This window comes from Phacochoerus africanus, chromosome 9 (assembly GCF_016906955.1).
Source record: "Phacochoerus africanus isolate WHEZ1 chromosome 9, ROS_Pafr_v1, whole genome shotgun sequence".
Lineage (NCBI taxonomy): Eukaryota > Metazoa > Chordata > Mammalia > Artiodactyla > Suidae > Phacochoerus > Phacochoerus africanus.
In genome coordinates this window covers 64,872,336-64,944,424 of record NC_062552.1, presented here as the reverse complement: position 1 = coordinate 64,944,424, position 72,089 = coordinate 64,872,336, and the positions used below count along the sequence as shown (strand labels likewise).

Genomic DNA, 72,089 nt, shown 5'->3' with positions numbered 1-72,089 from the left:
TCCACAAATAGCTTTATGTTGTATTAACTTGCTAAGTCACTAACTTCCAAGGGTCTCTAATGCTAGATTATGACATGATTTTGAACATAACATGGTGTGTTGTGTCATTTTTTTTCATATCCCTTTTCTTTTGGAAAGGTGTGAGTATTCCACTGAGTGGCGTTTATGTCAGTTATACAGAGCTTTAGGAAGCTAAACTTAGGAGAGAGCAACTAAAATTTTCAATTGCCATATTGTTTCAATATCTTGAGTTCTTCTAGACACATACATGTTATGACATTCAGGTGCATTCATTTTTTTTACCATGAAAATCCCAAATTTATGAATGTGAGTTACCTCATTTACAGTATCTTCCCTATTGATGAATATTTACTTTTTGCTGTATTCTTCCTCATGTTTATATTTTGATGTTATGTTCCTCTATCTAATGCTCTGAAACATAGGGGAAAAAGGTTTTTGAAAAACAGGGATTCTGCTTGCTTGTGAAAACGGAAAATAGAAGCTTTCCTTTAAATAACATAAAGTAAGAGAAGATATAAAATCCAAATGTGCATATTTATCAGGCAAAAGTCTTCCATTAAATCTACTCAGGGATTTTTTTTTCTTTTCTTTTTTCCTTTTTTTTTTTTTTTTTTTTTTTTACTTTTTAGGGCTACACCCATGGCATGTGGAAGTTCCCAGGCTAGGGGTCGAATCAGAGCTACAGCTGCCAGCCTACGCCACAGCCACAGCAATGCGAGATCCAAGCCATGTCTGCTGCCTACACCACAGGTCACAGCAATGCTGGATCCTTAACCCACTGTGTGAGGCCAGGGATTGAACTCGCAACCTTGTGGTTCCTAGTGGGATTCGTTTCCACTGCACCACGACAGGAACTCCCTACTCAGGGATTTTTTTAAACTCACACTTTGACTATATATTCTGAGTTTATACCACACAAGAGTCTCTGTAAGTCAAGGAACTTACTGGAAAATCAATAAATGTGACAATATTTTTTGCCTAAATTAATGAAAATTTTTAAATCAACTTGGAAATTTCTTTGTGGTCTTTGCTACTTTGCAAATGAGGCTTAAGGAAAGCACTTTTATTTTTCTCCATTTGACGGAAAAGTTCTTTTTTAATGCAACAGAGAAATAAATCTTTATCCTTTATAAAATATTTCTAGAAGTAAAACCTTTAGTGAATGGAAACTTGGAAAAACTTAAAAGACTTTTTGGCTGTACCTCAGTGGCAAAGGAGTGTTATTTTTGTGACAATGCATTCATGGATTCCATCCAGCCTACTTCAGGTCATTAGGTAGAGCAAATTTAAAATAAAAGAAATAAATCATCTTGAGGAAAATTTAATCCGAATTAAACTGAAATGTGAAATATTTAGGAAATCTTGGAAACCTTTAAAGTAATTCTTGAGAAAATTTTTGTAAATGTCTGTTTTCCAAATTCAGAAAATGCACTAACACTACCGGTTTATGTACCATTAAAATTTATGCAATACAGAACTGATCTTCACCATGCTATCCTAAAGTAGCCACAAAACGGAAAACAGTATCATGTACCCAAAATACTCTTGCAACACCGAGGATTTCCTGATATAAGTAGTCATAGTTAAAGGTCGATATGCATATTTCAAAAAACTCATTAGATTTACGGCGAGAAGTTTTTCTGTCTTAGGAGCACGTTCTCCTCCTCTCTTCTCTTAGTTGTCTTTGGATTATAAACTTTGATTTTGCATCAGTTGGACTTAATATTTTTATTTCCACTGTGTTCTAGGAGGAATTTTTGATAAAAATGAATTGCAAAGCCTGTGAATTTGGGGCATGACTTTTCTTTTATTCATGAATTTGGTGGTATTGTTCCAGTAAAATATGCTTTCAGGATTGCTGAGGATATCATATTCTTTTAATAGGCAACCATAATTTTCTCCAACTACATTATGCCTCTGTGCCAGTCTAATAATTATATGCTATCAGTTTTTGTCATTTCCTCGGGGATTCCCTGTCTGCTCTGTACCACTTTTGACTGTTTCACTTCATTCAACATACTCTCTAATTGCCATATCAAAGGTTTACTTAAACTCATTTTTAAGTAAAATGCATTTGACCGTAAAATAAAGCATTTGCAGTTGAGTACGCATTTACATCAAACTTATAGCTTTAAATTTCATTTAGGATAAAAGCCTCATATTTTGAGGCAGGCTTGAATGCAGATTTACTATCAAATAAGTGAATAATAATGCCAGGTTATTTTGGAAAGTGTTCTTTTATGCAATCACTGCATTTAATACAGTCCCAAAATGGCTGCCCAACAGGTGGTCTTTTCAGCGTGTTAAGCCACAACAATCAGAACAAAAAGGACACCAGAATCTAATGTTCTTCAGAATTTAAAAAGCTGTTCACTTTCTTTTGTGAATTTTCAGATTTAGCCCATGTTCATTATAGTTGAGTCCCAAATGCAGGACATTCTTTTTTGACATTTTGCCCTAAATAGACACTGACCGAGGCTGACTCTCCAACTAGCTGTTTTGTCATACACAAGCGGAAACTAGTCATGAACAATGAGTAGGCATTCTTGGTCCTTAAATGGCTAAGGAAAAGACCAGTTGTGACACGCTGCAAATCTGGCAAAGTCTGGGTTAACAAAAGTGTGTTTGACAAAAGATGAAGTTTCTTTTCCTATATTTCCCCGAAAAGTAAGTATTTAATTATGTCCTAACATTTTCTTCTGTGCCTGGAGGATTATATGCCCTAGTGACAGGCTTATTCATTCTCTGAGGTTATCATGTGGAATTATGGACCATACCATTCAAAAGCTTTCTTAGCAAGAAACTATTCTTAAACCAATAATTATTCACTTGAGGGAGAAGGGTTACGAAACTATATAATTTCATTGCAGCATTATCTTCACACCATATTAGTAGCATTTCGTAAGAGAAAGTTATTTAAGAAACTTTTCAGAAAGTTGACAACTATGGCAATGTCTTAGCAAAAGATCAGGCTACGCTAATACAAGAAAGAAAATAGTTCAAAGGATTTGAGTTTATAAATGCTCAAGTGAATAAGAGAAGGACATAAAGAAAATAACCTTTATACTTAATTGCAAGACTTTAAATACACTGTAGAGTTAATTTGTCAAATATCTTATCCTTCACTGTAAAATCTGGGGCCTTTTAAATTGAAGTTCAAAATATTAATGTGTACAAAGCATGGCATTGTTTACATTTCCATAACAGCTAAATAATCCTCCACTTAGAGGCTAGTGATAGGTGTTTGTGAGAACATAAATGTAGACCTTCTGATATGAATACATTTATGTATAATAAATTTCCACTAATTTTCAATACATAAATAGGGAGATTAACCAAAGTGTTTTTGTCTGAATAGTGTCAAAGATAAAAAGAGCCAATAAACATATTTTACGTTTCAGGGTTTATTTAAAAATACAACCTAGAAATGTTCTTGCTGCTCCATATCCAGCCAAGTCACCCTTACCTTCGGCATCAACCTACTGTTCAAAGAACAGCGATGTTCAGAAAGGTGAACTTGAAGTATTGGCAATTCTGACTTGTCTGCGTGAACATCAAAAAAATTTCTTTATATCTGGTAGTTTTTTAAAGCCTCTTTGTATTTTATCTTAACCCCTGGCACTCAGTACTGTGTGTATTCCCAATGAAACTTTCGGTTTTGGAGACACACAGTCTTTTAAAAGTTTGTTGTAAGGCCCATAGCTTTTATTAGACTGGGCCTAAACAACTTTCATTCTTCAAGGATTCCTTCCACAGCTTTTTGGCCTAGGGAATTTCAGTTTAAAATTCTATCTGGTTTTTGAGTTCCTGTCGTGGCTCAGCAGAAACGAATCTGACTAGGAACCATGAGGTTGCAGGTTTGATCCCTGGCCTCTGCTCAGTGGATTAAGGACCCTGTGTTGCTGTGGCTGTGGTGCAGGCCAGCAGCTGTAGCTCTGATTCAACCCCTAGCTTGGGGACCTCCATATGCTGTGGGTGTGGCCCTAAAAAGAAAAGAAAGAAAAAAAGGTTTTGTTTTTTTTTTTTTGCTTTTTATCTGCTTTTTCAAGGAGACCTAAATTTTCCCATGTAAATTTGGGCTGATCTCAAAGAAAATCTGGTAAGAAGAGACCAGGGGGTTATGGCCAGGCTAGGAAATGGCAAATGTCTTATACCACATTCCATTGGCCAGAATTTAGTTGCATGGTCCCTATCTAGCTGTGAACAGTCTGGCAAGTATAGTCCGGAGAAAGAAAATGGTATTGGTGAATCTCTAATAGATATCAGCCACAGTGATCTACACCGCAGGTTAGAGATCATTTACTTTTCCTCCCAATCACTTAGGTATCCACATGTCCAACTTTGGCCTTCCTGTGGGCACATCTGAAGTATCTTGATCGCTCTGGTCTGCATCATCAACTGAATTAATCATTAGTATTTAGGAGCAAAATGAAAACACACTTCTAGTGCTTCCAGAGCATTTTTAACTGACCTGGATTTTAGAGAAACAGCTTTAATTAGCCTCTGGTAGTATAAACGAAAAAAGTGTCTTGCTATTTACCTAATAAATCCTTGCCCTTCAACTTGTTTAGATTTATCCAAATGCCAAATCTAAACACAGATTTTATATATATATATAAATTTGCATAAATTTCCAAACAAGAAAACTGAAAGGTTCTGAAAAGATATTGTGGTATTTCCATGGTACTAATTATAATTCAAAGCAAGACTAGAGTTGTGAAGTTCAACATAGATTTTTTTTTCCACTTTAGTAATGTACTATTATTGAAAAAAATTAGAATCAGTGCTATCCATGAACTATTTGAGTGGACCATGGCTCTCTGGATTGTCAAACATATATTTACTTATTTTTAACAGATGATTATAATTTTTTTATTCTCTGACTCAGAAGTGTGAGAAGTCTAAGTCTTGACTGTGAAATTTAGCATCAAGTAGCACTGGAGATGATGGTCCTTTTATTATGCTCTTAGAGAGTTTGCAGTATATTATGAAACTAGAGAACTGTGCCATAATTAATTTGGATAGCTAGTCCAGCCACATGGACAGGAGCAATTGACTTGCACTTGTGAAACTGATTGGTAGGAAGACTCTATTTTACTGCCTAGACCAAATAGATTTTTCATGATATTGTTATGCTAAGTTGAACATCACACCTTTTATGTTCTCTCCATTTGGCCTTGAATAAACATCAGTACAATAATAATCTAAATGGTTTGCAAGTGGTCATGAGCAGTTGCCCATCTGCTTTGGACAGAATTATACAAATCAATTACATGGACATAAAAGCCAAACAAATGTGAGTGAATCAACAACAGAAATGAAATGTATGAACTCTTAAATTTTGTTCACCATATATAACACCTTTAGTAACCAAAGATGGGTAAATTACACTCATTAACCTTGAAAAATTAGATGATTTGTGCATAATAGATTTGAAACAATACCTTGCTCTTCTAGGTTGTGATGAGTATTTTGTCCAGCACAGGCATAGTTTAATTGAAGGGCTACAAAGGGGATTGTTTTGATATAGTTTGTTCCTTCCTAGAGAGATTATTCCAGAAAATTAGCTTGTATGTGTTTTTCACTCTAAAACTCAAACTCAAAAACCCAGTTGCTCTGTTATGTTGAGGTAAAAGTGAGCATTGACTCTCCTAGGAGTAAAGGAAATATGTATTTAAAGAAATCAGTATTGAACCTGTTGTGGGCAGGGACTTCAAGAAAGGCCAAAGGAAACACTGTTTAATCTTTCTAATGGGAATTTGTCAAGAGAATCTTAAACTAGTCATCAGTGCCATGAAAAACCTATCAATGAAGAAAACTTGCATGTTGGCATAAAGTTTAGCAAAATCTGAAACATGTAGTTTTTCTGAAGCTGTTCTTCCCTCATAAGTGGAAGAGTCATGGAGAATGCTTTTCCAGCCCTGAGAGATGGGTATCAGGTTCTGGTACTCTTTCTTGTAAAATAAGACACTTCAATATCACTACAAGTTGGCTGTCCCCTCCCCTGTCACGGATGCCTCCCGTTTACAGGATCTGGGTTGAAAATCTCAGTGGTATCCTCTCAGAATGGCTTTGGAGGAAGCCACGGACCACAGGTTCTCCAAACAGAAAAGCCTGTGCACAAATACATAGGCTTGTATTACAGAAAAAGAGCATTATGTTGGCATAGGAAGGATGATTTGATTGCTTGATGGATTAAAATAAAATGGGCTATGTACGTGGAGAGTTATACTATGATGGTTAATTAATTTCATGTGTCAACATAATTGGGCTAAAAGTTGCCCAGATAACTGGTAAAACGTTGCTTCTGGGTGTATTTGTCAGGGTGTTTCTGAAACAGATTAGCTTTTGAATCACTGGACTGAGTAAAGACCACTGCAGGTGGATGGTCATTTGATATGTTGAGGGCCTGAGTAGGACAAAAATGTGTAGGAAGGGCTGAACTGGAACATCCATCTTCTCCTGCTCTTGGACATGGGCACTCCTGGTTCTTAGTCATTTGGGTTTGGACTGGAATGACACCATCATTTTCTGAGGCCTCTAACTGGCAGATGGCAGATCACTGGTGTTCACAATTCATAATCACGTGAGCCAAACTTTCATAATATTTATCTGCCTACCTATCCTATTGGCTCTCTGGAGAACCCTGACTTATACAGACACCTCAACATACACCTAAGATATCTCATCAGATGTTAACATTCTGGACAAAAGATACCATGAACCCTTTTTCTGTGCTGCAAATATTTTTAAAATGATCACAAAAATTATTTTCTTTCCGTCTTTTGTCAATGTTTTATTTCGTGCTCTTTTTTGAGGTCTCTGTGCCAGGCCCTCTGCTAAAAGTTTGACATCTTTCATATTCTTCTTACCTCCCTCCCTTCCACAGCTTCTTCTAAAGTGTGATATAAACCTAACATATTCAAAGCCTTAGATTTTTAGGTTGTTCTGACACTATGTCTGGGCTATCTTTCTAATTTGCATTTGCCATCTTTCTGTGTATTTTTTTTTTCAACCAGCACCTGCACACATCTTGATTTCTTAATCACTCTGTGTTGTTGCTTACCATTGTTATGTTTTCAAAGCTCTTCGTGCATTAGGATTAATCCAGAGAATTTAAGCTTGGCGCTGGGGGAGTTAAAACACTTAAGGGGTAGTGTACGTTCTTAATTAATACAGAAAGAAGAATCACATAATTTACTAAAAAAATAACCAATGCTGATCCAAATAACATTTTGGAGTAAATGCGTACATAGCGAACAGTCTTCTATGGTTCCTCATTCACTGATTCTTCCTGCTGGTGTGAGGGCTGTTCAAAATAGCACTTCACTTTTTGGTTTATTTATTAAGATCCTGCACTCAACTATGAGAAATTAGCCTCCTAGAGATGAATCACTTTCTACACTGCAAAGAAGAAATCTGCTCCTATAGCAAAGAAGAAAACCCTGCCTACATTCCTGAGGCAGACAATGAAGAAAAGATCAAATAGGTTTGCTGCCTAGCCTATTCCCCATGTGAAATGGGGCAGCTGAATGTTTAAGTAATGCAGACTGTACTGTCGGAAAGAGTGATCGCCTTACTACCCATTAGACAATGGAGGCCTGAGAAGGGAATATGATGTTTTGGGGGTGAACTTTTAAACTCAAAGCTCTTTAGTGATTGAAAAATGGAATACCTCGAAGAAAAGTGTTTCCCCTGCTAATAGCATAACTGCCCAGGAAAAGACATTTAGAGAGCTCAAGTCAAGCCCTGTGCCAGGTATGTTAAAATCGCCCTGCTGCAAGTCACAGCTTTGCTTTGATTACCTGCAAAATGCTTTGGTAGTGGGAACCTTTCTCTTCCCTCCTTCTGTTCTCATCTAGTGTCCTGGCAGCTGGTTTTCCTGTATCAGAATGTTCAAAGACTCCCCCCTACCCTTCTATGTTCATGGAGCTAATGCCAGTTAGACTTGAAAGTGTCTCAACAAAAATAAATTCCTCAGTAAAGGCCGGGGCAGGGGCACAGGTGTACTGATTTACGGTTGACCTGCCTGCCGAAGTGATGCTGTCTACATGCCCCAAGAGGCCAGACAAGGTGAAGAGAATTACGAAGTGTGACTTTACCTCTTTCCTCGTCCTTTCATCTTTTTCTTTGTTAACAACAAGCAGAAAGGCACAAAGACATCATCCTGTTTAGAAGGGAGAAGCTCACATGTGGCTCATAATATGCCCCATGGAGAGGATGTGTATGTGTGTATACACAAAGGATATAAATATATACACACATATATAATATATACATATATGTATTTTATATGTGTATACATGTATATGTATACATATATGTATATATGATATATGTATACATATATATGTATTCACTTTGCTCAGCTAAGCAGTTTTTTGCCTGTTCAGATATAGTGGAGAACTTATTGAATAAGCATTGGTTTGGAACCTAATTCCTAATCCTTATTTTTCATAATGTCTCAACAATTCTTCTGGAAACATTCAGCAGTGACCGTGGCTACCAGACTCCATGGTCTGTTGGATATCCAGTCCCTGGAATCTTTACCTAAATCAATTCACCTTCTTCCTGGCAAGCTGGTCTTCACTCTGAGGCAGGTTACCTGGGGCCAAGATTGTTTCCTCACACAGCCTTACTGTTGAAGCTCACCAGATCTGTGTTCCATTACTTAGTTTTTGGTGGCTGGCCGGCCATTTAAAGAGGTGAGTGAGTCATGACATAACCATGCATATTAATCCAAGATCTCTACCAGGTACTAGGGAGGCTCATTTCGAGACGGAGGTATTTCCTGTGCTCCTCAAATCTCAGTAGGTGTGTGAGCATTGGCTGCCCACTGGCCCTGGATTAGCCTGTCTTTGAAAGGGTGTGAAGTGATTCTTCAGAGTGACTGGATCTCCCACCAAAGAGACTGTATTCAAGAATTTTTGCCACGAATATGAATGAAAGCTCCTTTTGGAAAATGGAGACCCACTGTTCCCTGTAGCAGGGAATGTCACCTTGCCAGGCAGCCAGATACACTAAAGCAGCTGGCGCTGCAAGAATCTAAATGCTGATGGAACCTCCTTGGCTAATGACAAATACTAGGCTACGTGAGAAGGGTTGTGTTAAATGATTTAGTAAGTAGATTTCTTTTTCCAGCATCTTATCTTTAATATCAGTACCTCAGCCAGAAGACCATCTCTGGAACTCTGTAGTTCTAGAGAAACCATGTTTATGATTGTATTTGTCATAGTCCAAAAAATTCAAAGTTAATACTCTCATGGCTCCATATGTCTTCATTTGAGTTGAAAATTTGCCTGTTTTTTTTTTTAGTTCTTATCAAAAGGATAATTCCTCATAATTTTACTTTCCCAGTTAAAATTGTGCCTTTTCTCTAGCTGACCATTTTCTCCCTCTTATCCCACTGTTATTCCAGGTTATCTCAGTCTTTCTCATACCCATCTGCTGCCTAACTTCACTGTACTACAAATGTATTGGCACTTTTTTTGTAGAAAAAAGAATATGGGCTTAGAGAAGGCAAGGGCAGGTGAACCAACCAAAGACTTGTCTTTCTGAATCTCAAATCCATTATCTGCAAATGAGGATAATAATACAGTAACCTCTCAGCTGATTGTAAGGATTAAATGAGATAATGCATGAGGTCCTTGTCCTTTGGTTTCAATAAATCCTCCCAATAGTTAGCTCATGACAGCTCTTTCTTCCTTTTCTCCATTTTAAACTCTTCTCCATTAGTAGAAATTGACAGAATTGAATACGGTTGCAGATGTTGACTATTTATGTAATAACTTAAATATTGAAACAAATCTGTGGTTTCCTCAAAGGGACCCTTTTCTGAAATTTTCACTTGGAAGCCCAGAAGTGAAAATTAAGACCCTGTTTATAATAACTTCTTAATCAAGCACAATGTATCTAACCTTAGTAATCTCTTCTCCACACTGTAGCCAGAAGCCAGAGTAATCTTCCTAAGGAGTAAATCTGACAGGGCCAATCCCCTGCTCCTCCCACTGGCTCCTTAAGTTGACTTACCGGCCCTTTTGGATTTGGGAAACCTTCTCAACGGTTTCTCTCCCACTCTCCCCTCCTCACTACCTACTCCAGTGCTCCATACACAGCAGCTAAATAATCACAGTGGGTTGAAGGAATAGGTACATGAAGGAATCAACAAAGAACAAGGTGACAGCTTTCATTAAACTACAGAAATCAACAAATGGCTTCCTGGCTGCTGCAGAAAAAAATTTCATTAATTAATTTTAAATATATAGATCTGTATTTGGCTGCTATCACAGTGTTTGGATATTTGAAGATACTTTTTCCCCCAATGGGAATCTTCTATTTTGTTAATTATGTCTTTGGTATATGTTTTGGAAGACAAACCTCTTTCCTATAGTTTACAGCAAAGGGTTAGCTTTGCATATATGTATATAGGAAGTTCTCATGGTGGCTCAGTGGTTAACCATCCTGACTAGTATCCATGAAGACGCAGGTTCGATCCCTGGACTCTTTCAGTGGGTTAAGGATCTAGCATTGCCATGAACTATAGTGTAGGTCGCAGACATGGCTTGGATCTGACATTGCTATTCCTATGGCATAGACCAGCAGCTGTAGCTCCAATTTGATCCCTAGCCTGGGAGCTTCCATATGCCACAGGTCCAGCCCTAAAAAGACAAAATATATATATATTATAAATATATATATATGTATATCTTAAACTTTATTTTTATTTTTAACTGTTTCCATTCTCTGTGTATTAATAAAGATAACAACTTAATAGAATTGTTTTAAAAGCTTTGTATACACTATTAAATATGGGTAATCTGAAAATAATTACAGAAACCAATGGTCTTCATTACCCAGGGGAAAAGCAAAGTTGAATTGCTTACTTGACAATATCTTCCCTAACTTTTTAAATTAGTTTCTTTGGGACATGCACAGATATTATTTATCACTGTATGACTGCACAGATAAAAGGTCAAAGGAGAACTTCAAACAAATGTTAATTTTCTCCAGTGATTAAAAGAATATTTCATTCTGTATTTTTGATTTATAAAATAATAAATTGTGCAGTAACTCATTTTCATTCAGAATTTAACAGCATGTATGTTCATTATAATTTAAACTCTAGGTAACAAAAAATGTAGCTTCCTATGCTATACCATACCATTTCTCTATAGCCTCCTAACTGAAATTGGATTAAGTCTTATGATCTTATAAAAGTAAAATATGCATAACCCTGAAACTATATCAGTTTTTCCTTAAGTTGCAGAATGTATGCTAATGCAATACTGTTGATGCTTTTATTTTTGTGTGTTTTTTATTAACACAATACTACTTGTGTTTTTTATTATTTTTTACTAACACAATACTAAGAGTACTTTTATTTTTTTTAATGTTTTGTTTTATTTAATATTGGAATATAGTTGCTTGACAAGGTTGTGTTGGTTTCAGGTATACAGCAAAGTGATTCAGTTATATATGTATATATTCATTCTTCTTCAGATTCTTTTCCCATATAGGTTATTACAGAATATTGATGGGGTTCCCTGTGCTGTTCAGCAGGTTATTTTTGGTTATCTATTTTATATATAGTAGTGTGTATATATAAAGTGATATCCTATGATATCTGTCTTTGACTTGCTTCACTTTGTATCATGATCTCTAGGTCCATCCATGTTGCTGCAAATGGCATTATTTCATTCTTTTTTATGGCTGAGTAATATTCTATTATATATATATACCACATCATCTTTATCGATTCCTTTGTTGATGGACATTTAGGCTGCTTCCATGTCTTGGCTATTGTGAATAGAGCTGCTGTGAATATTGGAGCGCATGTCACTTTTCAAATTATGGTTTTCCCTGGATATATGCCCAGAAGTGGGATTGCTGGATCATATGATGGTTCTATTTTTAATTTTTAAGGAACCTTCATATTGTTCTCCATAGTGATTGCACTAATTTACATTCCCACCAACAGTGAAGGAGAGTTCCCTTTCTCTACACCCTCTCCAGCATTTATTGTTTATAGATTTTTGATGAACCACTAATACTGAGCATTATTTCATTGCTTGTTGGCCACCTTTATGTCTGCTTTGGAGAACTGTCTATTTAGATTTTTTGCCCTTTTTTTGAATGGGTTATTTGGTTTTTGATATGGAGCTGCATGAGCTGTTTGTATATTTTGGAGATTAATCCCTCTTGTTTGATTTGGAAATATTCCTGAATTCTGTGGGTTGTCTTTTTGTTTTGTTGATGGTTTCCCTTGTTGTGCAAAAACTTTTAAGTTTAACTAGGTCCCAATTCTTTACTTTTTATTTTATTTTCATTACTTTAGGAGGTGGATTCAAAAAGATACTGCTGTGATTAATGTCAAACGGTGTTTTGCCTATGTTTTCCTCTAAGATTTTTATAGCATCTGGTCTCATGTTTAGGTCTTCACTCCATTTTGAATTTATTATTGTGTATGGTATTAAGAGTGTTCTCATTTCCTTTGTTTCCATGTAGCTGTCCAGTTTTCCCAACACCACTTATTGAAGGGACTATCCTTTCTCCAGTGTATATTCTTGCATCCTTTTTAATAGATTAACTGACCATAGGTGTGTGGGTTTATTTCTGGGCTTTCTACTCTGTACCACTGATCTATTTTGCTGTTTTTGTATCATACTTTTTTCATTATAGTAGCTTTGTAGTGTAGTCTGAAGTCAGGGAGTCTGAGTCCTCCAGCTCTCTTTTTCTTCCTCAAGATTGCTTTCACTATTCAGGGTCTTTTGTGTTTGCATACAAAGTTAAAAATTTTTCATTCTAGGTCTATGAAAAATGCCATTGGGAATCTAATAGGAATTGCATTGGATCCACAGATTGCCTTGGGTAGTATAGTCATTTTGACAATATTGATTCTTCCAATTCAGGAGTATGGCATGTTTTTCCATCTGTTTGTGTCATCTTTGATTTCCTTCATCAATATTTATAGTTTTCAGAGTGCAGGTCTTTTGCCTCTTTGGGTAGGTTTATTCCTAGGTATATTATTTTCTTTGATGCAGTAGTAAATGGGATTGTTTCCTTAATTTTTTTTGTCTAATCTTTCATTGTTACTGTGTAGGAATGCAAGAGGTTTCTATGTATTAATTTTATATCCTGCAACTTTACTGAATTCATTGAGCTTGAGGAGTTTTCTGGTAGCATCTTTCAGATTTTATATGTATGGCCTTGTGTCATCTGCAAACAGTGACAGCATTACTTCTTCTTTTCCAATTTGGATTCCTTTTATTTCTTTTTCTTCTCTTATTGCCATGGCTAGGAGTTTCAAAGCTATGTTGAATAAAAATGGTGAGAGTGGACATCATTGTCTTATTCCTGATCTTAGAGGAAATCCTTTTAGTGTTTCAACATTGAGAATGATGTTATCTTTGGGTTTGTCATATATGGTCTTTATTATGTTGAGGTAAGTTCCCTCTAGGTCCACTTTCTGGAGACTTTTAATTATAAATGGGTGTTGAGTTTTCTCAAAAGCTTTTCTGCCTCTGTTAAGAGGATCATGTGGTTTTTATGCTTCAATTTGTTAATGTGGTATATCACATTAATTGATTCATGGATATTGAAAAATCCTTGCATCCTTGGGATAAATCCCACTTGATCATGGTGTATGCTCCTTTTAAAGTATTGTGGGGTTTAGTTTGCCAGTATTTTGTTGAGGACTTTTGCATCTGTCTTCATCAGTGATATTGGCCTGCAATTTTTTTTTTTTGGTGGTATCTTTAGTTTTGTTATCAGGGTGATGGTGGCCCTATAGAATGAATTTGGTAATGTTCCTTCCCCTGCAATTTTTTTGGAATACTTTCAGAAAGATGGGTGTTAACTCATCACTAAATATTTGATAGAATTTCCTTGTGAAGCCATCTGGTCTCAGACTTTTATTTGCAGAAATTTTTAAATCATGGTTTCAATTTCATTACTTGTGATTGATCTCTTATTTTCTATTTTTTTCCTAGTTCAGTCTTAGAAGATTGTATTTCTTTTTTTTTTTTTAGTTTAATATATTTTTTTATTTTCCCACTGTACAGCAAGGGGGTCAGCTTATCCTTACATGTATACATTACAATTACATTTTTTATCCCACCCTTTCTTCTGTTGCAACATGAGTATCTAGACAAAGTTCTCAATGCTATTCAGCAGGATCTCCTTGTAAATCTATTCTAAGTTGTGTCTGATAAGCCCAAGCTCCCGATCCCTCCCACTCCCTCCAGAAGATTGTATTTCTAATAATTTGTCCATTTTATTGTCACAAAGTTGCTTGTAGTAGTTTTTTCTTATCTTTATATTTCTGTGGTGTCAGTTTTAACTTCTCCTTTTTCATTTCTAATTTTATTGGTTTGAGTCTTTTCCTTTTTTTTCTGGATGAGCCTGGCTAATGGTTTATTAACTTTATCTTTTCAAAGAACTAGTTTTAAATTTCATTGATCTTTTCTCTTGTTTTCTTCATCTCTGTTTGACTTATTTCTACTCTGAGCTTTATGATTTTTTTTCCTTCTACTCACTGAGTTTTGTTTGTTCTTTTTCTCTAGTTGCTTGAAGTGTAAGTTTAGGTTGTTTGAGATTTTTGTTGTTTCCTTAGTTAAGATTGTATTCCTATAAACTTCCCTCTTAGAGCTGCTTTTGCAGTATCCCCAAGTTTTTGGATCATTGTGTTTTCATTGTCATTTGTCTGTGAGTATTGTCTGATTTCCTCTTTGATGTCTTCAGTGATCCATTGGTTGTTCTGTAGCATATTGTTTAGTCTCCACATACTTGTGTTTGTGGTTTTTGCAGCTTTTTTCTTGTAATTAACTTCTAGTCTCATAGTATTGTGGTTGGAAAAGATGCCTGATACAATTTCAATTTTCTTATATTTTACAAATGCTTGATTTGCGGCCCAGCATGTGATCTATCCTGGAGAATGTTCTGTGTGCACTTCAGAAAAATGTGTATTCTGCTGCTTTCAGATGGAATGTTCTATGACTATCAAGTCCACCTGGTGTATTGTGTCATTTAAGGCCTGTGTTTGCTATTGATTTTCTGTTCAGATGATTTGTCCATTGATGAAAGTGGGGTATTAAAGTCCCCCACTATGATTGTGCTACTGTCAGTTTCTCCTTTAATGGCTGTTTGCATTTGCCTTATATATTCAGGTGCTCCGATGCTGGATGCATATATATTTATAATTGTTATATCTTCTTCTTGGATTGATCCTTTGATCATTATGTAGTGTCATTCTTTGTCTCTTATAACTGTCTTTATTTTAAAGTCCATTTTGTCTGATGTGAGTATTGCTACTCCAGCTTTCTTTTGATTTCCATTTGCATGGAATAACTTTTTCCCCCTCATTTTCAGTCTGTATGTGTCCCTAGATCTGAAGTGGGTCTCTTGTAGGCATCATACATATGGGTCTTATTTTTGTATTATTTAGCCAGTCTATGTCCTTTGGTTGAAGAATTTAACTCATTTCCATTTGAAGTAATTATCAAGATGTATGTTCTTATTGCCATTTTGTTAACTGTTTTGTATTTGTTTCTGTGGGCCTTTTTTTCTTCCCTTCCTCTTTTGTTCTCTTGTGATTTGACAACTATTGTAGTGTTGTGTTTGGATTGCTTTTTCTTGTGTGTGTGTGGATCTATTGCAGTTTTTTGTTTTGCAGTTCCCATGAGGTTTTGACATAGCAGTTTTAAGCTGATGGTCTTTTGGTTTCAAATGGATTTCCAATACACTGCATTTGTAGTCTCATCTTTCCATGATTGCTGGTTTTGATATCATATTTGTGTGTGGATGATATCCTACTTTGTGTTTGCCTTTACCAGTGAGCTTTCCCATTCATAATTTTCTTGTTTCTAGTTGTGGCCTTTTCTTTTCTACCTAGAGAAGCTCCTTTAGCATTTGTTGTAATGCTGGTTTGGTGATCCTGAATTCTCTTAGCTTTTGCTTGACTGTAAAACTTTGGATTTCTCCATTGAATCTATATGAGAACCTTGCTTGGTTGAATATTCTTGACTGTAGGTTTTCTCTTTATATCCCCTTGAATATATTGTGCCACTCCCTTCTGTCCTCCCTTCTTCCAACTGATAACCTTATGGCAGTTCCCTTATATATTATTTGTTGCTTTTCCCTCGTTGCTTTTAATATTTTTTTCTTTGTCTTTAATTTTTGCCAGCTTAATTAATACATGTTTCTGCATGGTCTTCCTTGGGTTTATCCTCTGTGCTTGGGACTCTCTGTGATTCCCGGGCTTGAGTGAATGCTTCCTTTCTTATGCTAGAGATTTTGGGGTATAATCTCTTCAAATATTTTCTCAGGCCCTTTCTGTCTCCTCTTTCTGGGAGCCCTATAATGCAAATGTTGGTGCATTTAATGTTGTCCCAGAGATTTCTTAGACTGTCTTAATTTCTTTTCAGTCTTTTTTCTTTATGCTGTTCCATGGAAGTGATTTCCACCACTCTGTCTTCCAATGCACTTATTTGTCCTTTTTTTTTAATTTTTTTCCCACTGTACAGCAAGGGGATCAACTTATCCTTACATGTATACATTTTTCCCCCACCCTTTGTTCTGTTGCAATATGGGTATCTAGACATAGTTCTCAATGCTACTCAGCAGGATCTCCTTGTAAATCTATTCTAAGTTGTGTCTGATAACCCCAAGCTTATTTGTCCTTCTGTCTCATTAATCTGCTCTCGATTCTTTACAGTTTGTTTTTCATTTCAGTTATTGTATTGCCCATCTCTGTTTTTTCTTTAAATCTTCTAGCTCTTGGAGTTCCCATCGTGGTGCAGTGATTAACAATCCGACTAGGAACCATGAGGTTGCGGGTTCGATCCCTGCCCTTGCTCAGTGGGTTAACGATCCGGCGTTGTCCTAAGCTGTGGTGTAGGTCATAGACGCGGCTCGGATCCCGCGTTGCTGTGGCTCTGGCGTAGGCCGGCAGCTAGAGCTCCGATTTGACCCCTAGCCTGGGAACCTCCATATGCCTCGGGAGCGGCCCAAGAAATAGCAAAAAGACAAAAAAAAAATCTTCTAGCTCTTTGTTAAACATTTCTTGTATCTTCTCAGTCTGTGCCTCCATTGCCCCCCACCCCAAGATCTTGGATCATCTTTTACTACCATTACTCTTGGGTAGATTGCCTATTTCCATGCCACTTAATAGTTCTTGTGTGTTTTTATTTTGTTCTTTTGTCTGGAACATATTTCTCTGCTGTCCCCTTTTATTTAACTTTCTGTGTGTGTGGTCTCCTTTCCACAGGCTGCAGGGTTGTAGCCACTCTTACTACTTGTGTCTGCCCCCTGATGGGTCGGGCTGGTCCAGGGGCTTGCATAGGCTTCCTGGTGGGAGGCACTGGTGCCTGCCCACTGGTGGGTGGAGTTGGGTTTTGTTCTTCTGCTGGGCATGGCTGTGTCAAGGGGTCTGTTTAGAGGCGGCCATGTGCCCAGGAGAACTTTATGAAGACTCTCTGCTGATAGATGTAGCTGTATTCCCACCCAATTGGTTTTTTGGCCTGAGGTGTTCCAGTACTGCAGCCTGCAGGCTAATGTGTAGGACAAGGTCTTGTTGCCAAAATGCAACCTGTGGGAGAGCTCATGCCAATCAGTATTCTCTTGGGAATCTGCCACTAGTGTCTCTGGCCTCCAATAAGCCTTAGCTGACCCCTACCTCCTCAGAAGACCCTCTGAGACCCTCAGGTAGGTCTATCCCAGGATCCTCTGGAGTTATTGCTTTGCTCTGGTATCCAGTATACCTGAAACCTTGTGTGCATCCTCTAAGAATGGAGTCTTTTCTTCCAGTCCTGTGGAACTCCTACACTCAAGCCTCACTGGCGTTCAAAGCCAGATGCTCTGGAGATTTCACCTTCCTATGCAAGACCCTCAGGTTTAGGAGCATGACAAAGGGCTTAGAACTTTCACTCCTGTGGGAGAAGCTCTGGGATATAATTATGTTTCAGTTTTTGGGGTGCCAACCTACTGGGTATGGGATTTGATTATTTCATGAAAGCATCCCTCCTATCATCTTCCTGTGGCTTCTTCTTTTTCTTTGAATGTAAAATATCTTTTTTGGAGGCTCCAGTTTCTTTTGTCAATGGTTGTTCAACAGTTAGTTGATATTTTGGTGTTTTTGTGAGAGAGGTGAGCTTAAGTCTTTCTCTTCCACCACCTTGTCTGTAATTGAGGGGCTGCTTTTAGTTCGGATGCTTGGTTGCTTCTTTCCTCCACATACGCTGCCCTTGATATGGGGTATGCAGGTATGACAGCCCATGTGCACTCTTGGAATGGTGGGGGCAGCACTTGATACCTGCTTGCAGGTTTTTTAGGGGTGGCTGCAGGTCATGCACTCCCAGAACAGCAGGCACAGGGCTTGGTGCCTGCTACCAGGTCCCATAGGAGTGGCTGGAGCTGCACACTCCAGGGACAGTGGGGGCAGCCTGCTCATGAGTCTCTTAGTGGCCTCCAGCCTCTGGAGCCCATGGTGGATGTTGCAGCTCATGAGTCTCTTAGTGGCCTCCAGCCTCTGGAGCCCATGGTGGATGTTGCAGCTCATGTCTGCCCCTTGAGTTCCTGCAGGTAATATCCTATTGCCTGATAGCTCTCACAGGGTAAGAAGCTCTATGGCAGTCCTGCCCTTCTCCTCACATGCTCCCAACAATGGCACCTTGCCTCTCTGGCAGGCCCAGGCTTGTTCTGAGTACATCTTCATTTGTTACAATGCAGTCTCTTCAGTTTGTCTATGTGCAGTTAACTGGGTCCTTACCCTTGGTTTGATGTTTAAAGCCAGAGCTTCAGCACCCAGCCTCTGTCCACACAGGTGGGTGAACATCTCAGGCTGGGGAGCACAGGATGGCAATGCTGACCTCCTGTGCAGGTTTTGCCTTCCATAAACTAGTTGCTGAACTCTTCTCCTAGGCTTCTAAGCTCTCCCTCCATCCAGGCTAATCTCCTCACTAAAGAGAGGGTTTCCAAGGGCTCAGGAACCTATTCTCCACAGCTCCCTTCCTGGGGTGCAGGCCCTGTCCAGATTCCTTCTCTTTTTATTTTTGTTCTACCCAGGTTCCTGGAGATTTTCTTTCCCATTCAGGTGTCTGAGATCTGCCAGCATTCAGCAGATGTTCTGTGTGAATCATTCCACTTATAGATGTATTGTTAATATTCTTGTGGGAGGAGGTGAGCTCCACAACCTTCTCCTCCACCATCATGAGCCCGTCCCCCAGGAAAGGGTTAGCATTAAGTGGAAATCAATTATATTAACATATTTGCATATGTATTAAATGTGTAAAAATAGTAGGGATGGAAAGATAGCAGTGCCTGTGTTTTCCCAAGTGTTTTCCCAAAAAACTCTCAATTCCTCAAAACAGTGGGAAAAAATATGCTGAAATGTAAAATTCTTCAATCACAAATTAAATTTGCTTTTATGCTAGAACTGCTCACATGGAGATGATTCTCCAGAGGAGGGAGCAGACAATAAGTGTGATATTTAAGTAAATTATGTAGAAACTGAGTGTTAGGAGGGGGAAAAAAATAGGGCAAGTGAGAAGAATCTGGAATGTGGGGGTAGAGGAAAGGCAGGATGCACGTGGATCAGGGTAGAACCCATGCTAGAGTTTTCAGATTTAGAAGAAATCAAAAACAAAAGAATGCCCAGTTAAATGTTAATTTTAGATAAACACTGAATAATATTTATGGTATCCATGTGTTCCATGCAGTACTTGAGACATAAGATGCTATTTATTGCTTACCTGGAGTTAAAGTTTAACTGGTGGCTGGTGTTTTTTCTGGCACAACTATGTTATTCAGAGTATGGTTGGAGCAAAGAGGTGAAGGGCATGTGGGAGAGTAATCTTAAAAGTGTTCTGGGGGAGAGGTGGGGTATGGTGAGACAGCAAGGAAGCCAGTCTGTCTGGGGCTCAGGAGCAAAGAGGAAAACATCAGAGAAGGAAGGGGGCAGACAGGCATGTCCTGTGGGGCCCTGTAGGCCTCTGGAAACATTAATTTTAGCTCTCTCGCATGATCCAAGAATCCACTGTAGGACTCCCAGCAAAGAAGTGATGTGAACTGACTTACAATTTTAAGGAATCACCCTGGCTACTGTGTTGAAAGCAGAGATGGAGAGGCAGAGACCGGGCTGGAGGCAGGGAATTTGGTACTTCCCAGGGGATCAGTGTGATGGTGCCTTAGAGTGAGGTGGTGGCAGTGCAGGGAAGAGAAGGGGTTGGATCTTGAATGCCACAGAATTTTCTAATAAGTTCCAAGTATCAAAGAAGTATCCAAAAAGAGATAGGCGTTAAAGGTACTTTTTGATCTGAGGGTCTGGAAAGAAGGGAGCGGCCATTGCTGAGATGGGAACTAGAAACCTGTCAGAGGAGAAGATCAGGACTCTAGGGTCAGAAGTGCTGAGTTTGATAGGACTTGGGACAACTAAGCCATGATTTGAGTGTGCCACTGGATAGAGGAATCTGGTCTGGGTAGGAGATACTGATTTTGTGCTTGATGGTCTCCACTTAGTTCAGCGTTTCCAAGGAGAAATGGCTTGTCACAATTCTCCTAAGGCAAGTTTCACTTCTTCCTTCTAGTTGAAGTTAGGAAACAAAACACAGCAATAGGTTCAAAGATTTCCTATCACTTCTCCCTCACTTTTGGAAAAAGTAGTGAAATGTGACAGATTTGAAACACTCCTTCCCTTTTTACCCTCCTGAAATCCAGGAAAGTGAGAAGAATCATTTTCCCTGCACAGTGCCCTTTCTAGTGAGTTTTTCTCAAATTTGTCTCTGAGGGTCCCATCCTAGATAGTCTTGTTCTTTTTTAATTTGCCTTTTGGCTCTTTCTAAATCAAATGTGAATAGGATTTAAATTTATGCGAGTGTACAGGCCAAGGCTTACTGCATTCTCAATTTATATGGAATATGGAGCAGGTTCTAATAAGGGGAAAGTATAGCAATGTTTGAAAAAGAAACATTTTGAACCTAATCAATTTAAAAATCCCTCAATTTCAAGGATCTAAAAGCTGGGGCTAGATTGAAGAGGATAAGACTAAAAGAAGACATTCCATTTGAATCTGATTCAAAAGAGAGATTCTGAATTTTTTATTACAGTTTTTTGAAAGGTTTTTAGTGACAAATAATTTTAAATTACCTGAAACTTTGTTAAATTGCTCAGAATAGTTTGGATTAGGTAGTAATTAGATATTAATCCTGATTCTGTGACATAGGGAAGTTCCCGGCCTAGGGGTTGAATCGAAGCTGTAGCCTCAGGCCTACTCCACAGCCACAGTGAGGCCAGATCTGAGCTGCGTCTTCGACCTACACCACAGCTCATGGCAACGCCAGCTCCTTCACCCATTCAGCGAGGCCAGGGATTGAACCTGCGTCCTCATGGATGCTAGTCAGATTCATTTTCGCTAGCCATGACGGGAACTCCTCAATATTTTTTTAATTAAAAAAATTTTGTAAGAGTGTAGTTGATTTGCAATGTTGTGTTAGTTTCAGGTGTACAGCAAATTGATTCAGTTATACATATACATATATTCATTCTTCAGATTCTTTTCCCATGTATGTTTTTATAGAACATTGAGTATAGTTCCCTGTGCTATACAGCAGGTCCTTGTTGGTTGTCTATTTTATATATAGTAGTGTGTGTATGTTAATTCCAAAACTCCTTCCACGTTTCCCCTTTGGTAACCATAAGTGTGCATTCTATGTCTGTGAGTCTGTTTCTGTTTTGTAAATAAGTTCAGTTGTATCATTTTTAATTATATTCCACTTATATAAATGATATCGTATGACATTTGTCTTTGACTTGCTTCACTTAGTATGATGATCTCTAGGTCCATCCATGTTGCTGCAAATGGCATCATGTCATTCTTTTCTATGGCGGAGTAATATTCTACTGTATATACATACTACATCTTTTTAATCATTCCTTTATTGATGGACATTTAGGTTGCTTCCATGTCTTGGCTATTGTGAGTAGTGCTGCAGTGAACAATGGGGTGCATGTATCTTTTCAAATTATGGTTTTCTCTGGATATATGCCCAGGAGTGGGATTGCTGGATCATATGATAGTTCTACTGCTGTCATACTGTTCTCCATAGTAGTAATACTAATTTACATTCTACCGACAATGTAGAAGGGTTCCCTTTTCTCTACACACTTTCCATCATTTATTTGCAGACGTTTTGATGATGAGCATTCTGACTGGTATGGGGTGATACCTCATTATATAGTTTTGATTTGCAATTCTATAAAAATTAATTTCAACTGAGCATTTTTCCATGGGCTTTTTGGCCATCTGTACATCTTCCTTGGAGAAATATCTATAAAGATCTTCTTCCCAATTTTTGATTGGGTTGTTTGTTTTTTTGATGGCATGAGCCTTTTTTATATTTTGGAGATTTATCCCTTGTCAGTTGCTTTGTTTACAAATATTTTCCCCCATTCTGTGGGTTGTCTTTTCATTTTATGGTTTCCTTAGACTAATTCAGTTCAATATTTTAAACTGAACTGAATTAGTCTAAGCCAGTCATGGAAATGTAATTCTTCCTGCTAGTGACTGTTTTAGGAATGTGCATGTGATGTAGTATGTATGAATGAAATGTAAGAGGAAGTCTCATTAAAAAAGAGACACTTGAGAAGAAATACTGCTTCTTCTGCTGTCCTAGATTGTTTTATTTGGTTGTAATGTCTGGGAGTATGGTAGGCATCTTGCCACCATGAAGGCTTATAGGTGACAGAGCAGAAAGATGGGAAGAGCCTGGGTCCTTAGTAATGATGTTATTAAACTAGTGGATTCACCAATCTTGGACTTCTATTTATGTGTAATAATAAACCTTCTCATTGTTTAAGCCAGTTGAGTAAGAGTTTTCTGTAATTTGTATACAAAAGCAGCATAATAGAAATGCAAACCCTAATGGTTAGCTTTTCTAGTTATTTTCATTTATGCATTCTCTAATTATGTTAGTTATGCTTCCTGGGCATTTCTAGAGCCCACTAAGTTTTCTTAAAAAGAAGTAACTTCAGCTGTTCTCAGTCCTTTGGATAAGGACATACACTGCTAAGGCTTCCTTTTTTTTTGTTTTTTTTTTTTCCTTTCTTTTCTTTTTAGGGCTGCATCTGCAGCATATGGAAGTTCCCAGGCTAGGGATTGAATAGGAACTGCAGCTGCCAGCCTGGGCCACAGCCACTGCAATGCCAGATCCGAGCCACTTCTGAGACCTACACCACAGCTCATGGCAATGCTGGATCCTCAACCCCCACTGAGTGAGGCCAGGGATCAAACCCGCATCCTCATGAATACTAGTTGGGTTTGTAACCTGCTGAGCCACAACAGGAACTCTGATTAAGGCTCTGAGGGCAGCAATTCCATCTGTTTTGTGTATCAGTGTATACCCAGCATAGAGCTTATTGTTTAATATGTGTTGAAAGAATAAACAAATTTTTCATAATTTCATTTTTATCATAATAGTAAATTAGGCCGATAGCCTCAGGCAACAGACTAAGGTTAACAGAATGTTCTTCCAATTCCTTTTTTCCCAGTTTTGTTTATAAAGGCAAACAAAGGTCAGAGCCCATGAATTTTCAAGCATCCGTCATTTTTTTTTTCTCCAGATTTGTTAATTGGCATGAGAGTTCATCTATGGTTGTCTTTCTGTTGACACAGAAAAATGAGATCATGATTCCAAGAACAAGGGGGGAAAACGGTGATGAATAGCAGTTATTTAAAAGGTTGCCACATGAAGGCTGAAGTTCTTTAGCAACAGTGAATTAAAAGCATACTTCCCATGCTACTAAGCCTAAATGTTTAAATCAACTGAGACAATAAAGAAACCAAATTTTCAGAATTAAAGGTTGAACATACATTTTGTGCTTGGTTAAACTTTTCTATCTACCACTTGAAATATTTGGTTCTATCTGTATTAAATAACTGATTAATTTGCATCCCTCTTTTAAAATTACACTCCAGCGAATCTCTAGGATAGCTTGTTTTCCAAGGTTGGAAGCTATGCGCTTAGAAATCTACCCATTTCAGAGGCCACCACACATAGTTCAGGGCACCAGCCAAGAAGTTAAACAAGTGGAAACAACATAGATGCCCCTCATTTGGGAAATGAACAGATAAACTCTAGCTTATTCATACGTTTGAAATATTAAATAATAGCTAAAATAGGTAAAGTATAAATCATTGTGGTTGAAACTCAAAAATTATGTTCAGTGAAAAGTAGCAAGTTTAAGTATGATACAATTAAAAACACATTACAAATAAAACAATACTTTAAAAAATGCTTGAAAATGATGCATACCAACTTCAGGATTGTGGTTCCCTTTGAGAGAGACAGAGGGAGGGATTAATTGATTTTTACTGTATCTCTATTTGGCCTTTGTCTTTAAAAGTAAAAACTTGAGGTAAATATGGCAAATGTTAACACTTATTAATGCTTGGTGATGAGAAATGGTTGTTTGGTAGATTATTTTTTATTTTAATTTATTTGATAATTTTTATTTTTTCCATTATAGCTGGTTTACAGTGTTCTGTCAATTTTCTACTGTACAGAAAGGTGACCCAGTTACACATACATGTGTACATTCCTTTTTCTCACATTAGCATGCTCTATCATATGTGACCAGATATAGTTCCCAGTGCTATACAGCAGGATCTCATTGCTTATCCATTCCAAAGGCAATAGTTTGCATCAATTAACCCCAAATTCCTAGTCCATCCCACTCTCTCCCCCTCCCACTTGGCAACCACAAGTCTGTTCTCCAAATCCATGATTTTCCTTTCTGTGGAAATGTTCATTTGTGCCATATATTATTTTCCAGATATGAGTGGTATCATATGGTATTTGTCTTTTTCTTTCTGACTTCACTCAGTATGAGAGTCTCTAGTTCCATCCATGTTGATGCAAATGGCATTATTTTTTTATGGCTGAGTAGTATTCTATTGTGTATATATACACCACTTCTTCTTAATCCAATCATCTGTTGATGGACGTTTGGGTTGTTTCCATGTCTTGGCTATTGTGAATAGTGCTGCACTGAATATGCACGTGCATGTGTCTTTTTCAAAGAAAGTTTTGTCTAGATATATGCCCAAGAGTGGGATTGCTGGATCATATGGCAGTTCTAGGTATAGTTTTCTAAGGTACCCCCATACTGTTTTCCATAGTGGTTGTACCGACTTACATTCCCACCAACAGTGTAGGAGGGTTCCCTTTTCTTCACACCCTCTCCAGCATTTGTTATTTGTGGACTTATCAATGATGGCCATTGAGTGGTGTGAGGTGGTATCTCATGGTAGTTTTGATTTGTTTTTCTTTAATAATCAGTGATATTGAGCATTTTTTCATGAGCTTGTTGGCCATCTCTATGGTTGTTTGATAGATTATTGACTGTCCTTTTCTATATGTTTGAAATAGTTCATAGTTTTTAAAAAGGTTGCTAATTTCACAATTCTGGAATGGAAAAGATCTATTAGTAACACTTTCTTTTTGATAGTCTAAAAGTTTGAATATTGATATAAGTTTAATTTTAAGATAATCTGGAGAAATTTTCTATTTCCTTAGTGATTTATAGTAGTGTAGATAAAGGTCATCTCAGAAAACCCATTTAAAGATGAGAAAATAGTACTTATAATGGATTTCTCAGACAGTTTTGTGCTTACCAAGAGCTACAAGTTATAAAAAATAATATTTGAAGTATTTTATCCTATAAGGATGGGTTGTTTTTGAAAGTATCCCAACATTTTACATAGAGAAAGTAGTTTGCCAGCTACTTAAATGTTTACCTTTTTAAAAAGCAGAAGCATGTGAATATTTTTCAATTCAAGGATTTTCTCAGTTTTATTCATTCCTCTTGACTAAAGCTTCCAAAAGAAAGTACCTAGGGAAGTAATCTCATGTCTTTAAATCTCTTGGAACCATTTTTTAAAAATATTGAAAACGATTTTTATTTTGCCTAAATATATAATTTTTTCCATTGGTACTAGTATAAAATTAATATTAGACATATGAATTTTACAAAGCTCTTCATATTTTAGAAATATATTTTAACTTTCAACATACTAGGAAAAATACCATCTGGTCCAATTTTAAAATTAAAAAAAAATATTTTGTCATTTTTTGAATAATTTACAGAAGTATAAAGGGATAGCCTAATTAGAAACTTTAAGAAGAGTTTAAGCAGGGAGTTCCTTGGTGGTCTAGTGGTTAGGATTTGGGCTTTCACCACTGCAGCCCAGGTTTAATCTCTGGTCTGGGAACTGAGATCTCACATCAAGCCACTGCACTCCACAGCCAAAAAAATAAAAGTAGTAAACACAACCTTTATTTCATATATTTTTTTGCTTTGAAGTTGTATGTGGGCAATGTCAGTTGAGTGTAACTGCTCATTACCAGCCATGAATGCATGAGCCTGGAATATATCCATCTTGTAAAATCATGACTCCAGATTTCAAATAAATTTCTATCAGGTTCTGGCTTTCATTACTTTGTTTTTTCTTGCATTGCCAAAATGCAATAATTTTAACAACTTTAATGACATAATTTTTAAAAGAAGGATGGCAAAATGCAATAATTTTAACAACTTTAATGACATAATTTTTAAAAGAAGGATGGCAATTATCGGGAAACATTTAATTTTTAGATTTATAAGTATGAATTAGAATAAGGCCAGTAACTTTTTGATTTCTATATCATTTATTTACTTTCAATTGCCTTTGTGCACACACCTGTCTTTAGCATTTTTAAAGTGAGGAACTATGTCAAGTAAATTCTGGCGGTTAAACACCATAAAAGATGAAAGAATACTGCCACACCATCTACTTAGCAAAATTAGATGGTCCAAGTCCTCATCATAAAATATTTCATGATGAAGCCCTTCTTGCTGAGTAAGTGGATGAGAATATCATAGTTCCTTACTGTCCTTAGAAATATAGGGTTCACTCATCCATTTTTTTTAAAATTTAATTTTATTGGACTATAGTTGATTTACAATGTTATATTAGTTTCAGATATACAGTAAAGTGAATCAGTCATAGATATTATTATTTTTATTTTATTTGTATTTTGCTTTTTAGGGCTGCACCTGTGGCATATGGAGGTTCCCAGGCTAGGGGTCCAATCAGAGCTACAGCTGCCGGCCTACGCCACAGCCACACCAACACCAGATCCAAGCTGCGTCTGCAACCTACACCACAGCTCGTGGTAATGCTGGATCCTTAACCCACTGAGCGAGGCCAGGGATCGCACCCACAAACTCATCTTGCTCAAGATGTTGGGCTCCATGGAGTTACTAGCTCTGATCTAGCCCTTTGGCTCCACTGTCCTGTGTTTGTTTGGAAACCTGGTGACATAGAGGTAAGAGGTGGCAAAATAGTTCCTAGTCAGATTTGTTTCTGCTGTGCCATGACAGGAAATCCAATACATAGTAATATATCCATTCTTTTTTCTCATATAGGTTATTACAAACTATTGAGTATATCTTCCTGTGCTATACAGTAGGCTCTTGTTAATCATCTGTTTTATACAGTAGTGTGTATATGTTATTCCCACACTCCCAATTCTTCCCTCTCCCCAACAGTTTCACCTATGGTAACCATAAGATTGGTTTTGAAATCTGTGAGTTTGATTCTGTCTTTTAAAATCTTTATTATCATTTTTATTAGATTCCACATATAAGTCAACCATTCTTGAGATTTTGTTTTTGTTTTGTGGCTGCACCTGCAGCATGTGGCAGTTCCCTGGCCAGGGATCAAACCTGTGCCACAGGTGCGGCAACACTGGATCTTTAACCTGCTGGGCCCCTTGGGAACGTCTCATTTTTGAGTTTGAGAAAATTGATTTAGAATATGCACCTGAAAACTCACCGTCTGAGCTTTCACCTACATGATCAGTTTCATCATCATCATTAGGATCTAGAGTGTCGTCCTGTCTTTTTGCATTCACCTTCTGAGTCTCTTAATAACTGTGAATTTTCCTGTTAATTTTCTCCTACTTGGCATTATAGTCAAAATGAAAAATTCTAAACTCAGTTCTACTCATTGAAAACCTTAAAAAAAAAAAAAGACTCAAAAGATGGTTCCTTTCCAGAATTTTATAACCTCTTGAATGATTATGTAATACCGAGGGCAATGCAATATGAAAACTAAGGATGATGTAATAGTGATCATTTATTGTAAAATAATTACATGGGAATGATTGATTAATCATGACTAAATAACTCCTGAGATAATGAAATAGTAAAATATTTCAAAAGATGTAGGAAAAATTAAATAAAATTATTGAGATCCCATGATGTATCTTAGAGCTATAAAAGGGTCCAGTGCACTCACATGGGAATTAAAAGATATAATGACTTTTATTCTATTTTTTAAAAGTAAATTTTTTCTTTAACCCTGGGAGAATATTAAGAAAAAAAAACTAAAAGTCATGAAACATCATTCCTTACAGTTAGAATTGCTAATAACAACAAAAAACCACTAAAATTTTGTCCAGTGGACCCAGATGTTATTTCTAAGGTGAACAGTCATAAAACATTTTTAGTTAAAGTTACAGAGAGAGAAAGTATTTCTTAAAGAACTAAAAATATTATAAAGGCCGAGTGTTGATCAGTCTAGGTCACAGGGGCAGAGTTCCCAGCCCATGCTTTCTTTGTTGAAAGACATGCCCCTTACTCCCCATAGGGCCAGGCAAATGTGGCTACTTTTGTTCTCAGAGATCCTACCACTCAAGCTACAGTTAATTTGTCCAGAGGTGGGCAGCGGACCCAAGCTGAGAATACGAATTCCTCTTTTTCCAAACATTCACCTTTCCAGACATTCCTCTTTTTCTTTCCTGTCTCTGTGAAGTTTGGTTTTGCTCAAGATGTTGGGCTCCATAGAGCTACTATCTCTGATCTAGCCCTTCGGCTCCAGTGTCCTGTGTTTGTTTGGAAACCTGGTGACATAGAGGTAAGTGGTGGCAAAATAGCTAAACTGCCTAAAATCTCTCGAGCCCAAACCACATGTCACTAAAGCCGGGGCTTCCGATTGAAAAGTTAGCAAATGCTGAAGTACAGGAATGTGTTCATTCACTGTGGACATAATTAAAATTCAGTGGCAAAGAGTTTTCAGTACCAGGTGGTCTGGCTAAAAACAGGGAAAAGCAGGAAATTACATAGCTGTTTCATAAGGGGGATTCTTTTCTGCTGATGTTGTTGCAGATAAGTTTCAGATATTACTCATGAATTTGGAAAAGCTCAAGGCTCAGGAGCCAAGCAATTGAAAGGACAATAGCCAGCAATAGCTAGAATGGTTTGGGAAGCATGGTCTTTTTCCACATAATCAACATGCCTATCACCCCTACCCCCACCCCTCCCTGTTCTCACCCCTAGTAAAACAGTCCCTGGATTGGAATGTAACCTATGTGTGTGTTGTTGGGGGTGGGGGGCAGGGAATCTTAAGGGTGGACTAGGGAAGAAGTGCTTCCTGTCCTCTTTCCAGCCACTTTTCCTGCTTTATTCTTTTGAAGATGGAGCCATTAAGAATAATGGGGTCTAAGAAGAGCTGGATGACCTGGTGATTAAGGGAGCAAGGTTATCCCCACAGAAATTCCTGGCATCACCTTTCAGTCAACGATGCACTCAAGATAGTGACTGAAAGCCCACTAAAATTCTGGGTTGTTATCACCAGAAGAACCTTAGTCTTAAGCAACTATACCAACTTGGTGTTGAGTCCTCTTCTCAAGCTCCAGCTCAAGTAGAAAAGGATGCTGGCACCAGACAATACTTACTAGAGGGAGGACTCTATGTCTGTAAGAAGGGCACATCTGAAGGGCAATGGGAAAAGGAAATCCTTCTAATGGCAAGATCCTGTCAGACATGACTTAAGAACTTATTCTAAGAGTCAAACAGATTCATGGCATTTATTTAGGGGAAGACTAGGGCCCAGTGCATGATTTTGTTTTCTAGGTTTCTTCACCACCTCTTAGTCATCCTCCTTTTCTAACTGATCACTTGAGGTTTTTCCTACTGTACTGTGGATGTGATGGTAGTAAAATGGGCCAGTAAGCCCAGAGGAGGCCAAAGTGACAGGATGGTTATAACAAGGACCAGATAGAGATGGAACAACAGGCATTTGCTGCTGTACCTGTAATAACTGGATCACAGTAGGCAAGATTATCTTGAAGGATGAGTTTGCAGAGAAGAGATGTACAAGTAGGCCATTAATGGAATTCGCTTAGTCCACATGTAGTTCTTGGGAATGATTCCAAACCATTTTTACCAGTGACCCCATTTTCAAGGCTTTCCACAAATGGCTGCACAAGACTGTGTTTACACTGCCTTTTCCCATGCAGAGGTCCTGCCTTATCATCTTGGCCACAGCTGAATGGGACCCCTGATCACACTGTGATTCAGTCACTGAGGACTTGAACTAAGAGACAAAGAGACAGGTATGCAACAGTCAATGGAGTTGTGAGGTTCTACAGAGCTAGGCTGAGTGTGCACCAGGGAAGCTCAAAGGCATGAACAAAGCAGGGTGGACGCAGAGCTAACATGTCACCTGTGTTGGGGAGCAGAAAGAAGAGGCCTTTGGAGAAACCAGTTCAGAGAGAGAATAATGATGTGTAAGACAAAAGGAATGAGGAAGACGTTGGAAAGAGAGGGAGACAGAGAGGGAAAGCAGAAAACAGGGAGGGTAGGGGACAGAGACATAACTAGACAGAACCAGAGGCAGCTAGAGACACAGAGAAAGAGATGAACTGTTGGTGACCTTCTGGATGCCAAACTGTCCCGCTATACTTCCTGCAATCAAATTTTAGATTTCTGATGGTTTTGAACAACTCTGCTATACAAGCATTTTGGGTAGATTTCTGATTCTTTTTTTTTTCTTTTTGCTATTTCTTTGGGCCGCTCCCGTGGCATATGGAGGTTCCCAGGCTAGGGGTCAAATCGGAGCTGTAGCCACTGGCCTACGCCAGAGCCACAGCAACGCTGGATCCAAGCCGCATCTGCAACCTACACCACAGCTCACGGCAATGGAGGACTGTTAACCCACTGAGCAAGGGCAGGGATCGAACCTGCAACCTCATGGCTCCTAGTCGGATTCGTTAACCACTGCGCCACGACAGGAACTCCAGATTTCTGATTCTTGCAGCCAAATAGTTCTTGAGCTAAACATCTGCTCCTTGACCATAGCTGCTTAAATTTTTCATTAACTCTTAGTGGATTTACAATATTGTTTCAGGTGTACAGCATGGTGATTCAGTATTTTTACAGATTATATTCCATTGTAGGACACCACATGATAATGGAGTAGTCCCTGTGCTATTTTATACAGAGCACTTCGTATGTTACCCCATATCCCTAAATTTGTCCCTTTTCCTTTCCCTCTCACCTTTGGTCACACATTTGTTTTGTTTGTGAGTTTGGTTTTGTTTACACATTCACTTGAATTATTTTTTAGATCCCACAGGTAGGCAAGGTCATATTGTAAGTCCTTCCTCCGCCTAACTTACTTCACTAAGCATATTTTCTAGGTCCATCCATATGCTAACAGATAGCAGTTATTTTACTTTTTAGAGCTAAGTAATACTCCATTACATATATACCTAATTTAAACCAGGCCTCTGTTGATGGGCAGTAGGGTTGCTTCCATGTCTTGACTATTGTCAGTAGTGCTGCTGTGAACAGTAGAGTGCATGTTATCTTTTAAAGTTACATGAACTTTTAAAGTGTTTTCATTTTTCCTGAATATATACCCAGGAGTGGAATTGCTGTGTCATATGGCACAGTGACAAACTGGTTAACATAAATGTTTCAAATATAAAGTTTTCTTAAATATCACTATTCAAAATAAATAAATCTTTCTGTGATATGTTAAAGAATCTTCAGAGTGCTGTACCAATTTACATTTCTACCAACAGTGTACTGAGGTCCCCTTCTCTCTACATCCTCTCCAACATTTGTTATTTGTATTCTTTTTGATGATGGCCATTCTGAAAGATGTGAAATATATCATTGTGGTTCTGATTTGCGTTTCTCTAATGAGCAGAGTTGAGCATCTTTTTTTGACTGGATTGAGTTGTATGAGCCATTTGTATATTTTGAGTATTAGCCCCTTGTCTTGCACATCATTTGCAAATATTTTCTTCCACTCCTAGGATGTCTTTTCAGTTTTATTGATTGTTTCCTTTGCTATGCAAAAGCTTTTGACTTTAATTAGACCTCATTTATTTCTGCTTTTATTTTACCGTGGGAGACTGATCCAAGAAAATATTGCTACAATTTAGTGTTTTGCCTATATCCTCAGTTTTATGGTTTCTTATCGTACATTTAGGTCTTTTAACCATTTTATTTTTGTATGCGGTGTAAGGCAATGTTTTGTTTTATATGTGGCTGTCCAGTTTTTCTCAGGACACTTGCTGCTTCTCCACTGTATATTCTTGCCTCCCATGTTGTAGATTAACTGATCACAGGTGTGTGGGTAGTAGCTGCATATTTTAAATGTTCAGTTTGCAACTATGAAAATATATGTACAGCCTAATATAACTGAGGCACTGTAAAAAGGCTCTCAAGGTTGAGGGACTATTATAAGTTGTAACATCTTAACTACTTTCCAAAGATGAACTTGGCTTTAGATAATAATAGCTAACATTTACTAAGTACTTCCCTTAGGCCAGATAATTTCAAAAGCTGTGCATGCATCATCTTTACCTATTCTTCCTGACAACTGAAGGATATATTATCATTCCTATTTTATAGTTAAGAAAACTAAGGCATGAAGAGATTAAGTAACTTGCCGAAGGCCACATAATCAATCATAAAGGGATAAAGGTAGGATCTACTAAATTGACAACTGAAAAAAGTATACGTATTTAAAATTCATTTCAATCATTTTATTGAATGTCTATTATATACAAAATACTGACTTTAAAACTGGTTAACATAAATGTTACAAATATAATGTTTTCTTCAGTATCACTGTTCAAAACAAATCTTCCTTTTTGTGCTAAACACACACACAAAAATGTACTTTCGAATTGTTTTCCAATTTCCAAAATACCTCCTTTAGCTTTTTTTTTTTTTTTTAGGGCCGCACCAGCGGCATATGGAGGTTCCCAGGCAAGGGCCCAATCAGAGCTGTAGCTGCAGGCCTATGCCACAGCCACATGGGAAACAAGCCACATCTGCAACCTACACCATAGCTCACGGCAACGCCGGATCGTTAACCCACTGAGCAAGGCCAGGGATTGAACCCGCAACCTCATGGTTCCCAGTTGGATTCATTTCTGCTGCACCACGACGGGAACTCCCCAAAATACCTCCTTTAAAACAGAAGGGAATAAATTCCAACGATGCCATTTTCAGCATGCATTAACTATTTCAAAGTACACTGGAATATTTGAAGATTGCTTGCTTTAAAGCAGATGTTGACGTCACATGAAAATAAATTCTGACTATAGAGGGAAGTCTACATTAATAAATGCATACCCATTTAACTAATCGCAGTATAAGCTATACATGTATCTAAAAAGTAAAATGACAAAGAGGAGTTTTTCAGGGAAGGTGATGAGTTGCCATGGGTTCTGCTTCTCTTGATTTTCTGAGCAGAGCTTGTTTGAGGGCACTAATTTTCTCATCAAGTTCAGCCAGTGAATAGTTCTGCTGTAAACAATAATACAAATTGCTGAATAAGACTCTGAAGTATCTTAATGCAGATAAAGTGCTAAATGTACTATAAATATATAAAAAAATCCAAAAGCATGTAAGTTATCTTTTTATCATGAGAATAATTTTTAAACTGAAATATATGGCACAGTAATATAACGAGGCTTAAATATTTCTTCCGCTTTTCGAATGGCAATATTCTCCTGGACATTTTATACTTTATAGGAATAGTCAAAAAAATGTTTTCATAATCCTTTCAATCAATAGCAACAGTAAATTTTAGGCTTAGTTTAACTGACTAAAATAACTGGAAAAATATTTTGATAGATTAACTGCAACCATCTACTGGGAAAAAAATGGATGCTCTCAAATTTTGCTCAAAATCTTACAATTAAATAAGTAGAAGGGGGATCAAGATGGCAGAGTAAAAGGATATGGAGCTCACCTGCTCACAGCAAAAACTATCTATGCTTGGAACAATTCTCACAGGAAACTAACTGAAAACTGGCAGAAGAACTAACTATATACACAACCAAAGCTGCAAGAAAGATCCATGAAACCAGGTAGGATGGGTAAAAAAAAAGCATTGGGTTGGGACCTGTAACCCCAGGAGGAACCTATAAGAGGGTCCACATGGGAGAAGATTAGCATTGGGGAGTAAGCAGGTAGGGGCGCAATCTGGGAATTTGTAGTCCTGGAATCCTGCACAGAGAAGACAAGTCCCCTTGCCTTCTGGGAAATCCACTAGGACAGAGAGAGGTTTGGAGAAGCCTAGCCTCTATTCAGGAAGAGAGCATGTGTGCTGGCTTACCCATATTCAGGATGGAGAGAGCCTTGTGCTGGCAGATTCTGCCTTACCTATACTTCCCAATCCAAAGAAGAGAATACCTTGGCTCCACTCACTCTGCAACACACAGCCTGTAAGATCTGAGCCAACCGAACAATGGGTGAAGCCTCAGTCTAGCTATGCAGAGACAAAATGGGGTGCCTGGAGTGTGATCCGAGTGGGAAAAGGGTGGGCATTGTCAGAGCACTCAGAACACAGTGGTTTGTCTCTCAGAGTGCCCCAGCACTCCCACTCCACTGCAGCTTACTGCTAGATCTGGGGCAGACAGGGAGAAGACTCTCAGAAGTAGCCTGGATCTCAGGCAGCAGTGCTGCCACCTCAATTCCTACAGCCACAATGCTCTGGCCTCTGCTATGTCACAACTTTGTGCTAGATCTGGGATGAATATGCAGAGGAAGGGATGCAGCCTTGGGCTGCTTCCATGTGGAATCACAAATATGTAACACAGGCAGTGCATAAGTTCTCTGACCACATGGGCTTCACTTGTTGCAGCAATCACCTCCCCTTTGGGGCAGGGCACACACTCAAGGGCAAAGGAGCCTGATTTTACTCAACCCTCAGGGCTTCTACTCAAACAACTTTCTGAGAACAGATCCTGCCCTCAACAAGGGCAGAGACAGCCACGAGGCAGAGAGGAAACTGCCTCACACGCTACACAGGTTTTAGATCCTCCAACACCAATCACACCCCCTAGGAAGGGAATAACAGCCAGCACACCCAGAGGAAAAATGTGGCGATTATTCATAACAAAACCAGCTGTTGTGCCCATGACAGTGGAAACACAGTCTACACAGGGATATTCCCACACAGAAATGCCCCTTCCAGCCCACAGTATATAACAATATCTCCTAAATTCATAGAGACAGAAAACTAAAATAAATTAAAAAATGTTAACAGACATAAAGCAGAAAACTGACAGTAATAGACTTTTAATAGTCCACTCACATCAATAGTCAGCTCATCCAGACAGAAAATCAATAAAGCAAAAGAGATGCTAAATGACACAATAGACCAGCAGGACTTAACTGATGTCCACAAGACACTACTACCAAAAAAACCACAATACATATTCTTTGCAAGTATGGACAGAATAATCTCTACAATAGGCTACATACTAGGTCAGGAAACAAGCCTCAACAAGGTTAAGAGGACAGAATTTATTTCTAGCATCTTTTCTGCCCACAATGATATGAAACTAGAAATCAACCACAGAAAGAAAAATGGGAAAAGAGAAATCTACTGCCTATAGACATCTATTGCATTTCTTTACATTAATAAATATGAGGAAGAGAAAATTTGAAAACTCGTTTAAAATTGTCCGCCTCACTGGCAAAAAAGAAAAAAAAATACCTAGGAATAAACAAGGATGTGAAAGACCTATATGCTGAAAACTGTATTAAAAAAAAAACTGATATAGGAAATGCGTGATGATTCAAAAAAATGGGAAAGTATCCCATGCTCTTGGATTCAAAGAATTACTGTTATAATAGCCACACTGCCCAAAGTTAATTTCAGATTTAACATAGTATCTATCAAAATATCCATGATTTTTTTTTTTTTTTTTTTGGGCTGAACCTGTGGCACATGGCAGTTCCTAGGCCAGGAATCAAATCTGAGCCACAGGTGCAACAACACCAGATCCTTAACCCACTGTGCTGGACCAGGGATTAAACCTGTGCCTGAGTAGCAACCCAAGCCACCGAAGAGATGCTGCCAGATTTAACCCACTGCACCACAGCGGGAACTCCCTCAAGACATTTTTCACGAACCTAAAATAAATAATCCTAAAAGTTATACTGAAACACGAAGAACTGCCAAAGTAATCCTAAAGATAATAAACCTGGAGGTATAACCCTTCCAGACTGCAAACTGTACTAATAAAGCTACAGTAATCAAAACAGCAAGGTACTGGCATAAAAACAGACATATTAGATCCATGGAACAGAAAAGAGAACCCAGAAATAAACCCATGAACCTACAGTCAATTAATACATGAAAAAGAAGGCAAAAATATAAAATGGAGTAAAGACCGTCTCTCCAACAAGTGGTGTTGGGAAAGCTGGACACCTGCATGTAAATCAAATCACTCCCTCACACTATATAAAAAATAAACTCAAAATGATTTAAAGAACTAAATATAGGACATGACACCATAAAACTCCTAGAAGAAAACAAAGGCAAAACATTTTGGGACACAGATCTTTGCAATTTCTTAGATCAGTCTACCAAGACAAAAATAAAAGCAGAAATAAATGAAACCTAATCAAACTTAAAAAGCTTTTGCAGAGCAAAGGAAACATTAACAAAATGAAAAGACAACCTAAAGAATGGGAGAAAATGTCTGTAAACAATGAGAGGGACAAGGAGTTAATATCCAAAAAATACAAACAGCTCATATAACCCAATATTAAAAAAAAACCCAATCCAATCAAAAAATGGGCAAAAGATTAGTAAACAGACATTTTAAAATGAAGAAGACATACAGATGGCTAACAGGTACATGAAAAGATGCTTGACATCACTAATTAATAGGGAAATGCAAATCAAATCCACAACAAGGTATCACCTCACAGCAGTCTGAATGTCTGTCATCAAAAAGTCTACAAATAAAGTGAAGAGGGTGTTGAGAAAAGGGAACCCTCCTACACTGTTGGAAGGGATATAAATTGATGCAACACTATGAAAAACAATATGGAGGTTCCTAAAAAACTAAAAATAAAACTAGCATATGATCCAGCAATCCCACTCCTGGATATATACCCAGAAAAAAATGGAGACTCTAATTCAAAGAGATGCATGAACCTCAATGCTCACAGCAGCACTATTTACAATTTATAATAGTGAAGACATGGAAATAATCCAAGTGTTATCAGAGAAAATGTGTGATGTATTAAGATACAAAAATCCTGAACAAAATGTTGGCAAACCAAATTCAACAATCATATACATACATGGTCAAGTGGGATTTACTCCAGGAATGCAAGAATTTTTCCAATATCCACAAATTGATCAATGTGATACACCACATTTAAAAACTGAATAAAAACCATATGATCACCTCAACAGATGTTTTTGACAAAATTCAAATTCCATTTATGGTAAAAATTCTCCAGAAAGTGAGCAGAAAGGGAACATACCTCAACATAATAAAAGCTATATATGACAAACCCAAAACTAGCACCTTACTCAATGGTGAAAAGTTGAAAGTATTTCCTCTAAAATCAGGCACAAGACACGGATGTCCATTCTTTCCCCCTTTTATTCAATGTAGTATTGGAAGTCCTAAACATAGCAATCAGACAAGCAAAAGAAATAAAATGAATCCAAATGGGAAAGGAAGAAGCAAACCTATCACTGTTTACAGATGATATGACACTATACATAGAAAATCTTAGGTACCACCAGAACACTACTAGAGCTAATCAATGAATTTGGTAAAGTTGCAGGGCACAAAATTAATATGTAGAAATCTATTTAACTCTATATATTAACAAAGAACAATCGCAAAGAGAAATTAAAGAAACAATTCCAACAAAAAGAATAAAATATCTAGGAATAAACTCCCCTAAGCAGATAAAAGACAACTATAAGACGCTGATAAAAGAAAATGAAAACAACACAAACAGATGGAAAGATAGGCCATGTTCATGAATTGAAAGAATACTGTTAAAATGAGCGTATTATCCAAGGCAATCTACAGATCCAATGTAATTCCTATCAAAATACCAATGGAATTTTTCACAGAACTAGAAAAAAATTAAAAAAATTTTTAATTTGTACGGAACCACAAATGACCCTACAGAGCCAAAATAATCTTGAGAAAGAACCAGAGAGGTGGAGGAATCACACTCCCTGCCTTTAGACTGTACTACAAAGCTACAGTAATCAAAAAACAGCCTGGTACCAGCACAAAAACAGACAGATCAATGGAACAAAATAGAGCCCAAAAATAAACCTACACATGTATGGTCAATTAATCTATGGCAAAGGAGACAAGAATATACAATGAAGAAAAGACACTCCCTTCAATAAGCAGTGTCAGGAAAACATGTAAAAGAATGAAATTAGGACATTCTCTAATACTGTATACAACAATAAACTCAAAATGGATTAAAAACCTAAATACAAGACCAGAACCATAAAACTCTGAGAAGGAAACACAAGTAGAACATGCTGACATAAACCATAGCAGTATTTTTTTTTTTGGACCTGTCTCTAAAAGCAAAAATTAATGGGACCTTATTAAACTGCATTTGCATACCAAAAGAAGCCATGGACAAAAAAGATCAATTAAATGGGAGAAAAATATTTGCAAATGATGACCGATAAAGGGTTAATGTTAAAAATATATAAACAGGAGTTCCCGTCGTGGCGCAGTGGTTAACGAATCCGACTAGGAACCATGAGGTTGCGGGTTCGGTCCCTGCCCTTGCTCAGTGGGTTAACGATCCGGCGTTGCCGTGAGCTGTGGTGGAGGTTGCAGACGCGGCTCGGATCCCGCGTTGCTGTGGCTCTGGCATAGGCCGGTGGCTACAGCTCCGATTGGACCCCTAGCCTGGGAACCTCCATATGCCGCGGGAGTGGCCCAAAGAAATAGCAAAAAGACAAAAAAAAAAAAAAATATATATATATATATATATATATATATATATATAAACAGCTCTTACAACTAAACAGCAAAACCCAAAAAATAACCAAATAAAAAAATGGTCAGAAGACCTAAACAGATGTTTCTCCAAAGACAAAAGGCACATGAAAAGATAATGAACATCATTAATCATCAGAAATGCAAAATTTAAACCACAATGAGGTATATCACCTCACACCTCTCAGAAAAACTATCATCAAAAAGTCTACAAGTAACAAATGTTGGTCCTCACCATATGGAGAAAAGGGAACTGTAAAATGGTGCAGCCACTGTGGAAAACTAAAAATTAAACGACCATATGACCTAGCAATTCCACTCCCAGGTATATACCCAGAAAAAAATGAAAACTCTAATTCAAAAAGATACATGTACCCCAATGTTCAGAGCAGCATTATTTACAATTACCAAGATATGGAAGCAACTGAAATGTCCATCAACAGATGAATGGATAAATAACATGTCGTAGGTATATACAATGCAATACTACTCAGCCATAAAACAAGAATTGAAATTGTGCCATTTTCAACAACATATATGGACTTGGAGAGTATTATGCTAAGTGAAATACGTCAGAGAAAGACAACTACTGTATATCACTTACATGTAGAATCTAAAAAATTGAACAAGCCAGTGAATCTAACAAAAAAGAAACAGATTTATGGATATAGAAAACAAACTACTAGTACAGAGGGAGGAGGTGTAGGACAGGAGTAGGGGATTAACAGGTACAGTCTTAAATGTATAAAATAAATAGGCTTCAAGGATATATTGTACAACACAGGGAATATAACCAATACTTTATAAGAATTATAAATGGAGTATAACGTTTAAAAAACAAGTTATTACATGTCACAGTTATGATATTTTGAGTATACTGGACAAATAGAAAATGTAAAAAGATTCAACTAATTAATATAGTCATACTGTGAACAGGGGTGGACTAAAGTCAACCTCTGTCAAACACCCTTTGTGAATTAGATGCTGCTAATTAGTGGTGTCTGAAGAATGAGAGTGGACATTTAAGCATTTAATATATTTCAGCATAATGTAACTGATCCTTTATTCTACAGTTATTGTCTAGATACATTTTGAATATTTATTGGGCCCATCCGAGTCATTCCATGCCCTTGAAATAAAATTCTCTAATACATCAATTTATATTCTGTCTTTTTTCAGTCCTAAATCCCAGGTTATGACCTAAAAGCAACATAGCAGAATTTTTATTAATAAGAAAATTATAACATTTCAGAAACCAAAATAAAATGTAACTTACTTGAGGTGGTTGAACTTTTCTTCTTTTCCCAGAAAAGTTCTAGATTAAAAGTAAAAAACTAGTAAGTAATCAATGCTTAGAAAGTCCAAAAAAATTTCCTTCATAGAACAGTGAACAAAATAAGGAGAATCCTGACAGACACAAAGCTCATGGACTCACCTAGCACTTTTGGTAACTGTTACCTGTCTTCTTCCCCTTTGGAAGTTACCCTCCAAAGACGATATTAAAAGTATATAGTGGTTACATCACAGCAACACGCTCATCCCGCTAGACACACTTTCCCATTAATTCCCAGCGTCTAATGAGGCTGATGGTAGTAAGAGGCGCTCTGGGGATTTTCTACTCAGTTTCCTTTCTTAGAATATTTCTATCCCAGGATACTGAACAAGTGAAGCAGCAATAGCCATGGAAAAACCAAGCCTGGAATAGGGTGGAAGAGTGCGCACGTGTGCGTGCACACACACACACACAAACACCCCTTGACTAACTATAATGGATGCTGTGGATGCTGAGTCAGCAGCTACCTACTGCTCTTCTATGTGACTCAGCGGCATACTGATCCCAACCCCTGGGTCTTTGTCAGTGGCTAAAACGGGCACCATCCCAATTCTGGCCAATGATTAAGGAGAAGTCTGCTGGGGAGAAAGGGGAGAGCTTCTGGAAAAAAACTTTCCTCACTTCTAAGAGAAAGCCCTCAAAGGATGCAGTTCTGGACACTGCTGTTATCTGGAGAGGACACCTGTCTTGCCATCTGCCCAGGGAAAAAAGCCAACCCCAGGCAGAGTTGAGGGGGAAAAGAGCTCAGTTCTTTAACAATTATGATTTAGCCCAATAAATCAATTTACCCTAAAGACTGCATTACTGTTGAACTTCCCATAAAATTATTTCCATACTATTTATACCAGTTTGAGTTTAAATTTCTGTTACTTGAAGCTGGTAACTAATCATAACAGCACAAAGTTTTTTAAACCCTGACCTAATGAATTATTTCCAGACTTTGTTCTTAGTTTCACAGAACCACAAGCTCTTGAATGGCAAATTAGTATACTGGTACATGTGACGAAGGAACTGTCAACATAGGTGGCAAAATTTTCTTGTGGACGTTTCTGACAACTGAGATTCAGAAGAGAAAGTAAAAATTCTCATTTCCTTTGTGTCAAAAGCTCTTTTCAAAGAATACTGACATAATAATGCCTCTTATCAGTGGTTTATAGTAAGTGGGAAATCACTAAGTTTTGGAATTATTAAATATGGGAGGGAAAGTGCTTATATAAACAGGCTCCTTCCTTTGTCAAACTGAGCTGGATCCCTGTGGTGGTAAGAGCTTAATGTTTAATTGGTCACAGCTCAGTCTCCTACCTTCCCCAGAGGTAGGCTTTTACACATCTGATAAAGATACACTTACCTTTGTTTTTTCTAACAGCTTAATCTGTAAAATATGGACAGTTCCCATGTCATTGAACAGTCAGATCATTACTATATCATGAAACCAAAGTGAGAAGTATCAGAACAGGGACATCAGTGGTTCAAAACAGTAAAACGTGGTCTGAGGGGCTAATTTTAGGTCTGAGCAGACTATATTGACAAGCAGAACACTTAGACATATCTGTTATGGATACTCTAGACCAGCTTTAGCATTTATTCTTTTACGTACAAGGAAATGTCACTGTAAAAAGTGGAAATTTTAGCAACTTGTGGTACCTGAGAGAAAAATGTGTGAGAACACAGCACACTAAATAAACAGCTGGACAGAGACAATTAAAATTGTCCCTACTCTCCCATTATTTTACCTTAGCAGGTAATTTATAGTTACTTTTATAATGCCTGTGTCCCCAAAAAAAGTTGATTAAACACACAGAGGTCCAGGGAACCCATGCTCTATGGAAATTCAGTGGTAAGGAGGCCTCTTCCATGACCAGCACCCTTCCTTGTGAACTTCTAATCAACTGTAAAAGATTACTAACTGTAAAGGGTTACAGGCGCAGTGCCATAAATTTTTCTTCCTTTCTAGTCCCACTGCCCTGATGGATCTTCATTTCTCCCTCATGCGGACCATGTGTCCTCAACTGCTTTCCCAGACTCCAAGCTCTCTCCAACTCACAACTTCACAATGCTGCCAGACAGGAATCTAAATTTCAGGTTTCTCTTTCTCAAAAACGTAACCATGCTCCAACAATGAACTGCAGATGAGCTAGTGTGTCCTTCAAGGCCCTCCAAAATGTGTTTGCAATTTAATTTTCCATCTGGATCCACTTGTTCACCTCATGCTACAGGCCCACCATGACTTTCACATGTATACGGCCTGTGTGCATGAAGCTGATGTGGCCTTCAGTGCGCCCTTCTCCCCACACTTCCCTTTAGAACCAGGACTTACCACTAGATTAAAGACTGCATCTAGTCAGTGCTTTGGAACCAAGTTCACTTATCTTTACAAATCCAAAAATGAACTATCAGCCAGGTCCTATCCATTCATTCACACATTTATTCAATGCCAACTATACTCTGTGTTCAAAGATAGTAAGACACAGTTCCTGCCCTTCAGAGGCTGAAAATACAGTGTGAAAAACAGATGTGTAAACATATAATTATAAGCAATAAATGCCATAAAAAGAACAAAGTGCTGTGAAAATATACTTGTGAAGAATGTTATACTTACTGTTTTCAAGGGTCGTAACTTAAAATCAGTAATTCTCTGGAAATACTCCTAAAGATTCTATCTTTATGGTCTATTAAGCAGTATCCTTAAAAACTTTAAAACATTACTACATTCATATGTTTTCATGTTGAATGTGAAGGGTAAAGATCTTTAGAACTATTACATTAAAAAGTGCAAATACCAATCTTTGTTGTAACTCCTCCTGCTTTATATACAGTAACTCTTTTAAGTTTAAATGTCTGTTTCATAAATGCAAAGAACTTTACACAATCTAGTTTTATGAACAGAATACAATTTATATCTTCCTGTTAATGTTTCCCTTTTCGTATGCTGTGCTTCAAAGTTACCCATGATAATCAATTTCTATTCAACAACTGTGTTGAGAATTCAACTTCATATGAACCTGGATTAATTCATTTCAGTTAAAAACATTTCATAAATTCAATTCCTAACAAAAGTTCAATCCTTAGACAATTTAATGGGCTCAATTTTCCTACTTTCTAACTTTAGATTCTAGAAGACTATGCTACATATCTAGTCTTTCCTGTACACTTGTGAGGAATAGATATGTAAAACCATGCAACTGCCATATGTGTATTCCCAGCACAAGGATGGGAAGAGTGATGAATGCTATGTCTCCTGCAGGGTGTGTGTTTAACTCCTCTCACGGGCATGGGCAAGCCTTTGAAGTGCAGCTTCCAAAGATGGCACATTATTTCTGTTACAGAAGGGTGGGTATGATATCTTCTTTCCCTCTGTATCATATATATTCATAGGCCTTGAGGACAGAGTTGATCTGAATGTTTAAACCTTTTTAGCATTGTGTTCATGGCTCACTGTTAATTTGGATGTCATTTCTAACACTAATTCAGAAGTGATCCTTTTAATCAAATATACTGTTTAATAGATTTTGAAATATTTTTTTAAAGCCCAGTTTTATTACAGGTATGACAACCCAACACATCTAGGCCAATCTTCTGTTTACATTTATAACACTTCTTACCCCTGAAGTTAGTTTCCAGCCTCAGGCCTCTGACAATCTCAGTGTCTCTACCTGTTCTAACTATCACTTATACACTCTCTCTCCAATTATCTCAAGTGTTAAGTCCTTCATCTTGAAAAGCTCACCTGATATTTCTATCTGCATATCTTACTATGACTTTGAGTTCACATTTTCCCCCCAAATCCCTCCCTCTCCAATTTTCTTTTTCTTTTTTTCTTTAAAGGGCTGCACACACGGCATATGGAAGTTCCCACGCTAGGGGTCGAATCAGAGCTACAGGTACCAGCCTACGCCACAGCCACAGCAACATGGGATCCAAGGCACGTCTGCGACCTACACCACAGCTCGTGGCAATGCCGGGTCCTTAACCCACTGAGCAGGGCCAGGGATCGAACCCGCATCCTTATGAATGCTAGTCAGATTTGTTTCCGCTGAGCCACGATAGGAACTCCCCTGATTTTATTTCTATCAATGATGATGGCATCATTTTCCCAACCAGAAACACGACTCACTCTTGCTCTACATCTCTTTCCACCTTCAGTCAATTATCAATATTTGCCAACTTTTCTTTCCTACTGTCTCAGGCACTTCATCTTTACTATTCTCACTCTTATGTCCTTATTGCAGGATCTCACTTCACATCTAAGCTAGTATAATACCGTGTCTTTAGTTTGTCTTCTCCTTTTAACATATTTCCCAGAACAGTGTTATTTAAGTCTTCTAAATATCATGTGCACAAACCACCTCCCTGCTGAAATGATTTTAAGAGCATTTAAACTTTAAATTCCTTAAACTTTTGGGGAAAGCATTTAAGGTCCTCTATAATCTATTTCTACCTCCTGAACCAAACAGTCTATCCTATATAAAAAGGATCCCCCAAAATAAGACGATGATTTGAAAAGCGGGCTCTTTTTTTAACTAAATTAATAGGTGTTTATGTTAAGCTTTTAAAATCAGAATCAGAGAGAAAGAACAGATGGGGTGAGCCCTCACTGGAGGCATCTAAAGCTACAATACTCTCTTCTAAGATTAGTTTTATTATTATTAAGAATTGCATTAACAAGGTATGAAACTGAACTAGGAAAAAACAAACTGCACAGGGATGTCTTAAGGCAGTTTGAATGGGAAAAACTTATGGTAGGTTGTTGTAGGAAAAGGGATACAATCTTTATGAAGTTTTCTAGGAAGATACATCCAAAGAAAAATCCTAAAAGCGGAAAGACTTTTGTAATTATGTAGAGCAACCAACAAATCTTCTAAAATTAAAGAAGGCCAGAGGAACTATATGACTTATTCATGTTTATACAGCTACTTCATAGGTTTCTGAAACTAAGTAAATGCTAGCATTTATTGAGGTTTAACCACATGCTACACAGTGTGCTAGGTGCTTGACTGGTATTATCTCATTTAATCCTTGCTTCAGCCCTTAGCACGTTAATAAACCTCATTTACAATTGAGGGAAGTAAATCACTAAAACTCTCTAAATTTTTGATCTTTAAGATTCATTGCTCACTTTTGTTATGTAACTTGCCTTCTTCATCTGGAAATATTCCTTTTGTGTACCTCACTCTAACATGGGTTTAAGAATTTGGAAAGACTGCTATTATTCCTAAAATAATTCTAATTTCACCAGTGACTTATAAGAATCCATGTTAATTGAGCTATCTTACATAATATTTTAAAGACAAGAGTTTTAGTAAATTTTAAAATTTTGTTCACTTTTACATTAAGTATGGAAGTGCTTTAAAACAATCAATCACTGAGCCCCTGAATAAGCAGGTGCTATGTACATATCACCCCAGAAGACTGAGGAAAATTATACAATGAACTCAGGATTGCTTGTCTGAAACATGCTGATATGACAAACACAAAATGTTCTTCAATGTCCTTGGAAAAAGGGATAAGAATGAATAAATAAATGCTACAGTTGAGGAATTATACAAATACAGACTAGTCTTTCAAAAAGTCTAATGATTAGGGTAAAGAAAAAGGGTGGCAGATTGAGGTGTGTGTTTGTTTAATATGGGGGAGAAACGCAAATGTGTCCGAGCTGAGGGAAGGAGTCTGTGGAGAGTGGGAGGACTGAGACAGAAGGGATAACTGACAGAGCAAGGTCCAAGAGGAAGCGTTTGTTTTGCAAGGTAGCAAGTTCACAGTGACAGGACTCACCACTACTCAGGTTGATTTATTATGCCATAAAAAAGCTGAAGTTTGAGAATTTGGGTAATATACGATAAAAGCACCTCTTTTTTAAAAAATTATGAATCTATAATATTCAGAATAAAAATCTTTAAAGATATAGGTAACTCCTTACAAAGAACTATGTTCCTTCATCACTGAAACATTAAAAATGTTTGTACACAGCAGATCAATGAGTGAACTGTTATGTGATAAGGAATTCTAAAATAACACTTCTTAAAGACACTTATACTTACCACAGATTGAAAATATTCAGGAGAGATGCCTTCCAATTCAAGGATTTTATCCTCAAGTTTTTTAATTCTCTGATAAATGTCTCTTGGCACTGGACCACCTAAATACAATTTTTAAAAATTGTGAGATACTATTGGATAATTCTTTCTTCTTAGAACTTTTATTCTTAAGATACAATGCAAAGATACTTATGCAAAAGAATGGGAACTATTGAAACTTAAGAAAATAAATTAACAAAAGTAAAACAGAATGAAATCTTTAGCTCACATTTTCACATTATATACTGTGGGATATAATATATGTATGTACTTCTCCCCAAGCTCCATTTAAGTTTCCTATATTGCTAGGCATTTCGTTTTATGTTAAATTCACTTTATAAGACACTGAATAGTTCCTATATAGAACTTGTGTTTCTGATAGACTTTGATAGTTACTTAGGAGGAAAAAAAATACACAGTGATAACTGACAATTGATTTCAGTAGCTGTAGTAAGTTATACAATTTTCCTCAATTTATATTTATCCTTACATGACATATTTTCTCTTTTAACCTAGAAGACTATTTAAAAGGAGCTTTACCATAATTCTTAACAATCTTTCTAAGAAAGGGAATGGTAAAATTAAGGTTAATCAAATTTCAAGGTTATGATTATATCCCAAATTCTTTAATTTCTTGACACCTCCAAACATTTTCATCTAGACCAGCACCACCCCTTCCTGGATTATCACAAACTCCAAACTGGTCTCCTTGTTGCTGCTTTGCACCTATAAAGCCTGTTTCTAACACAGGTGCCAGTGATACTTTAAAAATGTAATTCAAATATTATTTCTCTGCTCAATACCTTCCAACATCTTCACATCTCACTCAGATGAAAACCAAAGCCTTTACAATAGCCTGCAAGGTTCTACACAATTTGGACATTTCTCTCTACATTCATATCATTCCAGCCATTTGATTCCTTTTTTTCTGTTATTCAACTAGGTGAAGTACTCTACTTCAGCACTTGTGGTTCCCCTCTACCTCCATAATTCATAAGGCTTGCTCTCACCAACTGCAGGTCTTGGCTCAAAAGCTACCTTATCAGTAAGGCCTTCTCTGACCACTATTTTAAAAATGCCAGTGCTACCATCTCCCCCTACCAGCACTCCCTATCCTCTCTTTCCCTTATTTTTCTGCAAATCATTATTACCCCTTGACATTCTGTATATTTACTTATTTACTGCCTGTTTCCCCACTCTAACACAAGCTCCGAGAGGGCAGAATTTTATGTTTTGTTCACTGGGTACGGCTGTGCAGCTTGCGTACTGCACAAACCTAGCAAGCATCAGTGTATAGACTACACAGGTGCTTAATATTTACTGAATGAATAAATAACACGATTAAATAATCATTATGCAATTAAAGAATATGGGCACATTTTCATATCAAAACTATCAACTTGTTAAATATAAAAACTCTAGATATAGGTTTCTTTTTGGAGGGAGAATTTTTAAATTTTAGCAACTTGGTTGTTCTCGCTCTCAAAGTAAAAAACATGAGTTACTCATTTGATATTGCTCTTGCTGCTCCCTTTACCTAGAATGTCACCTGCCTCACCTATGTACCTTCCAAGAACTAGTTCAAGCTTCACTGAGCCAACAAAGCACTGCCTCAATCTCTTCACATGGAGATTCCTTGTGCCCCTACCCTACCCTTCCTTCATAGCCCCTTTAACATTCCCCTTCCATTAATCTTCTCCCAAACAGATGATAAAGTCTTTGAAACCACCAACTGTGACTACATCATCTCAGTATCCCTCCTATCTAAAACAGTGCTTGGCCTATAGTAGGCATTCAATGGATACTTTTCAAAATTACCATCTTGATTCTATTAGATTTAATAAAGCAGTCAATCCTGTTAAACAGTTGTATTTTAAATTCATCTAGTTTTGGGAGAGGGGATTAATTTTAAAGCTCATCTCTGACTATCCTCAAAGATGTACTCATTCTCTTCTACCTCCATTCACAAATATACCAGCCAGACTGGACTCTAGAAATTCCCTGAACCATCATACTTTGTGCCTCTGTGCTTTTTGCAGATATTCAGAAGATAGAATCAACAAGATCTGGTGACTAAATGGGGAGGGAGAATCAGGCTCTGCAGTCAGGTAAGATAGAGGTTTGATTGCTAGTTGCCATTTACTCCTTAGGCATGTTGCTGAGCTCTCTGAACTTCAATTTCTTTATCTGACAATGATAACAGCAGCAACATCTCACAATGGTACTGTTAAATATCAAGTGAGTTGACATATGTATAGTATTTTAAGAGTGACTGGCACTTATTCAATAAATGTCAGTCACTTCCCCTATGGCATTTATTTATTTATATGCTTATCCCCACTGGGAGACCTTAAAGGATGAGGATTACACTATTAATACTTTGTACTTAGCACAGTGGGTGCTAAGAATGAGAGATGGTCATGGTTAAGTTATGAAACTGATGACAGGAAAAAGACTATATTAGTTTTCGGCCATGACTTTAATAAACTGAGTGTCAGGATCTATTTGGAATTTGTTCCCATTATACTACCACTCTCAAATTGTTGAGAAGTGTTAAGAGAAGGAAGAACATACACACATGAAACTGTTAACTACTTGAGAGCAGGGACTATGTTTCCTTCCTTTCTGTACCAACCAGTATGATGTTTTGTATATGACAGGGGCTCAACGAAAATCTGGTTACTAAATGAATCAGAATTTCTTTAACCACCTGCAAAGGTACATTATAGGACACTGCCCAGCACTCTGCTTACCTGTCTGCAACCGCAAGTGAGCCTCAATATTTTGCAGTCGTTCTTCTACAGCCTGATTACCACAATCCCGGAGCATGCTGTTAGGTTTATGACCTGATCCTTGAATTCCTTCAGGTCTAGTCTGTGGTCCATATGTATTCACAACTCTAGAAACTAAGTTAAGAAATTTTTGAGCCTATTAAACTTACATTTCAAAAGTCAGAAATTCTAACGGTACGTTGTATTCTTTTTATAACCACAAACCCAAGTATGAAGAAAGGCAAGATTTTTTGCTTTGTTTTAAAATAAATAAAATTTAGATAGGAAAGTGATTTTTATTCCATTTTGCTTATAATCTAGAATAAGCTTTGTCAGTGATGAAGATATTACACAGTAGATACTTACCTTTTACATGACTTTTAAATCCAGGGTAAGGAGTAAAAACGGCATCAGTTCTCGCACAACTATTTTCTAGGAGAATTTAGATGAATGTAAAGTTAAAATATATTCTTAAAAATGTGTGAGATTTTGATAACCCTCCAATAATGCATATTAACATATTACTCATAATCAAAGAATATAATTTTAAATAATAGTAATTAAATTACTATCAATTTAGTTATCTTTACCTTCTAAAATTTGTAATATATAATCTCATCTAATTTCCAGATTTATATACAGAAAAATCCTCAATATTCGGTGGCATAATTCAATATAATTTGTAACCAATACCAATCTCCCTAAAAACCACCAGGGCATTTGGAGAAAACAATTTATATACTACAGAGAGTTAAAATAAGCCAGAGACATTATTCACGTTATTTCAACATAGAAATAAACAAAACTCATTATCTTTACTGAAATGTCTTTTTCAAAAATATAGCATTTTTGTTATTACTTACTGATCAAACTAATGAACATCTAATAAAATGGATTACATATTCAACACATCTTCATTTCAGAATACTATGAAAAAACATACTTTTACACTATCTAGATTTCCAATGCCCATTTTAAAAATCCCTAATCACAAAAGCTATTTATCACTTTTCAGCCTGCCCCTTTCAAAAAATGCAATTTTAAGAAAGATAATATGTGAAAATTTGTTCCAAATTTTTCCTAGGTCGAAAAGCATAGCTTCTTTCAAATTTGGTATCAACATATAAATCACAAACCAAGAGACAAAGTTGGAGTGATGTTAACATATTATATAAACATTTCATATATAAAATGATCTTCAAAATGATGTTAAGTAAAAGCATGCATTGTAGCAAATTTTCTGAAAAAATTCTCCTTGATTATTTTATAATAAAAAATGGATGGTAAAAAGAGATACTGAAAGAAAATTTTTTCTTTATAGAATTTGATTTTCTAAAAAATTAATTGTTTACATATACACCAACTGAGCGGTATTAAAAGGAGCACACTAGCACATAACATCTGAATTTTTTCAGTCTAAGTTTCCTAAGACAGTTCTGCTGACACGTCAAACTGTGTGAATAAAATTCCAAATTCACTTATCTTTTATATATAGATACTAGACAGAGTCATTTTCTTTTTTTTTTTTTTGAGATACCATAAAATATGTTTAAAGGGCCATCACCTCTCCATTCTCTTTCTGCCATTTCATGGGGCTAAGGGTTAAAAAAAGAAGCTATCATCCATTCCAGAGCTATATTCCAAATATATAGATTAACTGACCCATTAGAGAGAAATTCAGCATGGTGTGAAGATAGTGAATGTATGAGTGCTAGTCACTCTCCACAGCAATTCTTCCTAGCACTGTTTGGAGCCAGCAAGGGATTGAATGGGCCAAGGAATCCTGCTGAGCATTTCAATTCTTGTCAATTTCTATCCCCTGGTGGTTTATAATAATAGAGTTAGCAGGGAGAACAGAGGAATAACATTAGTGACACATGCGCTTGCTCTTTCAACAAACCCTTTCTCATGGGCTGCTTGCAGTTGGATTGCAGTACCTGGGATTTTGCCACTGCTGCACCTGTTCTGAAAAGCTAACAGTAAAATATACCAAATCTAGTGATACGCATGTATAATGTTAACAGTAGAAAAAGCTAAATTTAGGACCCATCCTGAGCCTGTATTATTCCATTATGAGGAGAATCAGTGTACGAACGTGATACACTGTCAATTCTAGGTTCATCTGACAATTCTGTGTTCATAATAATTAGCCAAGAAATATTAGAGGCAACAAGAAAATTGTTCATTCCAATTAGAACTCTTCTCCATAATTTTTCTAAGAACTACTTGTTCTGATTATTACTATGATGCCTGAATATGATCTATGCTACCAGTGCTTTGCAATTTTGTATTCTGCAGCATACCTGCGGACCTGTAAATATAGTATAGCATCACGTGGAGAGGAAAGGAAAATCTGATGAAAAATAGCAAATGTATGTGCTATGAGAGAAAGGAAAAAGCCATAAGACACTATAGTCCTCATGACAGACTGGTTTTATCGTGACATAAAACATTTCAAACAGCTAAGGAGTAGTAAGAAAATTGCTCCCTCTTGAGGAGTATTAACTTTACTAAGTTTATTTCATGTATTAACATCATAATTTCCTAAAACCTTTACAGACTTGAAATTAATACAGCTTAAGTCCTTGCTACTAGTGAGACTGACTAGCCTTGCCACCCACACTTCATTTCTGGAAGGAACTTTAAAACAATTTTTTCACCTGTGGTAAATACGAGCCTTTTAATGCTAGCATTTATTTGATTTTTGCATAACCAAAAGGAAAACCATTTTGCAATAAAGTCTGCAATATAGTCTATTATTAAACAGAAGGAAATTCTGCTGCTTTAGTTTCCCAATAAACCTGTGAAATAAATTAAACCGTGTCCTTAATATTATTCATTTTTAAGAACAAATGAAAGATCATTAAAATCCTGCGAAAATTAACTTCTAGATAGTTACCTTGATTACAATCAATAACATTGCAAAATTCCCTGACGTTGTTTTCATTGATTTCAGCTTGCTTTCTTTCAATAAACGCAGATATTCGTCTGTCAATCTACAAACAATAAGTATGCATGTCTTAATTCAAACATAATGAGTTAAAAAAAAAACCTCCCCCCACCCCCTCCCCCAAACCCAACTTCTTACTTCTGCTTTTCCAGCTTTTATTTGAACGACTTCTGGATCAAAATGGATCTGTGTCTTTTTCATATCTCCTAAATCACAATCTTTTTGCTTTTCTTCCTCTTGTAGGTCATCAATGGGAAATTTGGCATTTACTTCATTCTTGTTCCCTGTTTCTGTTTTTCCTATCTCTTCAACAACTGCTGTATTCTCCTCTTTAATTAGAGGCTGAAGTTTTGCTAAAAAAGGCTGAGAAGAACACAATTCCATCTGCTGAGGTTCAAACTGATCAAAATTAATTATACATTTACCATATTTATATAAATTTCTGCAAGTAAAGGCAATATTTAATTTCAATTAACTAAATATAAAAGGTTGGCATATCATACATACATCTGACCACATATAAGTGCCATTGTTCTCTACTGTGACCAGTATCATTTGCTATAAATCTGTTTTTTTAAAAAAGGAAAGAAAAGAAAGAAAACTGAGGATATTTAAAATTTTCTTTGAAGGAATCATTCTGTCACTCATCTTTTATTTTGTGCCAAATCAAAGCCTCAGCCTGTGGCACCAATGCCACTTAATTAACATGTCATTCAAATGCCTCCTCAGAACACTAAGGCTTAGTATTTTTCCTCCTTAACATGAGAGCCAGTGCTCTCACTCAGCAAAGCCCTGCATTATCACTATATCACTGGAGATTCTCCACTTGAAACTGCAGTTGGCCAAAGTGAATGAGAGAGCATAGACATGAAATATATAGGTGTTACGCTGAGTGAACACTCAGGCTTTTCCTGACATGGCAAGATATCTTCTTAGGTCATGAAATTAAATTTTTGAAAAAAATGAACATAGCTAAAAAGAGGTAGATGCCCACTGGGGGGAGGGGGGAGGGGGGAGGGAACCCTGTTGTATAACATGAATTATACTACCACTTCCCCCCAACAATTAGGCCTCAGTTGAGTTCTATAGCTCATTGTTTCCACCTTTTAAAACTAGGGTTAACTATTACTTTTAATATGAAACAGTTAAGATTTCCCATAAAGCCCTTGAACAGAGGACTGAAAATTAATGTCTATTCCGTTAATCAAAACACACCAACACTTGTCAATGTTCCAATTATTTTTTCATACCTACAATTTTGCTTCCACTGTTTGCTATACCAAATACTCTTCTGAAACTTTATAACATTTCAATAGCAAAAAAATGACCAATCCAAACCTTTTTGACACTTCATATTTTATACTTTGATTAGAGATAAACTGCAAACCTACATCAATCATAACTGCAGAGATGTTCAATTGGAAACTAGTTAGCTCATAATACTGCTCAATTATTGAACTGAAATATTAAAAAATATAGCAATACTACTATAAATTAACAATACAGTGTTGACTTTTAACATAAAGGATGAATTACTTCAAACTCTTAAGAAAAAGAGAAGATAAAATACTGACTGGCTACTCACTAATATGAGACATTAATGTCACAGAAATTACTTTCTTTTTAAAAACTATGCTGAAACTGTTTAATTGCAATAGACACTCCAGGATGTGTCATGCTGGGATAATGCCACTTCTTGAACCACTGAAAGCACTCCATGAGCCTCCAAACTCACCCAAGGCATGGAATCATTATCATAGCATGACACACACCTGCCGTGTCTTATTGCTTAATTATAACCCACCATAGATGCAACTGTATTGAATTTTCAGCAAGTCTAGAATTGAATAGAATTGCATTCACTCAGTCTTCATGCCCACATCAGTCTACTGGGCTGTATTCCTCTAACTGTCCTGATCACCATGTAAATTAAGAGACTTGGATCCAATCTGGCTGAAGTAACCTTTTATTAGTTACACTATTAATATAGTGTTAAAATAGAACTGACAAATACTCCAGCTTATAATTTAACTACAATTAATTTCTAGCCTCAATATCGAGTTAACATTTTTAACAAGAAATTTACCTGTAAATATAAAACGTGTTGCTCAAGTGCACTAAAGAGCAAAGCAGGCTGGAATGCCGAGAGGCTCTGGAGCTTGTTCCAATCGATTGTAATTTTCACCACATCATCTCTGAGGTTAAGCTTCAAAGGGGCAAACCAGCAACATCACAAAAATTACATGATTAAGGTATACATAAGGGACTGTCAGAGAAAAACAAGATTTCTATAGACTAACAAACCTATTCAGCTCAAAGTTCTTAAGTTTTTAATGATACATTAAAATGCTCTATCTAGTTACCACTTTAAAAAGCCAAAAAAAGTACAATTTTCCAAAAAATCAGATTGACATCTCACTCCGATTCTATTCGTGGGTCTGTGTAATGGGACCATCTTACAGGTAAAACAATTTGTGAAAGATGAAAAGATGAGGCTTTTTGATGCTTCAATATCTCAAAGCCTTTGGACAGGGGCCAAGATAGGCTGCCCCTTTTCAGAATCCTCCTGCTTTCAGCCAGAGCATTAAACAGGGGGCAGGTACGTTTCTGAAAGTTCTGATATGCACATTTGTTATTGTTAACTATGCACATAAATACATAACTGAAATACATCATTACTCTGATTATCTTCTGAATCGCACTTTGTTTTCAATTTTAACAAATTTTTTAAATAATTTAAAAATCAAGTTTTTTCTCATACATATTATAAAGTCTAGGGATAAGTGACAAAGTGTTTATCTACTTCAAATAAAAATTAAACTATTACTAAGCAGTGGAAATCTGAAACTGAAAAACTAATAGTTATCCATAATAATGAAATAAATGGCCAGAGACTGGATGGAAAGGCCTGACTTACTGCTAACTTGTACAGTGTGAGGGCTTATTACATAAAAATTTCTTATAAATTGGCTATGTCTGTGAGAATAAAATTATATACAGAAAACTACCAAGAATCTGAATATAAAATTAATATCAAAATGGGTGAAAAATTTAGAGGGAAAGCCTTCCAAGTGTATATAAAAGAACTACCATAAACTTTTCTAGGGACATGTGTTTACAGCATTTTGTAAGGATATACTGTATCACAGAATCAAGTTAACTATCCTATTTTTCCAGAAATCATTTATTTAAAATTAGTCATCTTTGCTAAAAATAAAGATATATTTAGTTCAAATACAGGTCTTATGAATTGTGATTACAATATAACAAAAAGATGAATGAATCACTGTACAAAAAACTGAAAAGACATGAAGTTCCCACAAAGGCACTATATTGAATGCTATATGAAAGAAATTTCCACTCTTTGACCAGGAATATTTAAAGTCCATATCAGACTAGCATAAGGAACTAAGTTTTGTGTAGGCTGCACTAGCAGATGAGTTTATATTAATTTAACTAAAGTTTTACATTAAGATTGCTACATTAATCTTAATTAATTTAATGCCTATAAAGATTTTGTTAGACAACAACTTATGTATGAAAGTAAACTATACTTTCACAGTTCCAAAGAGATCTATAGTTGGTTATAACAAATTTATGTATACATTTTGGGATAATGCAAATCCTCAACCAAGACAAAGCAACAAATTTACCAAATAGTAACTTATAGAAATTAATTTATGTTTGGATCATAGTCTCATTTCAATACAGCAGAATTATGTAAGCTTTCAAGTGAAATTCAAGATACTTGGTCTTTTAAGAAAACCATATAACAACATTAACAATTAACTTTAAAACTATCCCAATACATTCAATTATTATTCAACAAGTTCCCTATTAGTAATATGAATTCTATGCATTTTTAGGCTATAGAACTTGTAACTCTAAAACATTCACTCGAAAATGTGTAAGTCAGCCATTAATATGGACTATTTAAAATATGCATTTCAGTAAAAACTTTATAAATATGAAAATCCAAGCTAATAATAAATAACTCTTCAGCTTGGTAAAATGGACAATCCAGAGGCAAGCAATAAAGTTAAAATTAGTAAACTGGAAATCTAGGATAGAAAATACTGTTTAAACATTCAATTTTATGTTTCCTATTGAGGAGAGCTAATAATACAATGATACTATATAGAATGAACTAGGCATTTTACAACATACAGTTAAAGAAATTCCTTAAACCAGTTTCAAAAAAAAATAATGATTCCCACTAGGGGCAATTTTATAAGTATAGTACTCTGGCTTTCATCCTTATCTTTATACATCTCAAAATATAGAGTATTATCAAAATGGCTAGCAGTTAATTGATGAGATGATTTTCCCCCCCAACACTTGTATAAATGGTTCCTTCACTGTCAATAAAACTCACCAAATATTTAAACATTTTTGAGGTGACATAAATAATTTGTAATCATACTTTTCCTACAGAATAGTTGAATGTTTAAAATGTTAAAATAAGTTTTAAAAATTCAGTATGCCAACTGTTTCAAAAATGTTTAAATTATTTCTTAATGTCATTTAAAAAAATCTCATCGGTGGGGGAAGTCTGTAAACTACAGGTGAGCATTAACCTTTCATCTTGACATTAGGATAAAAAAAAAAAAAAAAACTTAAAGTTCCAAAGTCACATCATAGAAAGTTCTCAAACTTTTAAACCATTTAGAGGTTTTAAGTCTTGACACTGAAATATTAATGTCCCTGTATCAAAAAAATATTTAAGTCCTTGAAAAACAACTCTTTTAGCCGATTCTATTGATAATTATTCGCTTACACCAAATTGTGTATTTAATTTTGAGTAATACTCTTTTTAAGTCAGAACAAACATGTTAGAATTTTTAAAAATACTGAAATAACCTTTTAAAAACTGATTATCCATCCACCGAAGGCTTTTAAAAGTAATTTTCACAAATCAAACGCTCTATTTTCATAAAGGATGTTACCATTATCTTCCACACAAATACCTAATCCTATCTAAGATTTAAAAAAAGATTTCCTTTTAAAAGCAGACAAACGGTATTTTCAAGTTCGCATTTTAAATTTCCTTTACACCTTACATCATTAAACGAAATAGTGACTTCACTGGAACAGAGTAAAGAGCACTTTTATTTGTCCGATTCTATAATGATATTTCTACAAAAGCTATTTATCAGCCAGTTAAGTTAGTTAATATTTAATAACCTGTCAACAGTTGTGATGCAAACAGTGTAAGCCAGGGATAACTTATCCAACTTAACGCTAGAAGTGGTTGAAATAATTCCTTTTCTCTTCCTTCCCGTTTTGAAAGGGGAAGAGATGCAAGCAACAGCCAGAAAGAAAAAAGAAATAAACAAACCCAACTGACTCCTAACAGTAAATCACCCAAAAAAGGCGGAGAGAGAGCTTTTCCAGAAATCTCAGGCCGTAGACTAACCTATCAATTTCTATAATGAATGAATTGGAGGAAAAGGGATCCACAGCGCTAGGCGCCTCCCAAACCCTCACAGCTTTTCCGCACGCATTCTCTTCGAGCTTGTTTCTCTCCTAGCGGGGTTTCACTTACACTATCCTCATTCGCTCTTGGGGAGAAGAGTTGCAAAGAAATCTAGCCTGCAACCGGTCTTGAACTAACCCACGCGCGGCCAGCCTCACTTAGACCACAGGCAGCCGGGCCCGAGCTCCTCCCCCGGCCTCGGCTATTCTGGGCCGGGTCCCACACCCCGCAGGCCTCCGCCGCCCCCGCCTCCGCGGGGAGAGGGGGAGGGGCCGGACGGTTCCCAGATCCCTACTCCCAAAGCCCACCACTCACTTGTCCAGCAAGGGTATGCAAGGAGCGAAAGACTTCGCAGACCACCTCTTGGGAGAGGTTGGGGCTGCAGCTCCGCTCCATGCTCCTGTCACCGAGGGTCGCGCGACTAAGCTCAGCGGCGGCAGCCATGACACTTTCGTAGGCCACCCCCACCAGCACCAAGGTGTGCTCACAACACACCCCTCCCTCTCCTGCCTTCGTCGCTCCCCGATGATGTAAACGCACTGCGTCTCATTTAGCGCGAGACTGTAAGACCCCACCTTCCCTACATGACTGACAAGCACGTGCACCAATCAGGTGCAACTACAGCGTTCCTTCAAGGACCGTGAGCAAGAAATTGCCAACCTGGGCTTGGCGGGCTACAATATTGGAGATGGTGATTTGGAGTCGTTATCTAATGAGAGTTAGCTTCTTGAAGCTTAGCTTGACGCTTAGATGTTGATTATGAGTGTTGCTAAGAGAAAACTTGTGTTAAATGTTAGAGTTTTAGTACCAAATTAAAGTTGAGATTTTACCACGGCACTCTTAGAAAGATCGCTGGTCAGGGACGCAGTGGATCCACACATATTTCTAAACACTGAAAACACACAGAATTGTCATAATTGGGTAGAACATTTTCGTCTATACACAATTTAACATCACTTTTTTTTCATGCTAGTAAGAGGAGCATATAACCCCCCCCCCCCAAAATACCCCTCTTTTATGCCTCATTTACTATCAAGGGAATATTACTTTAAATCTGCAAAATAATTTTGTCAAGTTTTAAAACTTGCATAGTTGCTGTTCTCTGAGTGATATGGTATACACACTCATCTAAAACTGTTTCAAAGAAAACAATGTCAACATGATTCCAACAGGAATTTAACCCAAATAAGTAATCGCGTGAACACCATCTTTGAAAATAGAGATAAATCCGAATTAAAATTCAACAAGTTATTATCCAGATAACTGTATTAAAAGATATCTGAAGGGCTCTGTAGTATTCCGGGGTCAAGCGTTGAAAACTTTGTTGTCCAATTGAAAAAAAAAAAAAAAAAAAAGTTTAGACGAACTCTTAATGTTAAACTCTATTCAAAACCACTTGAAAAATAAACATCATGTTTAGATATGAGGGATGAAAGATTTAAAATTCTTAACTCTAATTGTCTAATGCGTTTACAGTAGGAGAAGCAGAGTTGGAAACTTGCACAATGTGTATTCTTCAGTTTTAGAGTAGGCTGAATGAAAGGGGAGGAATAAGCCATCAAGGAACTTGGATTAGGGGCAGTAGGGATAAAAGAATGCCTTTGACCTGTCCCTAGGGAGCCTCTTAATTAGGCTTTCATTTCCAAGGATCAGCAGGCTTGACAGGATCTTGAGTAATCTCGTCTGCTCCCTTGTTCACAGCAAGATATACAGTTTATAATCCAGCCTATGCCTAGAGACATCCAGAAACAGATTTCACAATATCTAATCCCAAATTGAGCAACCTTCCTTCCCATTCAAGCTACTCTTCCCCGTGTTAACCTAAATCCAAGATTCTTTGCAATGTTAAGGTATTTTCCTGGCCTCTAGTTCTCTTGTTAGAGAATAATTCTAATGGGGTAACTGGAAGTTTTTGCTTTATAACACATTACCAGCCAGTTTCAGATCATTTGTTTTCTTCTAGGTATAAAGGGTTGGTTTGTTTTTCAAATATTCAGACCCTAGTATGAAACACATTTGGGAACTTGCCATCTTTATAAGAATACCACCTTTAATAAGATACTACTCATTCTTTTCTTTGCCATCACCGATTTTGAAATTTCAAGTTTTACTGCTCCCCTTAAATTCTCTAATAGAGAATTAACTGATGGCCATTTGATCTGTATATAAATTCTCAATGAGATTCTCTGTTTCAATATTCAGACTTCCACTTATATACTGCTTATGTAACTAATACTTATAATTTAACTCTTCTGTGCATTATTTCTTCTTTCCAGGGACTTTTCTTACTTCTTCCTGATGACTATTACCTTCATTTTGGATACTTTTCTTTTTTTCTTCTATATATTTTAAATAGAAGGTTTTGGGGAGTTCGCATTATAGCTCAGCGGGTTAAGAACCTGATATAGTCTTCATGATGATGCAGATTCAATCCCTCGCCTCATTCAGTGGGTTTTGAATCTGGCTTTGCTGCAAGGTGCAGTGTAGGTCGCAGATGTGGCTCGGATCCAGTGTTGGCCTTGGCTGTGGCATAGGCCTGAAGCTGCAGCTCCAGTTCAACCTCTAGCCCAGGAATTTCCATAGGCCACAGGTGCAATGGTAAAAATAAAAATAAGATTAAATTAAATTAAATTAAATGGAAGTATTTGTAGGCTGCAAAGATGTGGATTTCCTTCATCTAACTTTAAATGGAAATAAATAGATAATGATGTGTAACAAAAATATGAAAGCTAAGATTTAGAGAGAGAGCAAGGAAATAATTTACCCTTTATAAAAAACTAATTACAGATTATAAAATGAGTTGCTGAAAATCTGCTGCCTACCTGGCAGAACTGATTCAAACTGTTGATCTTGGCAATACTGTCCTGACAGTTCATGCCGAGAATCATTCGGGAGGATAGAAACTATAAATGAAATCTAGGCTACCCACCTTTATGAAGAGCTTTAAAGGTACACCTCTAAAAAACCAGTACCTCGCAAAGTGCCTGAGATATTACACATGCTCAACAGATGGTACAATATACATTTTTCCTAATGTAGAAAAGGAAAGTGCTATTTGCCTTCTCTGGCTCCCCATCACATTATGGGTAAGTTCAAGTTCCTTAGAAAGGTGTCTAAGGCTCTTATCATCTGGCCTTGGGCTAAATTTCCAGCCGTGTTTTCTGCCACAAACCATCTGGTGCTTAATGCTTCTGAAACTGGTTTTACTTCTTCAAAGCTTTACAGTTTTTTGCCTCCATTTTATTTATGCGCTTGCTTCTTTCTGATTGAAAAACTCCTATTCCTCCTTCAAAAACTCTAGCACAGAAATCTCTGGGAGTTCCCATTTCTGGTTCAGCAGAAATGAATCTGACTAGTATCCAGGAGGATTCGGGTTCGATCCCCACCCTCCCTCACTCAGTAGGTTGGAAATCCAGCATTGCTGTGGTGTAGGTCTCAGACGCAGCTCAGATCCCACGTTGCTGTGGCTGTGGCATAGGACAGCAGCTGCAGCTCTCATTTGACCCCTAGTCTGGGAACTTCCATAGGCCACGTTTGGCCCTAAAATGCAAAAAACAAACAAACAAACAAACAAAACCTCTTTTCTTGTACTCCTCATCATAAAAAGTTTCTCTTCTCTGTTACACAATTCCTACAACTTGTATATGTTTCCATTATTGTACTTACTACATTGATACTGAAATTTACTTGACTACAAATCTGTCTTCACTTTGAGCATTTATATGTATCATGTTGGTATACTTAAGGCTTAGCATAGTTTCTGCCACAGAGTAATAGCTCAGTATATGCTTGTTGAGCTGAATTTATTTGCCTAAGGTGAACAGACTTGTAAATGGAAAAAAGAAAAGAAATGTTTCTATACTTGAGGAGAAATTGTAACAAATAACGAATAATGAATAATGAAGCATGTCTGTTTATCATCCTCTGAAACAGTAAATTTAAAGTGCTCAAATTTTTCCTTTATGAATAAATACAGCTAGCATCCATAACCATTCTCATGAATGATACCCATACAAATTAACTGTACCTACTATATGCCAGACACTGACCAGCCTTGAAGGCACAAAGATGAATCACGCAAGGACAATCTTTCAGAAACCTCCAGTGCTCATAGGTATAAGCAAACAACTATGACATTTGTCATGATCATTTGTGAAAATGATCACACTAAAGGTATGTATAAAGCAATACACCCAATTATTTCCTTTGGGGAGGTGTTTGGATTCAGTGTCAGGAAAAGCTCTAAATACTTGATGTGAAACATGGATTTTTGAGGCTCAAGTGATGAGTACAAATTCTCAATTTAGGTTAAACATAAGCAGCAACTTGAACATGCTGAATGTGTTTAGGGAAGCTATATGGGATAGAGAAGCATGATGAAGTCAATATTTTCCAAAGTTTGCTCTGCTGAAAAATAGCCCTATAAGATGCTTCTTTCAACAAAAGTTTCCATGATCAAAGAAGTTGGAATAATATTGACCAATTGCATTGCCATGTCGTGCAATGGATCACATCATTTCACTTTCTGTTAGCAACGAACTCAGCAGTGTAATCAAGTCCAAGGACACTAACCACTCAAAATTCCAGCTTTGGAGTTCCAGTTGTGGTTCAGCGGGTTAAAAATCCGACACTGTCTCCATGGGCATGGGGGCTCCATCCCTGGCCTCGCTCATCAGGTTAAGGCCCTTGAGCTGCTGCAAGCTGCAGGGTAGGGAGCAGAGATAGCTGGGATCTGGTGTTGCTGGGGTGGGGCCTCAGCTGTGACTCCAATTGACCCCTAGCCCTGGAACTTCCAGCCTTAAAAAGGAGGAAAAAAAAGAAATCCAGCTTTGAGGATTTCTTTACTGGGATCCCCCTTACTGATTTCTGATTCACTCAAGGTTAAGAAAACATATCTGTTACTTGAACAGAGAAACTATTAATTATGATAAGTTGTTAATTAACTGAAAAGACAACAAAAAAACAATGATATATCACAGTGATAGCAAATTCAGGAAGCAACTAACCCCTCCAGGGCTGTGGGAACAAAGGGAAGAGTTTGGAATTATTAAAACGTAGGAGCTTAGAGGCACATCCCTGTGCAGTCCCTAAAAAAAAGGGGTTGCTGCTCAGCTGTTTGGATTGGTGTCTTAAGGGAGGGTATGAAAAGGCTGATTTGGTAAGTGTTTAAAACTGAAAATAGAGCATCTAACCACTTTAGGGCAACACCACACAGTCTAATACACATGTACCAGAATCTTGGGATCCCTAAAGAATGATAGAAGGAGACTGGGCAGAAGAAATATTTCAAAAGATGATGAAGAAAATTTCAAAAATAATGAAAGCATCAAGGCATAGATCCAAGAAACCCAGAGAACTCCAATAATATACTGCTATGTAATGAATTAACCCCAAATTTTGTGGCTTAAAAGAACAGTGGTTCTGATTTTCTGTGGATGAGAAAATCAGGAGTGACTTTGCATGGTGGTTCTGTCACCCACTCTGAAGAAAGCCAGCAAGAGCAAAGCCACCTTTCCTTTTAGGACATAGCCTCTCAAGTCACATACTGTCATTTCCTTCTGATTCTATTTTTTAGCAGCAAGTTACTGTATCTGACCCACACCCAAGAGGAGGGAAATTAAGCTCCACATTTCCAAATTTTTCACTATGATTGGTTCATGTAGTGCCTTCCTTAGCATCCCAGAGGATAAAGATAATATCTCTGCCTCTATTTGGGAATGATGACAATACACCTGGATGGTAATGTTCCAGGGTTTTACTGAAAATCCTTCTTACTTCCCACAAACCTTAAAAGCTGATTTAGATGAAATAAAATTTCCCCAGAGGCTGTACTTTATGACCATGTATAGACAATCTGCTTCTCTCCTCTGCTTCCCAGGTCTCTTCACAGGAAGACAGCACACCTATTAAAACTGTTAGCCTCTAAGGGACAAAGTTTCTAAGGAGAAACAGCAGTTTTGTTCAAACCCAAGTTTGTTATTTGGGGCCTGATCCCAGGACAAGAGCTAAACAAGATGCAGATGGGCTTCATGGCATCCCGAACTTCCCAAAATCCAAACAAAATGCCAACTGCAAGGTTTTCTCAGATTGGCTGTGTAGGCGCAGAACCAAATTCTGAACTTTTCTCTCATGACCCAGCCTTTATGTGGATTGCTAAAGAACACCAAACCGAACCCTCTTGCTTGAAAAGATCAAGATGACCTAGCTTTTGATACACACACACACACACACACACAAGCTTGATAAATACCCCTGCCCTTGGACATGGTAATTATCAACTTCCCTTTTCCCTCTTCATATATGAGAAGGATGGAGGCACTCTTGGCAAACTTACCCCAAAACCTGGGGATGACTACTGCCCCATAGAGTACTACAGTCACCAGTTAAGTACTGCTATTAAGTACACTGTTAAGTTCTGCAGTGAAGCAGTGGTGCAGGATATCCCCCTTGCTTCCAAGCCATTCCTGCCACTATCCTTTTAGTTAAGGCTGCTAGAGAAATAGCCATGGAATCCTCTCTAACCATCTTTGTACCCCATGCAGTAGAAGCTCTCCAGGAGTCTCATCATATTCAACACTTTTCATCCAGCGGTCTCATCTCTTGCTAACCACCCTTTATGTAACTTTCTCATTATAATAACCCTGCCACCCTTCTTTCCTCCTCTAAAGGCAATATTCTTCCTGACTGTTGGATTCTGGCTGATCACCTTTTGACTCCTCACAATGATTTACAAGAAGCCTGTTTAACCAATGCTTTTATTTGAAAGTGATAAGTGTTGTGCTGGATATGCAGTTGCAACTCCTTCTGAAGTCATGGAAGCAGCAGCTTTGTCTTTGGCCACCTTGGCCCAACAGGCTGAATTTTATGCTCTTTCTTGAGCTTGTACTCTAGCCCAGGGCAAAGTCACATTTATGCAAGTAGTCAGTACGCCCTTGGAATGACTTTAGAATACAATGCAAAATTAGAGGTTTCCTTATCTCTAAAGGGAATAAAATTTTAAAAAGCTCTTATGTCCAAAATTTATTATATGCCATACTTTCCCAGGTCATTTTGGTTATTATTAAAGTCCCTGGGCATTCCAAACTTGACCCCGTGGAGGGTAAAGGAAATCACCTTACTGATATTTCCACCAAGAACACTGCTCTTAAAGGAACCAACAACCAAACTCGGTCATGGTCCAAAGGGGTTTCCCCAAATGATAATCCAGAAAATTTCACTCAAATAGGCATAACAGTATTGGAAACCTAATAACTAATGGTTGACTCGAACAGATATAAAAATATTGGAAACCTAATAACTAAATGGTTAAATTAAAAGAAAATTCTGGTTTGAGGCAAATACTAATTTAGTCCTTCCAGAGACTATAAAATTACTAACTACTACACATGCATTAAACCATTGGTCTGGGGATAAAGTGACAATATTTATGAATCAATATTGGTGGGGAAATATTAATAAGGCGCAAGAAGTGCCTACTTGGCATGCCCCATCTGCCCCAAATATAACTCCTGGAAACCTGACCACACTGCTTCCTGACACTTTAAATCACCAAATGGACCATGTGAAGTTTGGCAAATGGATTTTATTCAGCTTCCTTGTCTCAGGGAATGGAATATATGTTTTAGTCATTTGCTTTTCCACTGAATTAAACTCTTTCCATGCAGACAAGCTACTATCACTTCAGTGGCTAAAATACTTTATAAAAAATTATTCCTTGGGATTTCCCTGGTGACCTAGTGGTTACGACCCAGTGCTTTCACTGCTGCAGCCTGGGTTCAATTCCTGGCCTGGGAACTGAGATCCCCTATCAAGCTGCTACATGCCTTGGCAAAAAAAAAAAAAAAAAAAAAAAAAAAAAATTATCCCTACCTGCAGAACTTCTCTTGAACTCCACAGCAACTGGGGAGCCTAATTTACTGGTTTACAACCATTAGTTATTATGACAAGTCTGTTGTCTGCCCAGTACTACAGCATTTTCACTATGCTTATCATTATGCTCAAACTAGTCTTCAGGTCTTCAGGACTTGTTTAACAAACAGATGGCATCATCAATACCCAGTTGACAAAATTTGTGGAAACCCTCCAAATACCTTGGCTAAAGGCATTGCTATTGTTCCTTCCAAATCTCACTCCCTCTGGAGCTCAAACTCTCAGCCTTTGGGATAATTGCTGGGTGACCCATGCATCTGGCTCCTGCCTCTTTTGATCCACAACTAGTAAAAAAAAAATATATATATATATATATATATATATATATTTTATATATATATATACTTCAGTATTGCAAAGGTCTATTTATATCCATTGAAAATAATCATGCTTTAGTTAAGCAATCTTCTCGCGGCGTGTGCTCCCAAGAGATAAAGACCTCAAACATCACACTTTGCAGCCTAGAGATTTCATCTATTAGAAAAGATATATCCAGAGAGACTCTCTTCAACCATACTAGAAAAACCCCCTATCAGGTACTACTAACCAATCCTTTTGCAAACACAACCCAAGGACTACATTCATGGATCCAGCTGTCACATCTAAAAAAAAAGACCAAACCCTGACTTGACCTGTACATCAAAAGGCTGACCTGAAGATAAAGAAAGGAATTGAAGCAGATGACAGCTGATGCAGACAGCTTTCCCAAGATGACTAGAGCAGGCTCATGTACCTTTTTCTCACTGTTGCTTCTTACCTTATTTTCTCCCTCTCTCTTGGGAAAACGATGCTCTTATCCACACTCCCCAATCTATTGCAAAAGGGGAAAACTTTTCTGACTTTTAGATTTATTACTAGAAACTCCAATCTGTTTATGATGTAGGAGACCCCTTGGTCTTACCTCTAGCCAATTTTGTGTTAGCCTCAAATGCCACTGCCCATTATACCTATGAGCCAATGGATACCTATTAGGTTAGACTGTTATAGCAGGTGTCCCCGTAGTTTATTTCAATCTTTCCCCAGTCATAAGCATACTAGCTCAACTAAACACCTCCATCTTTGCTAATTATATGAACTTTGCTCCCCCATATTCCTTTCCTTATTTAAATATGATCTGTTCCCCTGCACCCCAGGGACATAAAAACAGGCTAACTCCTTGCAAGGCTTTTAGAAAAGAACTTTTTAGGATGGAATGGCACCTTACAGAATGTCATCAAAATTCCTCTGATCCTTGATGAATCAGGAAAGGTCAACCAGGGAATCTCAGCTAATGGATTTATCAATAACTATATCTTCACTAGAGTCCTCTGCATGCTACCTGGTTTCATATTTGTCTGCAATGGATAGCATCTTTCACGGGCATATGAATGTTTAAGTAGCTGGTGAACTGGAGGTCAATACTTACTGGGATATTTAATTGTCCCTATTAACATGCATAAGAAATCAGAAGTTTCCCATTGGCCCACCCCATTAAGATGCCATGGTTGCTTCAAATGGGAACTTTATGAGGCATACATGACTTCAACTTTGCCTTCATAGAAAGAGCCTTTCTTCCTTGGATTAGACTAAAGGCCAGTGAATACATGATCAGAAATATCTTCCTAATATTAGGAGAGCTAGCCAGTTCCACAGCCAAGGCGGTACTAGCCCAACAACAGTCACTTGACTTGTTGGCTAAAGTATTTTTGGATAATCACATAGCTCTTGATTACCTGCTTTGTGAACAAGGAGGCATTTGTGCAATAACAAATATCACCTGTTTCACATGGATAAATGCCCCTAGAGAGGTAGAGACTCAATTATGCATGATCAGGATATAGTACACTGGTTATAACAAATTTAACCTGACTCTCCATGGTCCTTTGATTTGTTCAGTTGGCTTCCTTCAAGTGTGGGCTCCTGGGTTAGAACCACTGTACAATCTGTATTTGTTATATTACATTTAATTTTGCTTTGCATTTTAATTTTAAAGTTTTGTGCCTATTACCTGTCAAATCCTATAGGAACAACATACCCAATAAAGTGGTGCTAGCTCAGCACTTCAAGACGAACTCCAATACTTACAACCTTGACAAGATAGAGACTTAAGATGGGAAATGCCTGCGAGTTCTCCCTCCTATCCTTCCTTATTATGCAAGTGTAGTGTGAATGATTTCCAATCTGTACACTTTCCCACCAATATGGGACATGACAACTAGGAAATGCTCTTCCTGTCATCAAGGGACAAAATGAAAAAATATGGAGAACCTGACTCTTAATCAGTGAAGAAAGATCTTGATCAAAAGGGGAGATGTGAAAACAAGGGGAAACCTTATGCAAAATGGAGTTAGGAAACCCTCACACACATACCACTCATTGCAGCATACCTCAGCAAGAAGAAGCTGACTTTGCATACCATAGCAGAAAGAAGGAAGATACTCTCCTTGCCCAGCAATAGCCAGCAGGTAAAATCCCAGGCAAGTCATTCAGTAACTGCCAGAACCAAAACTCTCATTCTCCTCCACTGCACTGTCATTCAAGACAGGCCCTCTCAATTTCTTCCTTTCCTATATAAAAGGGCACTCCTCTCCTTGGACTTGCTTATGGTTTGCCATGGTTTGCATGTCCCAAATTGTAATTCTTCATTATCTCAAATATAGTTGATTTTGCTGGCTAAACCACTTACTTTTTGTTTTCAAGGTTGACATTATTTTACTGTCTTTCTGTTAGCAACATCATCTCTTATTTCTGGGTCTGTTCCTATTGAATTATTTATGGTTACGGGTCATATTTTCCTGACAATTCTATTGCCAGACACTATAAATTTTACACTGCTGGTTTTGGGATGTTTAAGCATTCATTTAAAGAGGATTTTGCCTTGTTATGCAGTTAAGTTACATATAATCAGTTAGATTTTTTGGAGGCTTGTTTTAAATCTGTATTGGCATGTCCAGAGAACCCTTAGGCCAGAGCTAATTCAGCACCAAAACTAAGATGATACCCATCCTGAGTATGCTATTCAATGCCCCTAGTATTGCAAGACCTTGCCACCCTCGTGTTGGTGAGAACACAAACTGTTTACATCCTTGTGTAAGGACTGGCAATTGTTCTGCTACTTTACAGCCTTGGGTAGTTCTCTTTTACATGTACCTGGATCAATACTCAGCCAAACACTCCAGGGGAATCCTCTGCAGATCTCCAGAACTGTCTTTCTCTGCAGAGCTCCATTCTCTCCGGTCCTCTGTCCCACAAAATCTAGCTGCCTTGCCTGTCCAAACCCTGATCACTGTTTCTTCAACCCAGTGAGACAACCAGACTTTATCTGTATTCCACCTCCCTGAGCTGCAGACTGTTTATAGACAATAAACTGGTGAAATTGTAAGGCTCAACTTGTTTGCTTCTTTTTTTTCGGGGACCACAGTCCTATGATTCCTATTGTCCAAGGTTTGAAAACAGTGGCTTTTTTTTTTTTTTTCTGTTTTTCCTCTGCCCCTTCCCCCAGTTGTTACATGGGAGAATAGATCTGAACCCTGTAACTCTACCTTGGTCATAAGTAGAGGTCTATCACTGCTTTTATTGGCTTTTTGGATCCCTTAGGAGGCATGCAATTTGTGATACTCTTCTCATATAATATCCTCCAAAATTGAGAAAGCCAAATTCCTACTAAACCGTTAGTACCAGCAGGGCTACGTTTTCATAAGGGTAGGGAGAGTGTGTTGGGCACAGTGCCCAGATGTCGCTGACAATGGCTTTACCTCTATTTTCTACTGTCCTGAAAAGTTCATTCCCTGACTCTAACACCATTTAAAAAGAGTGGTTCTTATACCAAGTTTGCTTCAGGAACTACAATTACAAGTCCACTTTTCCAAACATCTTAAAGCAAAGATCTGTGGGTGTTAAACATTCTATATTCTTATATGTCTGAAATTGTCTCTGTCATCACTCTTGAGTGATAATTTGGGTCCTCAAAGATTTCTATGATCAAAGTTTTTTTTTCCTCTTAGCACTTTGAAAGTATTTTTCTGGTTATTTTCCACAACTAATGTTACTGTTGAGTAATCTAACGACAATATTTTGTTTCTTATATTGTTCTGTGTTTTCTCTGTAGAAGATTAATGATATATTCTACTCTTCATAAGTTTCATCATGGGTTTAGATATGAGTTTTCAAAATTAATTTTGATTAGCATTTGATAAACTTTTAAAATCTGAAGACATGAGTCTTTAAAAATTTTTTCCTGCCAAATCGTTAGTCATTTTTCTCTTAAGAGATTGTTCATCCACCATTTTCACTTTCTTTCCTCCTGAAAATATATATCTCAAGTATCTTTTAAATTTCTTTTATATTTTATGTCTTTTAATATCTTTGTTCTGGAAGTTTTTCTCAGTTCCATTTTCCTGAAAATCAACTTGCTTTTCATCTGTGTTTTGTCTGCTATTTAGCCTATCTATTGCATTTTTAAATTTCAAATATAGTTTCCATTTCTAAGATGTCTAATTGGTTATTTTTCTTAACTACAAGGTTAATGTCTGTGTTTAATTACCTATTTTTGTTGGCTTATTGATTTTCTCCTTTCTCTCTTCAGAAAAATATATTAAATATATTTATTTAATATTTCTAACCCAGGCTTTTATGTTCCGTTAAGCACTTGCGAGTCAACTTCACCCTTGGATCGTGCAGGGATAGTTTCCTCTACTTTATAGAGTTGTGAGCATGAAATTAGATAATATAAAAATATTCCCAGACCAGTGGTTAGCAATACAATCAGCCTACTACAGTTTTTAAACACTTTTTCTCAAGTTATTTAACCATATTCCTTTCTTTGATTCTCATTTGGTACTCCCATCCTAACCCTTTTATTTTCAACCACCTACTACTTTATAAAGAAATAAATGAAAAATACAAATGTCATTCATTCCTTCTCCCAGTTGTTTTCCTCTACCATTTTTAATGGCCTTGAACTAGACATACTATATCCCTCAAGATCAGAAAGTGCCTACTGGTATATCTCCCAGCTGACAAGCAAGCAGCAGTGTTTCTTATATTCTATACTTTTAAAGAGAAACCTAAGCCTCCTTCCTGTGTTGATAAATTGGCTCACCATATCTACTTAATGAAGTAAATTATTCTTCATTTTTTTCCTCAATCATGCAATTATCTTTATAGAGTTAATGCATGTTTGTTGTCAATGCTAGCACACTGTGCAATGTACACAGTGAGTTTTCAGTAAAGTTGGCTGCTATCATTATTATTAACATCTTTATCTTTTTAAAAAATAGAATGATAAATAAAATTGATATTCTTTAAATATCTTATTGTGCTAAGACAACAACTAGATGTTTTATTTTTTCACCACAGAACATAATGAGAAGAGTAATTTGAGGGTTTCTATCTTTAACATTTGAGAGAGAACTGCAAAAATACAAAAAAAAAACCATGAGAATACTATGAACAATTATATGCCAACACAGTCTGCAAAAACTGAATCAAGAAGAAATAGATCAATTGAACAGACCAATCACTAGAAATGAAATTGAATATGTAATAAAAGCACTCCCTAAAAACAAAAGTCCAGCAAGTGATGCTGGGAAAACTGGACAGCTACATGTAAATCAGTGAAACTAGAACACACCCTCGCACCATAAACAAAAATAAACTCAGAATGGCTTCAAGACTTAAACATAAGACAAGATACATAGGCAAAACATTTTGTTTTCTTTTTTTTTTTTTGTCTTTTTGTCTTTTCTTGAGCCGCTCCCACGGCATATGGAGGTTCCCAGGCTAGGGGTCGAATCAGAGCTGTAGCCACTGGCCTACGCCAGAGCCACAGCAACGCGGGATCCGAACTGCGTCTGCAACCTACACCACAGCTCACGGCAACGCTGGATCTTTAACCCACTGAGCAAGGGCAGGGACCAAACCCGCAACCTCATGGTTCCTAGTCGGATTCGTTAACCACTGCGCCACGACGGGAACCCCCAAAACATTTTGTGACATCAACTGTACAAATGTTTTCTTAGGTCAGTTTTGCAAGGCAACAGAAATAACAAAAATAAACCATTTGGACCTAATCAAACTTACAGGATTTTGCATAGTAAAGGAAACCACAAAAAAAAAGACAGCCTAAAGAATGGGAGAAAATAGTTGCAAATGATGCAATCGACAAGGGCTTAGTCTCCAAAATACACAAACAACTTATACAACTCAGCAGCAAAAAAAAAAAAGCCAACTGAAAAATGGGTGGAAGACCTAAATAGACATTTCTCCAAAGAAATCATACAGATGGCCAACAGGCACATGAAAAATTCTCAACATCACTGATTATTAGAGAAATGCAAATCAAAACTACCATGAGGTATCACCTCACCCCAGTCAGAATGGTTTAAGTCTACAAATAACAAATACTGGAGAGGGTGTGG

General features: G+C 37.2%; 1 protein-coding gene across 3 annotated transcripts; it reads right to left on the bottom strand.

Annotated features, from left to right (window-relative positions):
* Positions 1–32,872: 32,872 nt before the first annotated feature.
* MBIP (MAP3K12 binding inhibitory protein 1) lies at positions 32,873–58,300 on the bottom strand. 3 transcript variants are annotated; one of them, XM_047795768.1, is made up of 9 exons: positions 58,078–58,299; positions 54,373–54,492; positions 52,425–52,649; positions 52,236–52,332; positions 49,703–49,768; positions 49,319–49,471; positions 46,530–46,627; positions 40,435–40,473; positions 32,873–33,663 (listed from the first exon to the last, which is right to left on the bottom strand). In XM_047795768.1, exons 1-9 carry the CDS (start codon positions 58,204–58,206, stop codon positions 33,556–33,558), a joined length of 1,035 nt encoding a protein of 344 aa, XP_047651724.1. In that variant the 5' UTR covers positions 58,207–58,299; the 3' UTR covers positions 32,873–33,555. The 3 variants fall into 3 exon arrangements, with proteins under 3 accessions (XP_047651724.1, XP_047651725.1, XP_047651726.1); XM_047795769.1 differs by having other exon boundaries at positions 33,201–33,660; positions 58,078–58,300; XM_047795770.1 differs by lacking the exons at positions 32,873–33,663; positions 40,435–40,473 and adding an exon at positions 40,480–42,979 and having other exon boundaries at positions 58,078–58,300.
* Positions 58,301–72,089: the final 13,789 nt, after the last annotated feature.

What these genes read in the sequence shown, in the direction of transcription:
- MBIP (XM_047795768.1), bottom strand. Translation starts at nt 58,206, where the DNA reads ATGGCTGCCGCCGCTGAGCTTAGTCGCGCGACCCTCGGTGACAGGAGC. An exon ending in AACACGTTTTATATTTACAG is followed by an intron (nt 52,650 to 54,372) that starts GTAAATTTCTTG and finishes TGTTCTTCTCAG; the next exon opens with CCTTTTTTAGCAAAACTTCA. An exon ending in TGTTATTGATTGTAATCAAG is followed by an intron (nt 49,769 to 52,235) that starts GTAACTATCTAG and finishes AAATTCTCCTAG; the next exon opens with AAAATAGTTGTGCGAGAACT.